The sequence below is a fragment of the Scleropages formosus genome, chromosome 8 (genome assembly GCF_900964775.1).
Source record: "Scleropages formosus chromosome 8, fSclFor1.1, whole genome shotgun sequence".
Lineage (NCBI taxonomy): Eukaryota > Metazoa > Chordata > Actinopteri > Osteoglossiformes > Osteoglossidae > Scleropages > Scleropages formosus.
In genome coordinates, this window is record NC_041813.1 from 30,088,924 (window position 1) to 30,158,552 (window position 69,629).

Below are 69,629 nucleotides of genomic sequence, written 5' to 3' on the forward strand. Positions count from 1 at the left end.
AGATAACTCCTGTTCTTCCTGAAGACTTTGTCAGACTCTGTCAATGGTGTTTAGATTAAAGAAGGTAAGTTCTACTGTACTGTTGTAATAGGTTGCATGGTATTCGTTATTGGATATCGGAGTGTTACCCGTCACTAGCCTTTAGAATACCTGAGTCCCATAAATACAACGGTAAGTGTCCACTTCCTTGTGGATGCAGAAATGTATATTAAGACCGAAAGCTCTGGAATTACTGACCTTGTACTGTACCCAATATGGGGAACCCATGGAATGTAAATTATTAAAAAGTGTCATATTAGTCCTTAAAAATACACCAATTAATACCTTGCTCTTAGTGAGCATCACCTTTTACACACTGATTCAGATTTTATTCTGAGATGCAGTTTTAATACCATGGTAAGATCTGATAGTAGTTAATTTAACAAAGAAAATTAATGTTTAAGAAACTGTAGAATTATATGTAATGTTCCTAAAAGTGATGTAGAAAAAATCTTCCAAAATGAATCGGAGAAAATGTGATATGGGTATCTAATTAAGTATATAGTTGAAGGGTCCTGGCTTAGATCTTGGGGGGCGTACGGTTCTTTAGTTGTTAGATTCCAGTAATCAGGTGCATGACAGCCTGAGCTTTTCAAAAGAAGCATTTGGAAAAATGACCATAGCCCTAAAAAGACCACAAATGTTTATTCTGCATTCCATTCAACCACTGTCTGCCTTCCAGTACGGATATAGACCGGAGAGAGAATTTCACCTCGACGCGCCATTTGATGTCAAGGCACAAAGATTAGTATTTAAATATTACTGACCAAAAAAAAATAGAAAAAAAAAAACAATAATACCAAGGTCAAAAACTATAATACACCTTTAGTCTTCACAGATAATCTTAAAACCCAATGGGTACGTTACCCATGAATGAAACCAAACTGCTGAAGGATTCCCTTCTCCTTTCCTTCTTCCGTGCTGGTCAGTCTACTGTGTGTCACTAGTGTGTCCCTTCATCAGCGCTGATTTTACTTTCAGCCTGACCAGTGTAGGCTGCCCAGACCTCTGAGGTCATGCTGGTTTCAGCCAGGTTACGGTCAGTTGCTCTCTTCAGCCGTGTCACCTTTGGCCTTGGGTTCCTGCCACCAGTCAGCGATGAAGCCCTCCTCATAGTCACCCAGGCCCTCAAACTCTGCATCGAGGGCATCTGTCGGCTTCGCAGACGTCTCCTCCGGACTCACCACGCCCTACAGCGGAACGACACGCGTGCAAATCTGTCGGCGCGAAAAGGTGCACTGAGAAAGAGACTTCCCATCAGAAACGCTTCTCCCATATCTGAGCCGATGCTCGAATCGCACACGTCGACTGTCAATTTCCTAATCAGACACTACAGTACGCGCAGGACGCCAGATGAGACGAACCCAGGGAGGCAGGTCCCTGCCAAACATTTCCTCTTCTGCCAGTTCCCTCTCTGCTCTTGCAGGCCCTCGGGGGAAGCCTTGCGAGTCGGATCAGAAGCTGGGGGCGCCGTGTTAGCTGACACCTGCCTGTCACGTGCCGCATGGAGCTGGGAGTCTAGGCTGCGATCTCTCTCCAGCTTTGTGAGCTCACCTATATTTGGCAGTTTCTCGTTTTTATCGGTTTACCGGCTGCCTGTAATTGAAACGTATATAGATAGATGGTGCTGTAGAACTATAGGACTGAACTGTACATAACGTGGTAGGAAGGTTATGTTACGGTATCATATAGGCCACATGGACAAAGACACTATTGCGCAACGCATCTTATTTCCTGTATTTTGGTCATTCTTGCAGTCGGCGACTTTGCTGTGCTTTCACCTGCATTGCTCTATCCGTTGTCTATTAACACCTTGTGCATTTTTGCCTGTCGACATTCCCCTGTCCGGCTTCCTCACCTCATCGTCTGTCTGAAGATAATTTTCTGCGAACCGGAGCATCTCCTCCTGCGTCGTGGTCTGGTTGAAGTATCTCAGTGCCTCCTGCGCACAGAAAGAGAACTGTTACCGCTGGTGTTCCTCGGTGTCTGTCAGGAGGGCCCTGGGGTGATTTTAATAGGCTAAAAGTGTCATATTTGCATATATAGGTGTTATACTTTAATTAATACATGAGAATATATGGGCTGCACAGTGACGTACTGTAGCTCGGCCTGCATGGCGTTTCCATGTCCTCCCAGTGCTCACATGGGTTTCTTCCAACAGTCCCAAGACAACTGTTTCAGGTGATGTGGTGACTAATTTTCCTCGTGTGTGTGTGTGTGTTTGCTCTGTGACGGACTCGCGTCATTTCTAGGATAGGCTCCGGACCGCCGCGGCCCTGAACGGGACAAGCGGTTACCGACTGCGGATGAATGAATGTAAGTTCACTTTGCCCCCTTTTTTTTTTTTTTTTTTAAAAAACTCTTAATAGTTTGTTTATTATGGGTATGTCGTATTTAAGCATAGGTCATCTGTAAAATCTTCTGGAATGATTAAGCAGCCCGCTACGCAAAAAAAAAAAAAAAAATTGAGAGCCACAGCTTGAGCCTTTTGGAACTGCTAAAAGCGAGCCAGCCTTAAAATGGTCAGTTGAGGACAAGAGAGCACCGATGGTCTGGCAGCAATCGAATCTAGGCTGTGCTCGGGGACATCGCGCCAAAGCGCATCTTTTTAATTATAGCCCCGACATTGAGGATTTACCCTGAAGGCATTTCATCTCCCTGCTTTTTCTTTGCTCTATCTGTAGATGTGTGAGAATCCCCTCCAACTCAGTGCCGTGTTCTGGTTGCGTTAGAGTCGAGTCTCCTTACTTCGAAGCGCTCTCTCGCGTTAAAGAGCACGTGTCCGAAAGCCGTCCTGAGCGGCGCCGGTCAAACGGACAGCTGATACCGAGCCGATACGCGAGCAGGACCGGTGAGGGAAAATGCTGCGGTGGAGGCAGGCCTCGCCACACTCACCGGACGGGGCTGAAAGTGGCTCTCTCGCAGGCCCCACTGCTCCCGGTAGAAGTCGTAATAAACTATGTTCCGCTTCATGACCTTGTCGTCGGGGTCAAAGAGCACGTAGCTCGCGGCGCAGGGGGCGGCGTTCTGCACGTCGTTCACTGCGCAGAAAACACGACTGACATCCCCGCACCGCAGCGCATGCTGGAAATACCTCTCCGAGATGAAGACGACACGCGTCAAAGAATCTGAAGATTAGATGTTTCGGCGATGGGGCAAAAAAAGTCGTTTTCCATCTCGTGTAACGTAGCCCCCGGACACGCCGAAGTTGCTTCCGTCGCCAGAGAAGGGAAGGAAAACGGGCGGAATGTACTCACGTTTGTAATAGGCAAACTGCAGGTAGTGGTACATGGTGGCCACAAACTTTTCCACAAAGAAGCCCCCGACGTTGGGGGTCAGATTCGCCTCGCAGTTCGTCTTGCACCTTAGCGCATCGGTGAAGATGGCTGGCGAAGGTACGAAAGGACATATGAGACGGTGATCAAGCGGCACATGCCCCGCGCGTCACGGTCAGCTCAGGTCGGCAGCGGACGCATTTTTCGACTCGTTAGGCCGAGAATTATTTCCACGCTTCGGACGTAACGTCGCGGGCCGCGGAAAGACTCCCCGGTGACGCGAGCGGAAGTCCGGAAGGTACGGAAAACGAAAAGACCCTCTTCCGCTCACACCTACCTGCCAGGGAGGGGAAGAAGTCCTTGATTTCGGCGAGCTCGTAGGAGCCCTCGCAGCCGGCCAGGCAGAGGTCAAAGGCCTTGAAGTACTCGCTGACCGCTTGCTCCATGTCCCTGATGCTGCTGCTGAAGTCACCGGAGTTGAACAGCTTGACCGCTTTCAGGAACAGCCCCTGGGGCGTGTACACAGAGCAGGGCCCGCTCGGTCACCCTTTTATCGCTTGTTGCCGGAGCAGCGAAGGTGCACGTTTATTCCGGGCCGATTTAGAAATCTGTCCGGCAATTGTTCATTTCCAGCTTTAAGAGTAACGAATGTACGCACGCACGCGCACGCACGCACACACACACACACACACACAGTCTGCAACCGGATCACGGTTAACCAAAGCCTAACCCAGCAACACAGGGCGTAAGGCCGGAGGGGGAAGGGACACACCCAGGACGGGACACTCCAAGCGGGACTCGAACCCCAGACCCGCCGGACAGCGGGACCCGGTCAAACCCGCCGCCCCGCCGCGCCCCCTCTGTAACGAATTTATGCCAATTTAACAACGGCATTTTTGTTTTCATTCGGCTGCATCACTCCATGAAGCGACAGAACTTGTTCTGCAGATTTTGGAGCAAGTCTGCTAAAATGAGCACCGTTCGTAGCATTTTGAACGCGTTTCGAGCATCCCGAGCGGCGGAACCGCTGGGCCGCGCTCACCTCGTAGGGCTGCTCCTCGTGGTTGATGAGGTACTCCTCGACGTCGAACAAGGTCTTGTAGTAGTTCATGTTTTTGGTGATGAAGGGCTCGTCGGGGTTCTTCTGCAGGAAGGTGTGAGCCGCAGACACGGCCTTCTCCAGGTTATTTAGCTGGAACGTCGGAATGTGGCTGTCAGGATACATTTCCCTTTCCGCTGCCGACTGCATTACCGTTTCATTTTCGCTCGGTCTGCCTGCGCTAATGAGGTCCGATCAGAAACAATATTACTCAGAAACGGATACCACAATGCTAAATGCAGCAGTTATTTCGAAAAGATTTTTAACATATTCATTTTTGGCTTTACAATCCAACATAAATATCTGTGAAGAGCATATTGAGGCATCTTTGGAAGTTGGCTCTGGCTACGAATGTTAACGATCTCTCCCAACTGTACGAAATCTGTGGTTATTCCAGAATATTCCACTTCGTTCCCCCTCGCCGCTGAGCTTGGGGGGGTGGGGTGCCTTACAGCTAGAGCCTAGACCGCTGACCCTTTAACCCATGGAACCAACCCATCGAAAAGCAACTTATGCCGACCAGCAGGGCGACCACGGTGTGGGCAACATCTGCTAAGCCAATTAACAGCTCAACGAATGCGTCTTGTACCCTGTGACCTTTCACCCCACAGAGGAATTCGGAGAGACCCAAGTGCCATTTGTCCACAGTGGATTATATATAGTTCCCCTGAGTTCGGACTCACAAATGTCATAATAAAGGTGCTTTTACTGCTGTTAAATATACATTAGACAGTAATGAGCATCACACAAGAGGGTGGTAGTCAGGAGGTCCAAACAGAAATGTAAATTTATTTATGATTAGGAATTGTCGATATTCGGATAAAGTTTTACGCAGCTACTCGTGTGATGTACATTGGAAAGTAACTAACTGCATCTAACGCTCTCCTTCTGCTGATGTAATGCACGCATTGTATGAGATGTACGTCGTCTTGGAGAGAAGCGTCTGCTAAATGAAAAAGCGTACATGTAAAGAGTGCGGCCAAGTAAGAGCTGAAGCACAGAGTGAATAAAGATGCGAATTTTGACGGCCGGACGAAGATAAGCAAGCACAGGGGGGAAAAAAATCTGCCGCTGAGAAACGTACGTGATGATTTTGTAAGGTGTGCAGCAATTACTTTAAAAAGTATGGCGGACTGTTAATGTAGCTGACAGTGAATGCAATTGAGCGGGTCAGTGATGCTCTCGCTAGTGTACAATATTGGTCTTGTACTTATGCGGCACAGGTCATCCTTCCACGCTTGCGTAGGTCTTGACGTTGATGACCGGTGGATGGACGAACGGATTAATCGATTGTTGGGTCGACAAACTGAAGCGAGAATGAACCGTACCTGTGGTAGGCTGCCATCATCGGTGGTCCCTATTCCGAAGGGCAGTGTGTTCAACGAAAACCTGAATTCATAATCGTAAACCGATGAATGAATGTAAAATTGGCAGTGAGGTGCACAGAACATCAGAAACACACATTCTGCATTATGCTGGCAGGGTAGTGCTTAGAACGAATTAGAGCTCCAGCCTTTGGACACAAAGGTCACAGGTTCAAATCCCACCTCCAGCTCTTGTACCCTTAAGGTACTTATCCTAAAGTATATCCTCCAGTAAAATGGGTTAATAATTAAAAGTAGCTCAACGTTGTAAGTGGAGAAAAGCGTCAACTAAAATGTGTGTACAAATCAAGCTCTGTTAATAATAACGATGATGATGATGATGATGATAATAAATGTGCCGAAGCCTCGTTGCTTTGGAAGGGTAATCAGGAACTCCTCTCTGTCCTACAGGGAAATTGCATCGAAATGAGGACGACGGACGGGGACGTTCCTGGTCGGGAATCGGTGAACTGGAAGAGGAAAACGCAGCTCCTGACCTGGCGCGGTGGGTGAAGCGCTCTTCCTCGCCACTCATTCCGGGGGACGTGGCAAAAGCTGCGCCCCCCGCCGATCCGCGCGCGTGGAGCCGCACTCGGGTCACGCAGGAGGATGCTGCTGTGGAAAATACTTGCCCGCAAACGAGGCGACGCCACGGCACGCAAAGAATCGCCTTGCGGCGGCGGCGGCTTTTAAACTTCCCCCGATCGCCGTTTCGGGAGGAGAACTAAGCAAACTGGAAGTAAAAGCAGTTGATGCGCAAAAAAGCCGCAAACAAAGTATCAAGTTCGCATCGAGCGCTTTTTTATTTGTCATATATATATGTGGAGCTTTACAGCGAAATCGTGTCCTTTTGGAGTTCGGATGAAGCAGCGAGTCAGTTGTTGCCGTTCTACTAATAGCGTGTTAGACCTTGCACCGATTTTTTTTTTTTTTTTAAACATTTATCGATGTTACTCTACTGTCAATGTAGGATGAAACGCGTGTCACTCTTAATAAGAGCCTCGGTCCCGTGTCGCTCCCCTCGATTTCTGCGCCACGAAAAACGCCTTTTTTCCACACACACAGGGGTGACGATCGATCGATCGTATCGATCTATCGATCCGACGCCCGGCCGGCGTCGCTCCCCTCACCTGGTAATGCGCGTACTGTATGTACCGGTAGGGCTCCCTCTTCTCGAAGGCGTCCAGCACCTCCTTGCTGGGGTAGGACACCGAGAAGATGGGCAGCTTCTTCTTGCACGCCTTCATGCAGGACGCTCGCAGCACGATGTGCCGCAGCACGCGCAGCTCGCCCTCCACGTCGACCTCGGGCTCGGGCTCGGGCTCGCGCTCGCGCTCGCGGCAGCTCTGGCCGCAGAACGACTCGCTGTCCTTGAGCAGGCGGTAGAGGCGCAGGCTGAGCTCCAGAAAGCGGAGGCTCTCCTTCCAGCTGTGCGCCGCGTAGTGCTCCAGGGCATATCCGTAGGCGCTGTCCAGCGGCGTGATGTCCGAGAGCGGGAAGCTTTTGAAGCTGTACTTCTCGTACTGCCCGTCCAGCGGTGCCGCGAGAGAGGAGAGCCATCCCAGCAGCAGGAGCAGCTGCGCGCCTTTCTCGCGATCCATGTTGTGCGGCGAGCGCTCATCAGCTCCTCTCAGCCTGCCCTTCTGAAATGGAGAGCATGCCGGGCTGCACGTATATTGGGCCGGGAGGAGGTGAAGGAACTATTTAAAAAAAAAAAAGAAAGGAGGAGACCTGCAAGTTCGCAATCCTTAAGGAGTCTTTTCCTAGGAGAGCGGCTCTCGGGATTTTGAAGTCCCCGGGTCCTAGCGCCCTCCGGTCAGGCGGAGTAACGCAACAGCTCGTTTTACCCTTACGTGGGTTATGCTGTGATATAGGATGCAAGATTTTTTTTTTGTTATACAGCTGTGGCGTTAAAAAATATGTAGTTGACTTTGTGAAGCAATCGTGTACCAGTGCCTAAGCTGAGGCATGATTACACCCAACTACTTTAAGCAGTTTAAAATGTTTAATAATTGTAATTACGTGTGTTCATTCATTCAGCGGACGCTTTTTTCTAAGGTGACGTAAGACTGAGTAAACAGGCGCAGAGAACTGCGATATCCTCGTTATTATTATTACTATTATTAAAGTTGATTCGTTTCTCCAAGGAAAATGACGGGTTTTTTTTACAATTACAATACTGCACAAAATTTCCTGCGAGGTTATGATAAAACATACCTTTGCGAACAATCCAGGATCGTAACTGTCGGAACTGCGTAAAAGAAAATACACATAGAGGCAAGAAACAACAAATTACAGGCACCAAAATGAGGATACCAATTTCCCATAATATGAGAAATAATATGAGAGGGACTGCGGGTGACGGGATGATCATGTCAGCATGGGACGTTATGATTGCATTCATTTCTGCATTCATTTATGTTTTCGATACCGCTCGTGAGGACAGGAGAGCTGGAAGGCAGCAGTTTACCCCTTTTCTAAACCGGCGAATGTCGTCTGCTTCGTTCATGCACAGTTTTTACTGCTCTTGTACTTGTTTGAACATGAGGAGAACATCTGGGCTGCAACGAATGAGTTCTGGGAGCTTTAGGACCCAGACAAGTGTGAAGAAACCGGAGCTTCCTGCGAAAACCAGATCATCTGGCAGATGTGCGTTGGAACCTCTGATTATTAATATGAATTTTGATGGTAAACCGAAAGCAGCACGTGACCGACGTGGGGTCCTTGTGTTGTGAAAAGTTAGTAAAAATAATTCAAAAACTTAAAAAAAAAAAAAAGACAAAAAGAGAAAAACAAGATCGTTCCGTCCCAAAGCCAGAGGGCTGTACGATGTAGTCAAGGCCTTTACACGTTTACAAAAATCCGTCAAGGGAAGAGGAGGGGCGCGGCGGGGGGGGGGGGGGTTTGGGCAGAGTTATGTGACCCCCCCTCCCCCTTTAAAAACACACACAGACACACACACACACACACAAATCACGGAACGGCACTTCGCGAGCAGCACAAAGAAAAGCTGAAGGCTGCGCAGGGGCTCCATCGAACGCGCGGGTCGCGCATTATTATATTATAACGCTCAGCAGCTTTTCCGTGTGACGCGCAAAGCAAAGCGAAGCGAAGCGAAGCGCAGCAGGAGGATCATGGAGGCGCCACCGCTGCTGCTGCTGCTGCTGCCGCTCGCTGTGGCCGCGCTGCTCGCCGTCGTCGGGCCCCCGCCGGTCACCGGCAGCCCCAGTCCGCTGGAGGACGTGGTCATCGAGCGACACTACATCCCCAAGCTGTGCGCCCGGGAGGTGCAGATCGGGGACTTCGTGCGCTACCATTACAACGGCACGTTCACGGACGGCAAGAGGTTCGACTCGAGGTGAGTAGTTGCACAGGTCGCGGGTGGGTGTGTGGCTGTGTGGCCTGTGTGTGTGTGTGTGTGGGCTCTCCTGCGCTATTCAATTATTCCCCCCTCTGTCCCATCCCATGCTGGGCCATGGCATGATCAGCAGAAGAACGTACAACTCGCGGCGTCAACTTTCTTTTCGTTCTTGCTAAGTAGTAAGTCTTTTTTTTTGATAATGCACTCTGTACATAGATAGAGAATGATTGTTTAAAAACAGATTTTTATTAATTTTTTTAAATAATGCATTCTGTACATAGAGAATGATTATTTAAAAACATTTTATTATTAATGAATTCTATGGCTAGAGAATGATTACTTAAAAACTGATTTTTTTTTTCTTTTGCATGATTCAGACACCCCCCTTAGCCTAGGGCACCTTTTACTAAAGTTTTAGTTTCCCTTCCACGTTTCTCGCCGCGCGCACAAATATGCGCGGACGTGTCGCGGACACCGCAGCGCCTGTGTGACGCGCATCGCGCGCGCGATCTCTGCGGTGTCCGAAAGCGTCGGGTGGCAGCAATGCGGGACGAGAGCGGATCATTATTGGGACTGACGTTGCTGTTAATTAATTGTGTGAGTAATTGTGTTTACTGTAGAAATTGTGAAAAATCCCTGGTGCGAAATTTGTGAACTTGAAAGTAACAGAAGAGCAAAATCATGTTATAAAGTTGCTACAGTTCAAGGCAAATCCGCAAGTAGTCAATTACTACTTACTACTACTAGTAGTAGTATTTATTTATATGTACTACTATTAAGACTACTAGTAGGTCACTGCTTTTTCCATTTAAATTCAAACTTTTTTCCGGACAGAAGAAATTCTCAGAAGTTTGAATTTAAATGGAATAATTTTTCAGGCATGTTATTTTTGAACAATTGAAAATTTCTCAATGCTAATGTGGGATATATAATTATATTACTAGTATTGCAAGGCCGCTGGTCTGTGTGATACTGTACAGAATACTGTAGTACTTGTGTGCACAATGATCCAACAGGAGTAGTGCTGCAGTTCTACTAAATCATGGACTGTAGTTCTGTGCTATAAGCGGTAACAGTTAAGCCTGCAGTCAGAGTAATTGAAGGATGCCTTTGGTGTAAACTTGTCCCGATTCCCTTCTCTGCTCCCTCTGTCATCCAGCCACGACCGCGGCACTCCGTTCATTGGCCAAGTGGGGCTCGGGCGGCTCATCACGGGAATGGACCGCGGCATTCAGGGCATGTGCGTCAACGAGCACCGCAGGGTGACCGTCCCTCCGCACCTGGCCTACGGCAGTCTTGGTGCAGGTATCCAGCCGGCACTCTCTGCTCGCAGCCTTTACCGCCTGCGGTACGGTTTCGGTGAATAAGGAACGAGGAGGCGCGCGGCAGTCTGAACGTAGACAGCCGGGAGCGCAACGGAGGTGTTGTGGTGGCGAGAAGGGAGAGAGAAATGTCTGGAGCTGGTAAAGGGAAAAGTCATGTAGGGTGGGTGTTGAATTAGATCCTTGCAGCAGTGGGAAGCCACTAGAGAAAAGTGCTCTGTGTGTGTGTGTGTGTGTGTGTGTGTGTGTGTGTGTGTGTGTGTGTGTGTGTCTTCTATCAGTTAAATTATCTGCATGCACATTTTCCTCCTTGCTCCACGAGGTTGAGAGCACAAGTTACATTCCGAACAAGATCAGTCACTGCTTTCATTCTACATTTAACGGCGTTTTCTAATCCAGAGAATCCCGCAATAAAACGGTGAACTATTCCGTCCGGTTCACCTGGGTGCCGCAGGCGTAAGGTGTCAGTTTGGTTCGCCGACGAACAATTTATATCAGTCCATTTCTGAGTAGATGTGGCTTCCGGATATTCTTCTTCGGCGCTAACGTGCTCCGCATCAATCCCCCAGGTAATGTGATCCCCCCTGACACTACGCTGATATTTGACCTGGTTCTGCTGGACATCTGGAACGCGGAGGACAAGGTGGAGACGCACACGCTGAGCAAACCCGAGGGCTGCGTCCGCACCGTGCAGGCGTCTGACTTTGTTCGCTACCACTACAACGGTTCGCTGCTGGATGGGACCCCCTTTGACTCCAGGTGAGCCCCTTGGAGGCGAGAGACCGGTGTTTTGTTTTTTGGAATCTCATTTTTGCGTCTCTTTGCACTGTGCAGTCGCAACAGAAAGCAGACCTACGATACCTACGTGGGGCAGGGCTACCTGATCCAGGGGATGGAAGAGGGGCTTCTGGGCATGTGTGTCGGGGAGAGGAGGACTGTCATCATACCCCCCTTTTTGGCCTATGGAGAGAAAGGATACGGTAACTGTTGTTTTTGCAATACTCCGAACTCCATTGTCGTTCCTTCCTACGATAAATTCGCACAAATGGTCCATTCATCTATCCATTCAAGAAGCTGCGTTTCCCGTACGGGGACGTTGCGGTCCAAAAGCGGTCCGAGGAAACATCGGCCGCAAATCAGAGTACACCCTGGTGGGGCGCAAAGCCGTCGCAGGGCAGATCGCACGCACAGTCAATCGCGCAGACACACACCGAGATGTTTTCTTTACGTGAAAACGTTTCTGGACTCGCGTTACATTAAAATTACATGACGAAATCATTCCGGCCTCTCTGCTCGCTCTCATTAACCGCTTGTCCAAGTCAGGGTTGCCATGGTCTGGAGCCTATCCCGGAAACACAGGGTGGTAGGCTAGGCAGGGTGCACCGGTGACGACCTTGGATAACCGCACGTGCGCACATTCGCTCGCACCGTCACACACCACTGGCAATTTAGAGTAACTAATTATGCCGAACGTGCAACTCCGCACAGACCGAGTTGGATTGAAACCCACACCCGAAGAGCCCAGCTTACGCGAGGCAGCGGTGCCGCGTGCAGCCCGCTTAACCCCGATACCCCCTCCATCCAACCAGGCACGACAATCCCTCCGCAAGCTAGCCTGATGTTTGACGTCCTCCTCGTGGACCTGCACAACCCTAAAGATGATATTATTATGGACAACCAAGTAGTGCCCGAGTCCTGCGCTCGCAAGTCGGTTGTGGGAGACTTCATGCGCTACCACTACAACGGCACCTTCCTGGACGGTACCCCGTTTGACTCCAGGTGAGCTCGCCGCTCGCGTCGTTATGGGAAATCCGCGCATATGCTGGGCGGCGGTGGCTCTCGCTGGCCTTGCGCTTCCTTTCAGACACTTTGTCATTTGTAGTTATTGCATTAAAGCATCGGCGGCCCTCAAATTTGCCGAAGGAAGTCACGTTAAACATCGGTGCAAAAGTTTTGTACGGCATATGCGGCAACGGACCGAAACGTCACAAAGCTCCCTCTCTCTTCGGCCGTAGCTACCAGCGCAACAGCACGTACAACACCTACATTGGCCTGGGCTACGTTATCCCGGGTATGGACAAGGCATTGCAAGGGTTGTGCATCGGGGAGAAGCGCCGGATTACCGTGCCCCCTCATATGGCCTATGGGGAAAACGGCTCCGGTAAGTTGTGGGCGGGACGGCGCCGGGCCGGGCAGATCGCGGTAAAGATCACAGACCGGGTGGGAGATGGATCGTGGCGCCTTTCGGGGCGGGGTATTTGCAGCGCGCGGCTATCCGGCGGTCTCCGATGACGCGCGCCGCTTGCCGCCACTCCTCACGGGGATGCGGTGCGCCATCCCTGTCTTTCTGAAAGCCGCTTTTCCATCCCGCTCTCCCATCATTAATGCTTTATTTACACGAGTAGCCAGAAAACAGCTAGATTGACACCACTGAGAGACAGAGACCTTTTGGGTTTGAGGCGTCAACCGTGTGTGTTTTTGCCAAATTGTCTGATACGAGCGGCGATGCTGTTGTGCAGAAAAAATACCCCCTGCGCTGGTACCTCGCAGCCGCTTCCCGCAGGTGTCGACATCCCGTGTCATCCTACTTCAGGAGACGTCATTCCCGGTTCCGCTGTGCTCGTCTTCGACATTCACGTCATCGACTTCCACAACCCCAAGGACACCGTGGAAATCAGGGTAACCCAGAAGCCCGAGGAGTGCAACCTTACGTCCGCTGCCAACGACCTCATCCGGTACCGCTACAACTGCTCCCTGCTGGATGGCACGCTTATCTACTCCTCGTGAGTGAACTGGTCCCTTCTCCCCCGTGGGAATGGACCGCGTCGTGGACCGTGTCCATGGACGCGGCTTCAACCGGCGCTGCTGGTCTCTTGCATGAGAAAAAGTTCTAAGACACCTTTGCTTCCCACAGGGGTGTTTGACGCGAGTGGCGTTCAGAGAATCTTTGCGTCCTGTTGCAGGACTAGAACCCCGAACGAATTCTCCGATCGTATAAAAAATAGATTTTATTGGATAGTAAGTACATGCACGCTGAGTCCAAGTGAGACAGGAACAGAAATGCTTTCTTCTGTGGTGCAATGGCATGTCTTCTGCTCGTATCCAGCGACCACCAAGAGAAACCTCCGGAAACGGTCCTGGGGACCTTCCGGGTCATCGAAGGGCTGGATGAGGGTCTGCGTGACATGTGTGTCGGAGAGAGGAGGGTGGTCATCGTGCCCCCCCACCTGGGCCACGGAGAGAATGGAGGTGTGGCGCCCGCCCTCGACTCCAACGCGCCGTGCTCCTCGAGAAGAGCGGTTTTCTAAGGGTCTGTTAACCTGCATGTCCCTTTTTTTTTTTTCTTCTTCCTGCAGCACGGGATGTTCCAGGTAGCGCGGTGCTGCTCTTTGAACTGGAGCTGACGCACATCCAGAAGGGAGTGCCGGAGGGGTATCTGTTTGTGTGGCTGGAGGACAGTCCGGAGCCCATCTACCAGGCTATGGACCTGAATAAGGATAAAGAAGTTCCCCTGGAGGAGGTCAGATCCGTCCCCGGCTCCAGTATGTTCCGTGCATTGTTCGTTGCTCGTAACCGTGGAGCGCCGCGTCTTACGTTGCGCTGCCGTTCTACCGACAGTTCTCGGAATTCATCAAGATGCAGGTGGCAAACGGCAAAGGCCGCCTCCTGCCCGGCCGCGATCCCGACGTTGTCATCAAAGACATGTTTGACAACCAGGACCGCAACAAGGACGGCAGGGTGACGGAGGACGAGCTGAAGCTTAAGGTAGACGAGGACAACGAGAAGCTTCGACACGAGGAACTGTGAGGCGGACGGGGAGGCTTGGCTGCGCGCCGTTGCAAGGACGCGTGGGAGCGGATGGAGACTGACGCGGAGGGATGCCGTCAAAGTGGCCCCCAATTTTTTTTTTTTTTTTTTTTTTTTTTTTATATACTGCATTCACTCAATCAGGAAGCACCACCAACATCCGGCACACCCAGTTCCAGGTTATGTTGTTCCGTTCATAATCCGCATTTTTAATTTCTATTTATTATTTTAGAGAGAACGAGCGAACTACCTATTATTTACGAATACTCGCAAAACGTGACTGAACCTGGCAAGTTCTGGCAACGAATTTGCCCACATTCCGTCTGAAATATAAAACGGGAGCTCCCGAGGATATGAATATATGATCCGTCGTATCTTTGTCCTCCTGAAGTTAGTTTTACGCAATAATATTCTGCCAGAGACATGATGTTAAAGACGGCCGTCAGACTGCGGAATTGTCGCGCTGTCTGCTCTAGAAATAGCTCTCGAAGAGGTTGGAACAACAGCAGAGCTTTTCTGAGCTGTTCAGCAAACACCTCCTCATCTGTTGCTTCTCACCATCCAGGCTGATGAATTTTAGACAGATCCTGAAATTTTTACCCTCCAGTGTTGAGATTCTATCATGACTGTAGAGCTCTGAGAAACATTCCAGATTTTTAAGTTTGGCTTATCCCTTTTCCTGTTTTTTTTTTTTTTTTCCTTTCTTTCTTCTTCCAAAAAGAAATTTAAATGAGATGTTATTTGAATTGAATGATTTTTAAAAATTTTTCTTTTTTTTTTTTGATTTGCGTAACATGAGGTGATGCATTGAATGGATGTGTGTGTCACTTTTATACCGAAGCAAGAAATGTGAAACCTGTGGATGGAAAGTGCAGTGTCAGTATTTTGTGAAATGTGACATTATTAAGTGCCTTGCTTTGGATACCGTTTTACAGAATAAACAACTGGATCCTGGAATGGATGTTCTTGTACTTTATACTTTTCAGACCAGTACAATATTTCACCTTATTGCAAGCGGAGGTTACAATCGCATTTGATGTAACTACGTTTGTATCTGACATCGGTAAGTAGGTTCTATCAGCAGGAATATGCTTTCTAAATGCTTTTTATTAATTATGTAGACGTGAATAGGCACAGCCTGTGTTTCTGAGAGCGCGCTTAAATAGGACACTGCGGTTTATGAGTGTTCGTGCTTTTCTAGAAATCTAGCAGGAACCTTCATGTTCATGCTGAACAATTGATTTCATTGATACAGGGTTATTTTTGAACGTCATATAGATGGTGGGGTCCACTCTTCTTGGTCCGAACCTGGGAGTAACAACAGAGCGGAAGAAAAATTTGAAGGTAGCCTGTTAGAAAGAAGTTAGATTAATATAGAAAATATATTTATTAAGAATGGCCTTTATGGATTTTCAGGCTCTGTCTCTAACTTAAAAGTTAATCGTTTCAATAGCTACTAATAGACGTCTTTAGAATATATGCGAGGATGTTAGATGTTGGGGTTTCCTGCCAAGTGCTACGCTTCTCGTTATTCCACAATAATTTAATATATTCCTTATTAATTTGGGCAGATTCCCTTTATTTACAGTATTGAGATATATATGACGTTCGGGGGTCGGTTTGATGGGCTCAAGTCGTCGACATTTGCGATACCAAAAAACCGAACCTTTGCAGCAATGCTGCGAAATGAAGTTTTAAGCTGGAGGTAAAAACCACTGTGCAGGATTTGGAAAAAGTCACAGCACTGAGATGTTTTTCAGGTATTATCCCTCACTAGATTACCGCAGTTCCCCAGCGCCCACCTGGTTTCTCAGGTAAATTCCCACGTGTGTGGGCCTTGTGTCGCTTTGTCTTTATAAAACACCCGACCGTCCTCATGTGACCATCTAAATGTTCCTCGGATGTGGTTTTGCTTGTATTTTCACCAGTACCTGCATTAGATCGCTGACAATTTGCGGAGAAATTAGCGGTAATTTTTTAAAGTTCATTTTAGGGAATTGATCTGGACATCAGTTATGAACTAGATTGTCCCCCAAATATCTGACTTTAAATATTGTTATATGTAACGGTTGCTAGTTTGTGTTAAATTACTGTAGTAAATGATGGCACCTTGTGTAAAAATGAAATTACTAGTTTTACGAGTGACCACGTTTTTTTCCTTCTTGTCTTACAGGCAGAATCAAGTACAACGAAAATCAGGAGAACGAAGGTTACAATCACAGTGTGTCAGTAAATACTATCTTGTGCGTAGACATGGGCGCACAGCAAGTAAAACCTGAGCTGCTTGGTGGACATGGGTTCGAGTCCTGAGTCCAGCTCCGTGTGCATGGCCGTTTCGTGTTTCTCCCTGCATCTGCAGCCTGCGGACGTGCTCAGAAGACGGCACTGCCGAACCGCTTCCGTTCCTTCCTCGCTTAGGAGACCATGCACGTGGTTCTCGGAGTTCGACTGGACTGGCCGGCACTTCCAAACACACTATTTTGTGCAGCATATTGATAAAACAAAAACAAATAGAAAGGAAAGGGCAACAGGACTTGCTGTAATTGTCAACAAAATGACATCGTCTTAGATTACATCATCTCCATGACTGCCTTCAGTGTTCTTGTATGATAGTCCCGCTGAGCAGGTGGTCTTCACTTTACAGGCGGGAGCCAGGCGGTGGATAGCGCTCATCTTCTGCCCTACCCCATCCCATGGTGCCTCTGCAGCTCACGTCGCAGCTACGCTAAATCAGTGTAACCTCACTTGTGCATTTTAATTTGCAATCTTACTGATTTTTTTTTTTTTTTTTTTTTTTTATTCCCCCCATCAGCATGTCAGAATATTGGAGATTTTTTTTCTAACGTGCCTGAATACAGAACACTCATTAAGCAGGGTTTTAGATTTATTTTTTCCCATCACTAACCATTGATTTTGTGTCAGATTTCAGTGAGACAATCTTACTGTTCATTTCATTCCTCACATTAACGGGGTTAATTTATTCCAGGGTATCACCTTGTTAGAAGAATTCTCATTATGCGGCTGTGAAAGTGCCGTTATTTCTTCTGAAAAAAAGTGGTTACTTTTTGAAAAATTTCACCTAAATAAAAAAAAATCTGTATTTTTCTGCATTGCATTACTCTGCAAAGCATGTGTATCCTATACAATTACAGGAGCCATGCAGGGCTACTAAGAAATGTTTGATCCCTTTTCCAACTTTAGATCCCTAGAGCAAGGTCCTTACCCTGAATTACTTCAATAAAAGTGTCACAGCTGCAAAAAAGGAAAATTGTAAGTACTCTAGATAAGCAATGTAGTTCACTTGAGGAAAGTGTCAACTAAATAATTTAACAATAATCAGCATCAGTGTTATTGTATTATTACCTTGCAGTTTCGGTTGGGATATTTCTAGTTTGTGATTGAGATTGTCAATGTGGTAAGTAGTAGGAGGTCGGAAATTTACAGTAGTTAGTTTTGTAATGAAATAAACGGTGTGTCCAGGACTCTACAGGGTGAAAGACGGAGGAGGCAGAGACTGAAATACCTGCCGTGGAAGTGAAATGAGTCTCTATATGGGCAAATTGCCATTGTACCGAATGGGAAGCATGCCGTGTGTAAAAAAAGGTGTTTTTTTTTTTCCCCCCAGAAGTTGTTTTTTTCCTGTGGTGCAAACCCTTATATGAGGGCTGAATGCTTCTTAACTATATTGCATGAAATATATAGCACTTCTTTTTCTAAACACCGGTTTGGTGCTACTAGGCCTTGTTTTTGAAGTTTCCTCAAGTTTATTTCTAGGTTTTGAATTTGACTGGCAAACCACTTTGGTGTTGAATTAATAGGTTTTAGGGTTACTCACTATATCAGTTTGTTTATCATGCTGCGGGTTTGTATGTCCAGAGTCCTTCATTTTGCATCTGTCTTTCCTAAAACAAAGTCTCTGGCGAACTGATCCCTGCTCTGTAGCAGAGACATTCTGTATGTTTCTAGATGAATCCCTCTTTTCTTCAAAGTGACTGGACTGAATTTTCAGCAGACTGCAAAAGCATGTAATTCCACTTTTTTTTTTTTTTTTTTTACAGCATCACGCACAAAAGTACACAATAATAAAGGTAGTAATGTCTTCCGTTTTATTTTTTCCTTCTTCTTTCCACCTAAATATATACATTTTTTAACTCACTCTGTTCAAGCACCCTTTAAAAAAAGGACTTTAAAAATATGAGGTTGACTGCCTGGGCAGAGCTGTTGCTCTCCATCCTGAATTGAAACTCAATGTGTTGGACAGCAATTTAACAAGAAAAGTGCATTCATAAACAATGAACATTCAATAGCAGAAGTCAGACACATTCAGACTGGGATTTCATGCTGAGCTCACGCCCCCAATCAGTCAGCTCATCTACAGTGCCTATTTTATTCTATGTACAGAAAGAGCATACTGAGAAAAAGCTAGTTGGGGGAGGCATTGCGATATATACAGAGTGGAAAGGATAAATATATATTTCCAGACATTACAGATTGATAGGTAAAATACCATTTTAATTATGGCACGTTTTTTTTTTTCTTCCTATGTATGAAATGTACCATGTCTTGGTGTACAAATATACATCTAAATGTATGCATATGACGATCAACACACAGTGCAAAATGTACAAATTCTTCATTTGTACTCCCTTTTTTTAAGCACTGTAGTTTTGCAGCACTGGTAGATACATGAAAATTCAAATTTTCGAGGCCGTCGGCAAAGGGGGGGTGCGATTTAAAGTCAGGGTTCATTAGCAGGGTTTCGTTCCCCTCGGATGTCAGAGTTGGTCCTGATTTTGCAGTAATTGGCGTATTCCAATTTGTACGAAAGTTCTGGGGACAGGCGACTGGCCGAACGAAGCATTCGTTAGAAACGGCCCCTAGAAAATTAGTCAGGCAGGAGCTCGAATTCAATCCCCGAGTTTGTTCTCCAAAGTAAGTAATTATGACGTAACTACTTTGCATGGATGCATCTTTGATCCAACAAGCTAAAGTGCTTAAGAGTAAAGGGTCTTTAGTCACCGGTCATCAGTACAACGGAACCACAGTGCAGCATTGGAGAGAATACGATACAGCAGACTGACGATGGACTCGACTGCGGTGGCAGGTGCTCGCTGGAGAGAAGTTGTCAATAGACACTGAAGAAGCACAGGCACCCCAGCGCCACAGGTACGGCCCTACCGCGTCCTCCTGCGACAAGGAACTCTTCTCTGGGGCTAAAAATGTACTGGCAGTGAACTGTGTTGCCAACAGGGGTTATAGAATCGTTCTGTTCCGTTAGGCCGCGCTCGCGAATCCAGGCTACTTCGTCTCGGACTCCGCTTTGGTTTCGTTGTGCTTGTCTGCGATGGAGATCGGCGCCTGTAGACGGCGACAAACCGCGCCGCTCTGGCGGAATTAGACGTGCCGTGCCTTTCGTGCGAGGTGGGTAGTGCGGTGAGAGGCTCTGTAGATGGTCGGCAGGCGTCATCCGTGACTCGTCCAACAGGCTTGCGACGCCCGCGGACCCAGGCTGCACAAGACACAACCGTCTCCAAACGACTTCTTCACTCACACAGCAGCAGCGTCCCTTCAGTGCCACCCTTTGGTTACATCAAGTCCGTCTGACGGTTACTTTGCCAAGTGTCCCAAGTGCATAAACCGGTTGTTTTCCGGAATCACAAATGGCAGGAGCTGTTGACTGTTGTCATTCACGGGTGATGCAAAATGGATCAGTTTCGTATTGTGTCAGCTGGTTATTGTGTGATATAACTACCCAGCAGTGGGGGAGGAGCAACATCCTCTCATTTCATCTCCCACAACAACCACATTTAGCACTCTAATATAAAACACACATCTCATGCTCGTATACATGCACATTCAGACGTTAATATGCATGTGATCGGAATTTAAACACTGCTGTATCACCGTGGGTGTGAGAGAGAATTTGTTTAAAAGAACGGTGTCATGTTTGTTAAAAACAAGGGTATCTTCGAGGTCTGTCAAAAAAAGCAGACTGGAGAGAAGAGCAAAGACGATGTTCTTCAAAATCAAAAGGTTTTGAATATCTACTGCAAATTGTATTTGAATCGTTAGAAATCCCAGACAGACCATTTCTTCTCAGCGGAAAGGAGACGTAAAAGGTTGTGTGGTTTCCCTCTTGTTTGCAACACTACATCGAAGCTGCACCTTTGATCCACGCGAGACGTGTGCCTCCTAAGCCGTTGAAAAAAGAGAACTTAAAGTGGCTTTCCATGCCTGTCCTGTTTGACAAAATATCCTTGCCAGTCTTGTTTAACCTGGGAAGATGGGAAACCCCATCTAAAAGCAGGGGCATTTCCTCACTTGACTGAATGACCTTCCAGAACAATTTTTAAGACCACCTCAAACTTGCATCCAACAAAATTTCGTGAAAATTGGCAGTTTAGTCATGTAGCGTAGAAGGTCTATGCGCAGTGCTCGAGGCCGGCCGTTGGCCCCCCAAAGTCAACGTCATTGAGAGAATGCCTTTGGAAAGAAGGTCAGACCTCTTCCTAAGCTGGTGCGTTCACTTTCCATTGGTAGTTCTCCCAAGGCAAGAGGGGCTCCAGAGACCTGTTTGAGATGGTGGCCCAAGGACCGAACCCCATGGGTGTTGGGGGACTAAGGTGAGTCGTGCTGCTGGAACGGGGACGCTTTTCCTGGGCGTGGTGGGCAGTGGGGTTTGGGCTTTGTTCTGTGGCAGAAGTGGCACGAGGGAATGGGGACACGATCGGGTTGGGGTAAGGAGCGGAGGAAGGCGAGTCGGGAGAACTCGTTGCGGCTGTAGGTTTCGGAATGAGCGGAAGACTTTTTTCTTGGATGCGAGAAGGACGGAGTGACACTGAAGACTTACATCTTATCCCCCACCAGATCTGGAGCAAGAAAACAAGAAGATTAGAAGTTGAGAAACAGACCATGAGCAGTAGGGAGTAATATCAGTTACTTGTTGAAAGTGTTGAAAGACTTTAGATACTGATACAACAATCAATTTTTTTTCAAAACCTAGAATGGTTTTTGAAATGCATTTGGGGTTGACGGGCAAAAAGACGAGGATTGGAAGGCGGAAGAGTGATGGGAATTGCTGTACGTTTCCAGTGGAGGTGGTGACCGAGCCAGTCGGCCGGGTTTGGGGAGCGGGGAGAGGGTGAGTAGTCTGGGAATGATGACGATGGTCAAAATTTAATCAACGTGTCCCACGAGTCATACCTTCCTCTTCGAATGTTTCTTCATCCAGGGAAAACCGGGAATGCGGGGAGGACACACAAACAGAGAGCAAAGGTGTGAGCTGCAGAACAACAGGCTGCTGTGGTTGTTTTGCATCGTTCCTCCGAATTCTTGATACTTGTTGGTAACCGCATTTTTGGACCTCGCCCTCTCGCAGGTTTCCGGAGGAACATGCATTGATGTGAGGCTCTGGGGTTCGAGTCAGCTGCCGCGATACACCACGCAAATGCTCGCGTTGAAGTGGATACAAAGGACAACAGCTGTTCATTCATGCAGTACAAGGACTCCCGTTCGTTCTGCGACATTTCGACGAACGCATCATCGTTATCCGAGGGAACCGGAGCCCCGCTACAAATCACCGGTCATTATTTAGACCCCCAGGACCATGGAGTCGGAGCTCCTTGACTGAGAATGCAGCTTTTGTCATAAGCATATAAAAACATCGAAGCGCTCTATGACAGTCCTTCTTACATCAAATCTACCAACCGAGTAGCCAAGTGGGGGAAGAGAACGCCGCATTCACGGGTCATCGCAGTCCACTGTCACCATGCATTCCGAACATCTGTTGACTGCAACACACTTCTAGTGTTGAAACATGCAAACCACCCACGCCCCACCCAGTGAGGGTGAGCGCAAGCACGTGGGGTGATGCGGGGTGCCGAGGATGGAGGGAATTCTTTGGAAAGAGCCCTGTCTGCCCCACCTTGGACACGGAGCACCTTGCCCCTCCATCCCCGGCCGTCACACTGCATTTCGCAGCCTCCGTGCTACGGCCAACACATCAGTCCCACATCGGTGGCCTTTCCGTAATGTTGCTACCGTCAGTCAAACCAATTGATTTCCCTATTTTGCTTTTTCACACGCAAGTTATGAAATCGTCTTATTCATCGTGCGCAAATAATTTATTTCCGCTTAATGTTTTGGTGATCTTTCATTGAGCTCTCCCGTTGTTGTTCCTTCTGACACCTGACAGGTTATTGTGTAGCGCTCACAAGCTGTGAAGTGCAGATTATGGAGAGTATAGATCTGGTTATGGTGTAACTGGAAATAACTCCACGATTTCGGAGCAGGCATCCACGAGACGACATTACGGGTGGCGTACAGTGACTCGAGCTAAATGCAGCTTCACCAAAACACATGTTGGAAGGAAGTTTTTTCATTATGTTGGTGATTTGGCACTTTGAGTGAGTTGGTGCCGAGTTGCACCCATCCTCAGAGCGAGCCCTTACAAACGCCAAACCATTAACGACCTTTCGCATATTCGGGCCTTTTTTATGCTTTAAATCCGCATTGAAATCACTTCTCGACTGGCACAGGGACTTGCGTCTACTCCCACATTCAAATCCTTTGCAGCCCAACGTGGCTCTTAACACGAAGGTCTTTAATGGACGGTGTTGTAAGACGCAGAAGAACAAGCGGGGCTCCATCTGCATCAGCTGTACACACCGAACCAGAGGCGAGGCCTTCTGCTCCTGAGGAGAACCTGAAAACGGGGCCCGTGGCGCCGTGCGTACGGCTCGTGCAGATGAGCGGGGAGCAGGCGGGAAGGGAGACGAGAACACCTAAGGCATGCGTGCAGAGCAGAGCAGAGCAGAGCAGGGCAGAGCAGGGCATCACAGAGAGGGTACACTAGGGTCCCTGGCAGGCCATCATCTAGAATCAGTGTACACTGACAGCTGGGGAAGTGACACTTTGCGGGAGGCCTTAGCACCCAGATCCAAGTTCCACTTTTTGTGCAGATTTATGACCGCTTAACATTCACTTCGTTTGGTGACCACACGTGTATAGTCAAGAGTGAACAGGTCACTCGTGGACTGGCTACAGTGGCCGTGCATTCCCGTGAGATACAGCGCTGGCGGAGTGTGCGACAGCTGGGTACGAACACGGTATTCTGTGAGTGCCTTGCTATTTGTCCCAGGGAGAGATCCCTGAGACAGACAGAGAGGTGGACAGAGTACTAGGCAGCCTTCCTAGGTTCTTCTGAACTGGTTCGGCTGCTGCGTGCTCCAGAAACCCGCCTAACCTCCCCCCCGTTTCCCCATGGTAAGAGGTGAGTGGCAGTCTTAGGGACCTGTTTGGTGATCAGTGGAAGCAGACAGTTACACAGAGGCATGCCAGAGCTCTTACTTAAATCCCCATCCTGTTCCCCCCAGGACTATAGCTGCCAGGAGAATTGCCCCTGCAATGGACCCTATAATGATATTGGTGCCACTGGGACCTGCATAGAGGAAGAAGGGCGGAGTGTGGAGGGGGGGCAGGGGCAGGGGGCAGGGGGCAGAGACAATACCACGAGACACAAGTCAGAGGACAACGGAAAACACTGTACATCTCGTCAACCACAACTGGCCAAAGAGAAAGAGAGAGAGGGGGAGGAGGGGCCGGTCGGGGGGACGAAGAAATGGGAGAGCGAGGTGTGGGGGGGGGGGTGGGATTACTAGGACCACTATCGAAAAGAGAATGAAGCGGGTTTTCATTACTTGGGCTTGAGTTTCCCCCCTCTCTCTGTCTGCTGGGAACCCTCTTGCTCGGGGCGGCCGTCGGCCTTGCGCGAGCAATTGCCGAAATGCCCTGTGTCACTGGTGGACTGCAAGACAATAAGCGAGACACTGAGGTGGGACCCGGTACCCCATGACACGCGCACTGACAGAACTACACCAGTGCCAGCGGGGACCCGTCCAAACACAGAGGGCAGAAGGAGTCTGAAGCCACACGGCACTGGCCTTCCTGCATACCCTCGCCATGGACATTTTTGCCTGTATGTGGGGGGGGTGCTCTCAGTGTGGGCTCAGGGTCCACCCTTATTCAGTTACTGGGTGCGTGGGTGGGTGTGTGTGTGCGCGTGTCTGTATGTGTGTGTCCTTGTTCCCTCGCACTGTCTGTCTGCCATGCAGGAGACCAACTGGCCACTGAAAGACGGGAGGATGTTCGAACACGGAGGTGTGAGCGCGGAGAGGAACGAACCCTTTTTCTCCGGTGCATCTGGGAGCGCGGGCTCAGGGATGGGGTCGAAGACACTGCAGTCTTTCCCTGTGTAGTCTCTGTCACAGATGCACTTCACCTCGTTGCTGCAAATCTGTCGCAGAGACGAGAATGAGAGCCTGACAATCCTCTGCACCCGCGCCCTACGAACCAATCTGTGGCTAAACGTCATCCCGACCGTTTCATTCAGTCGCCCTCTGATAGGGGTCGGTACAAATGTCCTGCGGAAGTGTGGCAATGGTCTCCGCACTGTAGCCATGCCCACAGCAGGAGACAACCTTCGGACGCTTATTTACCCCATGGTCAGAGCACGTGTGGCTGGAGGAAGAACCGGGGCAGGTACTGAGGTTGAATGCGGCCAGCGGGAGGCAGCGCCGGTCGAGGCACATCATGTTGGGGCCACAGGGAGTGCCGTCCTCCACGTAGCCCAAGTCAGAGCCGTCATCTAGCGCGGCATGACCTCCGCTGAAGAGCCGGGGAGGTGTTGGAAAACGGTGTCAGAGGACCTGCTTTCATTCAACAGTACTCGTTTCTGAAGAGCCATTCATGAGAGATTTGCAGAGCAGCCTGGGAGGAAGACAGAGCTTTGGCTCTTGGCACCGATGCATGAGCAGCTTCCCGTACCTTTACCTCTGATTATCATCCGCCTCTGCGTGTCTCTCGCCGTCCAAGATCGGAAAGTTCCTTTGACTTACCGACACTCCATGTACTTGTTCTGGTGGTAGATGGTCAGGCTGGTGACCTCGCCCTGGAGGACTCCGGACAAGGGTTTTGCCGTCATGTTGGCGCACAGGAGGAATCCACACAGCACATCCCTAGAAAAGTAAAATCGATGCGAGTGCCATAACGCTGGGCATTGTGGGTAGAGAAAGCCCACAAAGAGTAGCCAAGCCCTAGAATGCAAATCGGGCTACAAGCGCGTGCGGTAATTAATGACGGTGAATGAAGCCGGAAGTTGCTGGACCGTCACCCAGGAAGGAACCTGTTGTAGTGTATCCGAACCAGGTTCCCAGACCACACCGTCCCAAAATGTCCAACCGTATGTTCTGCTCCGACTCCAGGAAGGCTGACACACTCCTCCAAAATGATTTACCACAATGATTGTGTTATTTCAGTTCAATAGATACATGAGGAAATGGATGGATGGACACAGTTCTTAAACTGTGCATTAGTTTCAGTATTTCTCTACACTGTCTACATATGTTATCGATCATTCTGAGACAACTTACATTTATTCATCTATCAGACGCTTTTCTCCAAATTGATGTACATCTTATAGAAAATACAACATGTTCATTACATCAGCAGGAAGAGACCCTTAGATGCAAATGCCTGATTAAGTAGTTTCTTTCCACCATATGAACCAATGTTCATCACACAGGAGCTGTGAGAAGGGTTAGCCGAATATCAACAATTCATAATCGCACTCCTAAATTGTTTCTTTTCCTTTTCTTTTTCTGCATGAAAAAATTAAAATGAATTAATAATTGAATGAGTTCAAATTAAATGAATTAATGAAAATTTAAAATGAATAAATGTGAATTACATTTATTCAGTCAGCTCATGCTTTTTTCCTAAGCGGCTGAGAGTGTTACAGTTATTTACCCGTTATTACACCTGGGTAATTTCATTGGAGTAATTTAGGGTAACTACCTTGCTCAAGGGTACCACAGACAGAAGTGGGTATTGAACCTGTGACTTCCGGGTCCAAAACCAACAGCGATAACCACTACGCTACAGGCTGCACCGGGAGGAAGAGGGGACTGGTAACTTGTTGGAGGTGGAGCTGTACAAAAATAAAATTAACTGAACGGCAATCTTTGTGTCATAATTGTGTCATATCTTTGAGACAAACACGCAGAAATGTAAGAAACCCTTTCCGACAATTAAAATCATCAGAAAATGCCATGTACACCCGTCTCCTCTTCTGTGGCATCTCTGCTGTTAAAATTCCTCAACGGGTCACTAGACGGACTCATTTCTTGCTGTGTCTCACATTAAGACCCACCTGCAGCACAAACGTCCAGCAACCAGAATGTTACTAGTTCTATCGTTTACTGCTTCATACACAAATGTATTGAGGGATGACCGAACTACCAGCTCACTTTCTCACAAAGCTACTACATGAACTGCAGACTATGCCAGCACTCAGAATGGGATTTCTTTCTTTGGAACTTTATTTTTAAGTCTGGGGTTCAAGTCCTTCATGTGACTCTTTCTCAAATACAGCTGTTCAGCTTTTAGTGCCAGAGGATCAAACTGTTGCAGCCGTATGAGACTCGGCTGAGTGGTTGACAGAAAACACTTTTGAACCCAACACAAACTTATTGCGAGAGCTGTGCTTCAACCGCCAGAGTACCAAGAACCACGGATAAACATCTTCAGAACTTACCAGCTGTTGGAGCCAAGAGAAGCGTTTCTCCAGTAACACTGAATCGGTGTAACACAAGAGGGTGAACAGATACTGGAGAACCAAACAAAATGAGTGGCATCCAAAAAGACGAAGACAAAAGTATTTTTTCCACCCAAGTGAGCAGGGCATATTAAAGAATGTAAATGGTGACAAAAGTGACCAACATCAGGCCGCTGCCACATATCGGCGTCGGTAAGAAAAGGAGCAGAAGCATGGAGTTTGCGCCACTAGAAGTGCCACCGTCTTTCGACTCGTGGAAGATTTTTTTCCCCTTCTGTCATCGTCTGGGCCTCATCCTCCTCCTTTCCGTAAGCGTCCAGTAACTGTTCACAAGTGTCAATATGAAATTCAAACAAGAATAACTTATCAAACATACTGGAAAAAAAATTACCCAGAGGTCTTTGGGGCATTTACAGATCAACAAAGAAATTCCCATTTTGTTGCTGACACTGAAAAAGTTACAGGACTCTTTCATCCTTCCGAAAAATCGCTACGAAATGTTCTTAATTTGGCGGAGAATTTTTCTGCCACCTTGTGGTCACTCGTGATACTGCAGTTGGTTCTGTGTGGTTTTTTTAAGTGAATAAGGAACTGCAGTAACTTTTTTGTCCACACGGTGGCAGGAGAGAGAGGAGTGAGAGAGAAAATACTATTTTTCATGATGTGTCACTCGAAATACTTTTGTCAAAATCAACATTATTGTCACTCCCACAATATTCTTAGGAGATATTAGTTAGTCCAGTAACAGGGTAAAATAAGGTAGCTGTAGTTCACGATGTTCATGAGCAGATGGAAGTGTGACAGTGGAAGGTAATGTTACAGTCAACAGCCAGCACTGCACTCATTAAAACCACTATTGAACATTGAAGAGAGGTGAAAAGAGGTGAGGGGGCGTGGCCAAGTGTGTGGCCTAGTGGTTAAGGTTCCCGCCTTTCCCACCAAAGGTTTAGTGTTCAAGGTCAGCAGTACTTAGTGCTGTGTGTGAGAAAAACCCAGTAAATGGTTGTGTGTGGTTGAGTATTCAGGGTAGTAGTTTAACCTGCACTTTCTCCTTGAGCTCAAATGCCCCCAGTTCTACAAAGTGCCTTTACCATATGGTCCAGCTACTTAACAAAGAGCTGCACTTGCAGAGTTGACCACATGGCACAGCGGTTAAAGTACTCTGCTTAAATAAAGGAGACCTGTATCCCTTCCAATACATATGAACTGAGAACAAAGCTTTCACCTCCTCCAGTGGGGCACTGGTTTAGGCATTTCTCTCATGTGCGGGCTGTCTGGGGTTCAAGTCCTGTGTGTGACTCCTTTAAAATTTCTGAAAGAAAATGTTTTCTTCAAATACAAGAGTAGAACTTTTACAGTCAACAGGACAAGTGCCTCTGTGGCTGAGTGGTAAAAACTGTTGCTCCAGGCTCAAGCATGTTATGGTTCAAATCTCATTTCTGACTGCTTGTATGTTTTTAATCCTCTGTGAAAGTAAAGTTCATGAGCTGTTTGGAGGGCTACAGCTACCGTCACTGGCTGCGTGGCTGAGAGGTTAGTGTGGTGCTCCTTTAGCCAGTAAAGGTTGGTATCAAATCCCCTATGAGAAACAATACCTGTTTTGTTCTCCAGCCCTGCAACAAAGTCGCTTTTCATAATAAAAGCGCAAAAAAAAGAGATGAGAAGTGATTCCTGGCTGTGTGGCGCAGGAGCTAAAACACCAGGTGTGCGTGGTGGTGACCCAGGGTTCAAGTCCTGTGCCTGGAAGGAGCTGTACATTTAAGGTAAGTGCAACAGATCTACCCTACCAACATATAAATACTGAAAGATCAATGTGTGAAGATGAAGTTGGTCCTGGGAAAGAACATGTGTAAATACACTAAACTTAGAAAGTAACCTACTATAATAGAATAGTGGGTAGAAGAAATCAAAGATTTTTGCCTAAGAGGTTACAAAGGGCCCCTCAACAGGGCAGTTTTTTTTCCATTTACACATTCACTCTAAAACACCCCACACCTCCATCACTCACACCAACGGATCCTGAAGCGCTGGCGCCATGGGCAGCGGCGGACTCAGGTATACGGTCCATACTTACCTCCCCGGGGAACCGAACCAAGGACCTTGTGGTTAGGAGTCAAGCTCCTTACCTGTTATGCCACACCACTGCCCAGGAATTATGTCTTTTAACATCTCTGTTGTTTCTCCTCACCTTGACGGTTCAAACAGAAAGGTGTCCCTGAGGCTCGAACCAGCAACCTCAGGAACTTGGGCATGGATTCTTACACAAAACTCCACGGAGCTTCTTAGACACTTCTCTCTCCAGCTTTGCATCTATGCCCAAGGGCAAGAGCCACATGCCTCAAAAAAGGCTTGCATGTTAAATTGGCAAGAGCAGGAATTGAACCAAGAAGCCTGAAACTACACACTCACACAGTATGACGCTGTGCTATAGAGCTTTTCAGACTTCATAAGCACCCGTACCAGACCAAAGGGTAAGAGCCACATGGCTCAAAATAGAAAGACTTGAACTCTTAATTCTTCTTAAAGTACAGAAAGCAGGACCTGAACCAACAACCTTGCAAAGACAGCCTCATGTATTAGGACACTGTGCTACAGACATTTACAAGTCACATTTCTACCCAACCCAAGTGTATGGGCCACATTGTTGAAAAAACAACCCATCCTTTATTTGATCCTCATAATTGTAAAATTGAATGTAAAATTAAGTAAATGTAACTTATAAAAATTCTGGTTTTTGGACAAATCTGATGCTGAAAAAGTAATTTTGCTTTCATTAACATTCAGGACATGTTGCGCTAATTTGGCGGCAGAGTTTTCACAGACAGGACTTTCTGCCACCCAGTGGACACAACTGAGTACTGCAGATATTTTACACAGAACGATAAAAAAAGTCACTTTTCATCCAGTAGGTGGCAGCAAACACATCAATTCGTTCAAATCGTTTCCAACGTTGGAGGTTGAAAATGGCCTTTGGAATCGCAGTGCGCGCTTGGCGTTGTTAAATATCTAAAGCCTCGAAACTCTTTGAAGTGGCCTTTTCCCGGACAGCTGGTAGCGTAGTGGCTAGAGCTACTGTCTTCTCGACCGGAAGGTTGTAGGTTTAATTCCCGTCTTCTGCTGAAGTAGCCTTGAGCAAGGCACCTACTGGAAATTGCTCCAGTAAAAATTACCCACCTGTACAAATGGGTAAATAATTGTTACTACCTTAACACTGCAAGTCTTTTTGGAGAAAAGCATCAGCGCCATGAAACAATGTAAATGTCTCCAGTTAATGTATCAGCTTTGGGTTAAAGTGGGCTGGTAAACCAGTGGGGCCTGAAAAGGTTTCCAAGCAGACTCGTTTTTATGTTTAAAACAAAGATATGATCCTATATTGTAATCATGGTTTCTGGATATGTGTCAAATATGCCCAATATTTACTGACACCGATGACCCACGTGTTTCTTACGTTGTAGAAGACGTACTGGAGAATACAAATGATGGTGCCTGATTTTTGGCAGGACAGTGGGAATTTTTATCAAGTCATTTATAATCAGTTTTTCTTGTCGTAAGCCAAGTCGAGATACTGGATATTTTACCGGTATATCTACAGTTTGGGAAGCTTGTGCCGATTTTCTACGCAAAACTGTGCCTTTTATGCTCTTCCACTCCTCGCATGCAGGTACCAGCCTCTGCACATTATTATGGACACCTGGCACACCTGAAAGTGCCATTTGGGCACTTTTAAATTTGGAAATACTGACAATTGCCGCCCCCCCCCCAGCCCTCTGTTAGTCCTTGAGTTCTGCTCCTTTTCTCGACCTTCATTGCCACACCGTAAAGAAAACATCACGCCGGCACCCAGCGGCCCTTTGCATCTGTGTCCTTACATCAAGTCATGAGCGTGGATATGAAATTAAAGCAAATGTAGCTTATGAAGCACTTGCAGTAAATGACCCAAGCAGTCAATCAAGGCCTTTTCGAGGTACTTTGGAAACTCATCTAATGGACTGAAGTTACCAGAAATTCAGTTTAAACACATATCCATACAATCCTCCAGTCTTATTTCCATTTTATTTCGTGAATCTCGCCAACATTTGAGTATCAGCTGTAAGAATCCCCTCTTGTTAGTGATAGTTAGTGAGCAGTGAGGATGATGCAGCGGATGCAGCGGATGCAGCGGAAGCAGGAGAAGCGTCGGCACCGACACTCACTGTTTGTGGCACTGGACCCAGCCCTGGCCGCCGGCGTCGCGCCCGCAGTTGCCCTTCTCCGTGCCCTCGGCGTTGAGCTTCTCGTAGCAGAACCGATCTGCCGACACTGCGGGAGGCCAGAGGCAGCACAGGAATTAGTCCCAGTTTGTCTGGGGAAAAAGCCTGCAAAGAACCAGAAATGTCTCCACGTTTTAGGCTCATAACCCGGAAAGCTGCTCTGTTCTGTTCGCATCCCAGGACGGGCTCAGATGTCGAACCCTTGAGAAAGTATGTAACCTGACTCATCATTTTCAACCTTCCATCTCCACGAACTCCCTGAATTATCCCGAAGGTAAGGAAAACAAAGCAAGTGATGGCGGGAAACGAAGCTTCTTTCGAGCGGTATTCTCACCGTGGCCCCAGAGGCCCTGACACTGGGCGTCGCGCGTCCGGCAGCGGCCGTCGTAGCACCGTCCCTGAGGGGAAGGCAGATGAAGAGACGTACGGAAGACACACGGAAGGACTGCGGTGCGACGGCAGCGGCGAGGAGCGTGGGAGGGAACGGCTGCCCCGTTTCACACACGCGCACAAACACACACACACGAGCTCACTCGGAGCGAGATACCTGGCTGTTGTCACACGGGTATCCGTCCAGCTTGTGCACGTTGTGCGGACACTGCGGTTTGGACAGCACGGTGCACAGTGTGAGAAGGGTGATCCTTGAAGAATGCGCGAGAGCACTTCATCTTCATTTCCCACAAGGGCGGAGGGCGTCACCGTACCTGGCTGGAGTCTCCGGTGCAGGTCTCGGGGACATCGCAGTCGTTCACCGCCTCCCGGCACACGACCCCACGTAGCTCGTACTGAGACACACGGCGAATAACGTCACCGTCGCACCGCTTCGTGAGCCACACGCCACTTCCGCGCCATTCGTATCGCACAACTCCAAGTCCATTTACACACCTGTATGTTCGGCTTAGTTCAGATGCAAAAACCTACCCTATTTTCGAAAGCATTTTCTCATCACGGACACACACGCGTGTGCTGTCGCTTTTAAAACGCATGAAGAAAGACTCACTGGATATGCCACAATAAGGTGTTTTGTCATTTATAACTTCCTTCTTCGTATGAACAATTTACATGAAGGCTTTTCAAATTTTCCTTCAACCTTTTCGCTACCGGTTCAGACTTTTCCCGTGTGTCTATAACACGGTATATTTATCACGGCGTGAGTCATCGTAAACACCGATGCCATACTGAGATGAGATGATGTGTGGATGAGGTCTAGAGCACCGACAGGAGCCACCGAGAGCGCTCACCCTGCAGCCCCTACAGCACAGGCCGTTGCTGCACATGGCATCGTGGGAAAGCGTGCACTTCTTACAGCAGGTCCCTCCGTTCCGCGCGCACTCCTGCATGGACACAGGCCACGGGGGCTGAAACGGGCGCCGAGAACCGACGCCTCGCAAAGCCGGAGGTCCGGCGGAACAACGTGCGCGGAGCTCACGGCTTGTAGTACTTCCACGTGACCAGCGAGGGGCGGTGCGGCGCCGCCGCGGAGAACTCACCACCTGAGAGCCACAGTCACATTCTTCGCCGCTCTCCACGAATCCGTTTCCGCACTCCGGGGGGTCCAGCAGCTGGGTCGGTGCACATGGGGAAGGGGGCAAAAAGGGAGCGACGCGTGAGCGAAATGAAGGCATGGGCAACGAAAGAAGTGCATTTAGCGCTCACGTGAAGAGCGTTTTGCTGCTACTTTCTGCTGGACCTCAACAGTCACTGGGGGCTTTTGCAGGGCCGTCAAAGTGGCCTTCGTTCCCTTGCCCATGACACACAGATCTACTTATCGATATAACATTGAATTAGTGAAAAAAACTATTGCTGAATTTCAAAAAAGTGCTGCTCAATTTAAATAAAGTGGGTGAATAGGAGTTTATTGTTATCGACTAATTTTGGCATAATCAGCAAGGAATTTCTGTATTATTTTTGACCAGCATCTCCTTGAAGGCTCCTCTGGGTGTATTTTCAGAGAAATGTGGTGAAATGAGAGATTTCTTACTGCTGAAGACACAAAGAAATGTATCCGCTGCTTCCTCCGTTACAGAACGCATCTGGGACCGGAGGTTTGTTCGTAATTTGATTTGTTTGTAAATCCAAGGTCACTTGAACGAAAGCATTCGTAGACAAATCCACTTGAGCCAAAAAGTATCGGGTCAAGAACTGTTCCACTACGAGTTGCTTTGATTCAGATGAGGCCTTTTAATGCTCTCAGCCACCAGCAACGTCAACATTTTTTAAATACGCTTTTAACCTATATTTCCCGTATTCGTTTAATGTTTCCGTACCTTAAATCCGCTCTCCTTAAATCACAGTCTGCGTGGTGCTCGCATTCACCTTTTCTTAGCTGACAGCTTTGCCCTTGGTGACTTATGTCAGGTTTGGATCCTAAACTGCTCACGATTATTTATCCCTTTACAGGTAATAGGTTTACTGGATCAGTTCCTTGTAAGAACCTTCATCGAGTGCAGTGCGGCAGGAGCAGGGATTCAAACCCAACTCCTTTGACTGAAAGCTTAAAGCTCTGGCAACTGTTTGCCCCCCTTATGCCCGCTCATGCAGCAGGGTATTTTTACCAGATCAATCAGCATAAATGTCTCTCCTCACAGTCAACACAGCGGCGGCAGGATGGAAACCAGCAACGCTGAGCGTCGAGCCACGATCCTTCACCGCTACTCGACCGACTGCCCCGTAAGAAACCCAGACACAACGTAACAGTCGGAAAAAATTTGGAAAGATTTTTTTTTTTTCTTTTCAAAAAGCCAGCTGGTTCGGAAGCTCTGAGCGTAAAGGAAAGTAAAACTACGTTTTCTACAAACCACCGGAACATTTTCTCGGTCGACTGTTATCTAGGCACACGATGGCTGCGGTACAAGCTGGTGTATCACTGGCTGGTGTAGAGCAGCAAGAGACACAGTGTCCAGCAGCAATTTCAGTGATCATGCAACAGTTACACTTCATATTTACTCAATTACTGCATTTATTACTAACTATAAAGGTAGGAAAATGTGTGCAAAAAGTTACATTAAACTACAATAATGCCAAATATGATACCGCAGAGCTGGTGCTCAGATATTTGCTGGGTTAACATCATCGTGGGTGAACCTTTGTCAAAACCTTACCGTGGTGCAAACATGTCATTCACCAAAATGAACTGAGATGAACCTCCAAGAAACGCTTCTCTTTGCTGCTGTTGCTGACCAGTCACCTTTTGTTTCACCGAGCAAAAGCGCAATTAGTCTATTGATCGATTTATTAATTACCCCTCTGAAACATGATTTCTGGAACTCGGTTCTAAAATGAGACATTTCATCACAGCTCTCTAGTTGCAGGTATGAGCAAATCGGAATTCCTTAGACGGGTGACGTCGGGGACGGTGTTTAAGTAATACGAGTTACAGGGGTTTAACCCTGCATACTGGCCTGGTGTCCCATACAGGGTGTACCCCCCTCCCCCCCCAGGCTTTGCGCCAAGTGATTAGAGGATAGGCACCAGATCACCGCGACCAGGAAAAGTGGTTAACAAAAGTGAGTGTGTGCGAGTGAGTGTTTTCCAAACACTTGCTATTAACATGGTAATTAAACATAAAAAACCCTTTGAAACGATTGATGTGCCCTTTCGGAGGTAGGCTCGAGGCCCCCTCGCGTCCTTCAGCGGAGAGCTGCCGGAGGGGCGGCCGTGCGGCTGCAGGTACTCGAGGCGGTGGGCCTTACAGGTCCCTGTGCTCCGCCGATCCGGTGAGGAGCGGATGGCTCGACGGGACGAACGCGCGACCCTTGCGGAGGACTGACACTGACCTTCACGGGTTTGTTGAAGAGACAGTTCCCGCCGCCTCTCTCCAGGAAGCGCATGTACTCCTCCACACTGCAGCGCGCAAACTTCCTGGGGATGTAGAACCTGCCGGAGCCGCGGGACAGACGGCAGCATGTGTGGTCGGCGCACTGGCTTTACTGGGCAGTGGTTGCATGTGATTATTATTAATCGTATTATTCAAAGTACTTCTCGTAGCATGATGAGCCAACAAATCGCCGCATCGCTTTATTAAAACATCGCAGTTAAGAAAAATTAACGGCAGAGGCGGAGATGGCAGCATTCGCTCTTGTATATAATATAACACACGAGACGCCATGTGAAAGTAAACTGACATAAAAACGGAGGGAGGAAGTTGGAAGAGCAGCAGTGGTCATGCGGCGAAATTCCAGAGGAGCTGTGAAATTCATAAGAAGTGGTATCTGTTCCAGACCAGTTCTGGTTCAGTCCTTACCCAGTGTCCTCCATGATGCAGCCCAGCCAGGGGTCTGGACACCTGCAGTCTCCTGGGGGTGGGAAGAGGGTGGATGGGTGGGGGGTCACTAAACAGCATTTTTTACTTCTGGACTCCACGTGGTAAAGACATGGCGACACTCGCATCCAAATATAGGGATGCGGCGATACCAGTGGGACGCATTCACCTGGTTTCACCCCGCTTTACCATGCTTTCCCATAACTCGGCGACCTGCTGCGAAACCGTTATCCCACCTGCAGCGCTGCGGTCCGTGTTCCACATCATGCCCAGGTTCTGGCCCAAGCTCTGACACAGCGTGATGGCCATGGTGCCGACGTTCCCCTGCTGCAACACACAACCGCGGCGTCAAGGAGACCCTTCGCAACCGACGCCGGACACGGGTCACGGGTTCACGCTCCACGCTGACCCGACACGCTTTCTCCCGAACGACGACACGTGTTGGCGATCACGGACGTTGAGCGCATATAACCCGTGACACCGAAGCGGACGTCTCCGCAACGTCAGTCCGAAAGACACGAATAAGCCCGCGGTCGACCAACCGGATCTCTGTCGTAAACAGCGCTGATCACACACCCGTAGTCACGCCCGAGGAGGCACTTATTCAGCTGTTCACTGCGCGCTTTTCGTAAAGTTATTTAGGAAGATTTAGCCCAACATCAAAAATTAGTATTAGGAAATGGAGCATTACTCTTACCACAGTAAGCAGTACAGAGACAGCAAGGCTTAGCATGGATTTACACCAACATTTTACTTGCACTAAAACCCTATTAAATGCAAACTCTGGGCGGGGTGGCGCAGTGGGTTTTTGTGGGTCCTGCTCCCTGGGGGGGCTGGGGTTTGAGTCCTGCTTGGGGTGCCTTGTGATGGACTGGTGTCCCGTCCTGGGTGTGTCCCCTCCCCCTCCAGCCTTATGCCCTGTGTTGCCAGGTTAGGCTCTGGCTTGCTGCAACCCTGTATGGGACAAGCGGTTTGTGTGTGTGGGTGTAAAACCCTATTAAACGCAAACTGTACACTTGGTACACAATGCGAGGGTGACTCTTTCGTTTCGATCGGCCGTCACCCCACCTCATTGACGCCCCCTCCTCGGGTCGGAGAGCAGATGCCACCCATGTAGGCCGTGCCGCTGCGGCTGCTGTGGAAAGTGCGCCCCCTGTGGAAGGAGAGGGGAGTCATGCCGTGGCTGCGGAGACCTGAGCGAGCAGCTCTCGTTGAGCGTGGACCGGGGATACCAACGAGAAGAGGTGGGCCGCGTCGCTCGGCTCCTTGATGTTCTCCTTCCTGTACTTCATGAAGTCGCGCAGGGTCATGAGGGGGTCGGTGCCGACGGACACCATGTTCCCGGATGACCACGTTTCCATGGCAACCAGCACTATCCGCGTGTTGAGCTGCTCCTTGTAGATCTGAAATGAGCGAAAGCAACACTCGTGGTGGCATCTGAGAGTTGTACACCGATTAAAAGGGGATCGCTTCGTCATTTAAAGATCCCCAGCCGTCTCTAGAAGCTGTTCTACACCACAGCCTTATTGGTTTTATTAATAGCTCTATTCTGGCATTAATCACAGCTGAGATCTATTTTACTTCACGGCCTTTACTCCGTTTGCGCCGTGTTTTTTCCGCAATTCCATGTGTCGTTACCTCCCGGCTGCTCGAATTAGAGACTGCGAAATGCACAAAAGCATGCTCTTCGAGGTGAAGAACCAGCTGTGTCCTCACCGCATCTGCCATGTTCACCACTGCTTTGGCAAAGTTCCTCGTCTGGGAGGCGGAACTCCGCAGCTGCAGAAACTGACGACACGAGACAGATAATCAAACCTGCAACAGCTTGGTCGACAGCTTGTGGAACAGCCCACGGCAAATGCTGTGTTTGGAAACAGACCGGGAGCAAGCCTGGGGGCTGCAGGTGGAGCACGGAGTCTAATGGCAAAGAAGTGGACTTGAGCGACAGCCACCGGAAGGCTATTGGTTTGAATCCCGCTCCTGTTGCACTACCCTTGGAGCATGGATCTCATCCTTAATTTATGCAATAAGAATACCCTGCTTCCTACATAAAAATCTCCAAGTTCCTTTGGATACCTAAGGTTTATCCCGTGTGTCACAGGGCTATCGGCTCTCCTTAGGTCTCAAGTGACATAGTTCTGGCGCTCCTGCTCCACCGTGACCAAAGCGCTACCCAGAGTCCCGTGGAATTGCAACGAACCCTTTACTGCACTTACCAGGTCATGATCATTGACCACCAGCAGCTCAATGTACTTAGTCTCAGTGAGGACCGTGTACTGGGGTCGTCGCACCTGTAACAAGAGCAGGAAGGAGAGATGGAGCGTGAGCGGCGAGGCGTCTCCACACACTCGGCGCTGTTTTACACACACCATCAGTGCGGCTACGGCAAGCGCACATCAAGAGAACGTTTATTGTACTTTCATTTTTCAATGAGTCGCAGCGTGCTCAGTTTTACTTATCAAATGTGCTGCTCTTTCCTCCTTTAGTGCTGTCAGTCACGACGGAGCTGGAATTTACATACTGATCTTCCTTTTTTTCACAACCTTCCCGTCATTCATTACGGATGCCGAAGAAACGTCCCACTCGAGTTTTTCAACTGCATCATGACCATTATGGCTATGGAAGTAGTTCCTGTGGAGTTTGCACCTTTGTGGAAGTGTGGTAACGTTTTGTTAATTGTGTAAGGACCCGCCTTTCTGGGAGTTTTGGAGGGAAAATGGGTTTTTATGTGAACACTTGGATTGTGGGAAAAAATGGAATCAAGTGTTCAACCGCTGGGGGGACTTATGGGGAATGTAAGGGGGTGACTGTGTTTGCCAGTCAAGAAAGCCTGAAGAACATAAAGCATGTTAAGAAGATTGACTTGACAGGTAGGTTCTTGATAATAAAGGGGTCCTGGAACTGAGAGTCTTATTTACTGTTGTTTTACTAAACATTTGTAATGAATGCTGTCTGTGTTCTTCTTTATCCCATCCAAAGCTGGAATACAGTCTGTTATAATGCTTAATTTTTAGCTAGTAGGGGCTATTTTAGAGCACAACATATGGAAAACCATCAATATGAGGAAGGTCTTAAAAGAGTTCCTATAGGAGGAGGGTGCAGGTGTCTCACCTGTCTTCTGGACCGTCTCAGTCCTTCGGGATGTCTTGGCTCCTCTGTAGTGATACTCTCTTGGGAGTCACTACTGTTCAGCGTGCAACCTGGAAGTGGGGAAACGAGGTGTTGAGAAGGCAATGCTTGGTATGCTCCGCTGCCTGTGGACCCCAACACACACACGCATTTTCTTCTTTCCAGCTCACAGCAACATTCAGACAGAAACACTACGCTGAGGAACTGCAAGAACATGCACATACATAAAACAAGGGCAAAAGGGAAGAACATTTCACAGCGGAGATCATGCAGCGCTATCGAAGGAGCTCCAGAAGGGCATCAAGAGATTCCAAAATTCATCAGATTTACTATCGAGATCAAATGTTAAGAGGGGGGCGCGGTGGCGCAGTGGGTTGGACCACAGTCCTGCTCTCCGGTGGGTCTGGGGTTCAAGTCCCGCTTAGGTGCCTTGCAATGGACTGGCGTCCCGTCCTGGGTGTGTCCCCTCCCCCTCTGGCCTTACGCCCTGTGTTACCGGGTAGGCTCTGGTTCCCCGTGACCCTGTATGGGACAAGCGGTTCTGAAAATGTGTGTGTGATCAAATGTTAATTTTTACAGTGGAAAAAAGCGAAACCCTTCGGTCAGACATATATTTCTAGAGGGAGCTGGAGCATAATAATAAAAGACATGTCTTTGCTAAGTATTTGAGTGATCAGTCCACGTTTGATCAAGAAACGAATCTGGGTTGTAGCTCAAGAAGAAAGCGGAAAGGGACCAAATCAAATTGAACAAAAAGTCTGAGAGCTGAATGAATTGCGTTCCGGTAGCTGGTGTCCAATCACACAACCAGAATAAAGAGAATAAAAGTCCAGGATCTACCTTCCATGTGAAACGCAGCTGAGATGTACCCACAAATACCCTGTGAAGAAGTACTCAGGTAAAGTGGACTGAGAAGGAGCTTCAGGTTTTGCTCCTAGATCATGAGGGAGGTGCAGCCAGGAAAGACTTCAGCACATACTGTATAAATAACCACATCAAGGTTTCCCACTTCAGTTATCACCTCTGTCCATAGTCTATTATAGCTTTTCTAGGACTGCAATCAAATGTTGGTATTATAAGAATTTATACAAGTCCACACTAGACAGGGCAAAGCTGTTTTTTAAATGGTTGAAACTGACAACCGTGTGGTCTGTAAATAAATACTGCGTAATATGTACATAACCATCATTTGAAAAAGTCCAGTTTGTCTCAGTGTGGAGGGGAGATCTAGGATGAGGGCAGTAGGAGACCATGATGATGATCCACTGGAGATCCCAAGGTATCTCTTCACATCTCTTCAGATGAGCATACATTTTTCAGGCAAAGATTAAATCTCCTTGAATTCCTGAATAAAGGTGAGGATCTTAAAAAGCTTGAGTGACATGATTCCGTACCAACCCACAGAGAATCCAGGCCAGCCTGGAATGAATTAGTCATTTGCTTAATTCGCACAGCTCAACAATAACACTTCAGATTTAGTGAAGGAGCCGTGCCTGCTTCTATCCACTGGGAAAAACAGGAAAGTTTCATTCTGAGCTTTTTATTATCCCAAATGAATAAGGGTACCTCATATTTTTAAAAATCAGATGACAAATAGGGCAACTTTTTGAAAAAGTACAGCAGACGAGGCAAAATATTCATGTTAACGATACTAATTGCCATGAATATTAAAAAAACTGGAGAGGTCCACACGGCCACGTCTACTTTAACCTTTCCGATTGGTGGTGAATAGTCGTCATCTAAGGGGTTATTAAGATCGAGGGTGACAAAACTTGTCAGACACCTAAAAGCAGAGTTGGTCACTTGAGAGGGGAAGTGTGCCATTTAGAAATGGCACTATTCATTTGCACTGTCTGAGATTTAGAGATTAATTTCATCACCTGAAAGGTTACTGTCATAGGATATCACCTCATCATCATACCAAGAACTGCTGGGACTGATGCTCCAGGTACTAGAACATATCATCAGCATAGCTTCATATGTTCTCATTGCTCCTCACATCACCCACATCCACTGAAAAAGCTGCAATCATCCCGGGGAGGAGAGCAACAGTCAACTCTATTAACTTGTGCTAAAGGGTCAGAATATAAAAGCTTAGAATATGAAGTTATTACCCAACTTAAACTCAAGAACAACAAATAACAAACATTATACTCTCTTAAATGCCAAAATACTGCACCAAAAGAAATAACCAAAGCAGGCCTCTGCTTCCCAGCCATAAAGTTTGTGATATTGTAACGTTACCGAGAGTTTGGGCGGGAAAACGGGTCTGTTGTAAAAAGCGGGATTGTGGGAAAAATATAATTAAGTGTTCAACCACTGGGGGGACTTACAGGGAATACAAGGGGGTGACTGTTTGCCAACAGCATAGGGACAGAAAGAGTAGAGTCTCAGTCTTTGGGTTAAGATCAATGTGTAGTTAAAGAGAGGGGGAAGGTTGTCTTGAGGAAAAGGGCTACTTGGACCAAGTGTATTATTTCCTTATGTGCTATTGTCCTAATAAACATCTATAATGAATGCTGTCTCTGTATTTTTCTTTGCCCCATCTGAGTGCAGCGAACTACAATATTTAAATCATGATGTATGTTCTCAATAATTAACCTTAGTTGATTCTCTTTAAGCCTTTTTTAAATTTCCATCAGTAGTATAGAGCATACTTTAGGACATAACTATGTACAGAAATCTACAGGAGAAACATCAAGTCTTAGGGTTTTTTATGAACGCATTGGTTACATAGTTTCACAGATCTGCTCAGGAGACCGGCGGGTATTTAGGGAAGAGTGGAGTGGCTCCTGATGGATGATTGAGAGAGGGAAGGGAATTCAGGAGATGCTGGTGGTGGCAGAACAAGGATGGCGAGCCTTAGACCAGGCTGAAGGTAGTAAAGACAAGCAAGAGGAAGGGAAGGACTAGTGTCACACTAAGAAATAAAAGTGAACAATGGATAACAGCGGGAAACCTCATGGGCTGCGGAGGAGGAGGAGGAGGAGGAGGAGGATACGGACTAGGAGACAAAGTTCCGCACCTGGGCAAGAAGAGGGCAGATCCAGATCGGGCATCTTGTAGACCATGTGTAGGTTCCCAGCCTAAACAGGAGAACCAGACTGGGGTGAGACCACCAAACCGGACACATCAAGCACAAATTTTTACACTCGGCACACCGGAGATTGTGATCACAGGCGACTGGGAGCGTGAACAGATTTGCAGAGGCTACCGTCACCGACAGGGTAAAGTTCAGAAGCAAAACCTGGATTGTAAAACAATGTCCGCTGCAGCGCTGAACACCAGCTCACCCGCTCATTCCCACTGAGAATGGGCTCTATGCCGTAGGAGAAGATGCCATCGGAGAACATGCCGCTGCAAGAAGGGACGGGAGGAGGGTCAATTAAAAATCAGAGAATGGGGAAGAGAAACAAGCCGTCTGCGCAATTGTGTGAAAATGGAGTCTGCAATAGCGCCACCCTGGGGCAGTTTGGAGGGACATGCTCACTAAAGGCCGTGGCAGGTGGAGAGGGCTGCCCAGGAGTTGGGTACATCGCGCAGTCGCCCGTGGTAGTAGCAGTGCTCTCCACCCTGCAAACACAAGGCAAGCGTCAGATCCTGCAGCGCACACACACAAACAATGTGCTTGCTATCTTCATTTATTGTGAGGTATTTGGTCTCCAACATGCCTTTGGTATGCACCACAAAACGCTACAGTCATTAGATGCACATCATCATTCACAAATAAAATAGTGCAAAGCAGAAAATCCCAGAGTGATTTAGAAGAATGATTAGAGTGAAAATGTGTGTGTGTGTGTGTGTGAATCAGGGTACTGAGACATGTACCTGATCACCAGAGTACTACGGCTGGTCCAGCGACATACACGTGACACTGTGTTTTTACACTGGCGTGTATGTTTCGGGGGGGGGGATATCTTGGGGAATCCAAAGGGAACTCAGCTGTGTGCCTGATACGGCTGTGACCAGAGTTGACCTGCTGGAATTTATTAAGAGGGAGTGACAAGTGAAAGGGCTGGATTCTCAGGATACATAGATGCAGTGGGAGGAGTCAGTGTCACTTCGGCTGTCTGCAGGAATTACCGCGGTAGAGATCAGCACTCATCAGCTGTACATCCCTGACCTCTGGAGGTCAACGCAACGAACCAGATAATATGTCACCGTGAGGCTGGCCGAAGGGGTATCAGCTGTCCCCTCCCAGACGTCACACTTGCCCTTATGTGAACGCTGTACTCGCTTGATGAGACTTCTACCTCCAGCTTGTAGAGGTGTGCTGAAAAGTTGTAAAGACAGCCAGCGACTGACAGCTTATCGGAAGCAGCGCACCCCAGCACGTGCGTATGAGCGTGAAGTATTTTGAGTGCGAACACACGTGTGGCACGTGCCTTCCTGTCCCGTAACGTGCTCCCGGAGCGCTGCAGATCTTACGTAACGTCGCTGCGTTCCACGCTAACGTCAGTTGAACTGGGCCTCCTCTCAGGGGGAGGGGCTGCGGCCATCCGCACGCACAGACACGCAACCTGTCCCGTCTCACACCCTGCATCCGTCGGCGCGCCGACCCCCGGGAAGAGCACGAAGCTACGGCAGCGATAAGCACAGACGGCAATCCTTCCCTTCCGCCTGCTCCTCTCCGCCATGTGGAGGACCAGTATGTGGGACTGTCTGAATAAATGATGACAGGCGTGTGAGCAGCGCTTTCACTGAGCCAACACTGCTTTTACAGAGGCTGAGATGTTCCCTTAGCTCAAGGACAAGCTTGTCGGGGGATGCAGACGGGATGTGAGGTTTTGTAAAAACGGAGTTTCCAGGGAGGAGTGCTAGACCAAGCCTTGGCCACACCTACCCGACGATGGCACGTGACCTCAGACTAACTTCCATAAGGCATGTTCCATGCCCTGTTCTCAGCTACCCACCAGCATCCCCTCTCCCTGCCTCGATATACCCCCACTGGATGGTCCAACAACCTCACTGGACAGCGAGGACAAGCCCCCAGGAGACTCTCTTCCAGCGTGGAAAGGACACCAAGGTGTGACTAAACTCTGGGCTGCTCTTCGAACGCTTCTAGATACCGCAGTGCCTTTTAGGGTCTGTCTTGGGATGGTGTCCCACTCCCACCCCGAGGCCAAAGAGACCCATCCAATGAAGTCCTCATCTCTGCTTTCTGGTGAAACCAGAGCAAAAACTAACAGATCTTCCGAGTCTCTAATCTTTGTTTATACTCATCTGTTCTTCACTACATTTCACTAAATTGCATCCAAGGTCAATGGTTCCGTTGCGTTTGGGTGCGAGTCCCACACGGATGTGATGTCTGCGATGTCCGGGCATGGTCATAAAGTATAACAACCCTACGTGCAGAGTGTATCTGTAAGTGCACAGCACAAACTGGAATATACAGTGCAGAGGTGAAACGATGAACACGGGACAAAGACACACAGTGAAAAGTGAACCACGAATCTGGGAGCAGGACTTGAAGGTGGAGGTGTGATGAAATACCGGAGTGGAACGCTGGACCTGGACTGTAGCACAAAAGCAGGAGTGGACAAGACGGGCACTCGGGAGTGGAACATAAACACCACTGGGACAAGACTTTGGAAATAAGAAAATAACTAAGGTTTGCAAGAGAAAGCGCAATAGAATGCTCATTAAGAATCAGTTGTTTGCTCCTTTTATGTGTGACTGATTATAAAAATTGCAAACAGTTGTAAAGGTCTGGACCAGCGCAGCTGAGTGGCTCCTTTGGTCACTAGGGATATTGTCCCTGTGGATCGTGACAGGTTCCTGATTCTTCCCTGACTTGAGTCCTCGCACCCATCCCTCTCTCTCTTTTAGTACCTCTCTATTGTAAGGGCCCATGTTACCGGGAGTTTGGGCGGGAAAAGGGGTCTATTGCAAATAATTGGATTGTGGGAAAAATGGAATTAAATGTTCAACCGCTGGGGGGACTTACGGGGAATATAAGGGGGTGGCCAAGAACATTATTTCTCCATGTGCTAATAGATGTTTGTAATAAATGCTGTTTGTATGCCCTACCTGAACTTGGGGGACAGTCCTTTTGGGTATGTTGGTGTGGGGAAGACATGGGTCAGTTATATTTTTTGATGCCAGAAAGGGATTGTTATGGGAAAGACTTTGTCTTGACAATGTGTTTTACATAATAGTTGCTTAGCAATTTTGTTGACCAACTGTAGGAAAATGGTATTGGGTTTGTTGGATTGTGGATTTTAATGTGTTGTTTTTGGTTGTGTATTATTGATAACTTTATTAAATAAAGTTTAAAAAAAAAAAAAAATCTGAACTCTCTATGCTACGACATTGTCTAAATAATTCTTATAACTCCTGAAACAGATACACTGATCAAACAGGAAGCTACACTAGAACAAAGTGTGAGTACAGGTGATGGAGAACCCACATGTAAGACTTACAATGTTTGTGTTAAAATGGAACGGTTGTTGTCATTTTAGGGACCAGCAAAGAAAGTCGTACAGGAATTCAGCAATAAAAGAAGACAAATGACACGGACATGGGGACACAGTCAAACGAATGGGACTTGGCCAGCAGAGCAGCTGGCGGCCACTCGAGGCCAGAGCTTCGCCCACGACGGCTGCGGCGGCGGATCGTCTGCGAGACGTGCAGTTGCTCCCTGTCACCGTTCCGCTCCTGCTTTTGAAACCCCGACACTTCACTTTCTCCCTCTCCTCTTGTTGTTTTTTTTTCCCTCTCTGCCAACGGCGGAGCGACAGGGCCGAGCCAACTCGGGCTGGTGCTCCCGGCTGCCAGGTCGCCATGGAAACAGCCTCCCCATTGGCTGGCTGAGCATCGCAGGCCGAGGGAGAAAGCTGTGCTCGCAGCATTCGGCTGGAGAGCGAGCTGCTGTCCTGAAAGGGACCGATCTGAGTGCCGGGGAGGGGGGGCGAGGTGAAACGTCGCCCAGCAGCCCTCGGACCCTGTTCCTACATTGACTCGTACCAGCCCCAGGAGCCCAGCTACATCTGTCCAAAACAAACCCTGCTACATCCACTGAGAAGGGAGTATGCGCCCCCTTCCCAAAACTGCTCTTGGCCTCCAGGTGAGCTAAAAAAGGAACAAACCAAGCGCTATGCCTGTAGGGTTGCACCGCCCCTTCAGGATTGTCCTGCCCTCTTCAAACAGAATCTCACGCTGGCCCGCAGATGGCGTGACGGAATCACACATTTTATTTCCCGCAGAGAAGAGCGCCAGCCCAGAAGAGGACACGAAGACCCAGAGCAGCGATGTCCAGCGACATGGGAAGATGGGTACGTGTGCAGTGAAGCGTCAAGTCAATCAATTCCAATCCCGCACCAATCAGACTTGCGTGATGTCACCAATAACTCATCGCGTGCCGCTCTCGGCAGGGACCGGGTTCGATCAGGGGGCGATCGGTCGGGTCATCGGGTTTGCTTCCGAGACCCCATCGTGAACCGCCGAACCACCCGAACACAGCGGCGCGACCTGGGTCTTCCCCTCAAGGGGTGCGTCATCGTGGACGTGCTAAATCAGCGCCTTCCACACGGCCCTGTTCCAGCAGTTACGGAGTCGGTTACGATTATGCAGAAAAAGGACACTTTCCAAGTGATCCTTCCCAAGCTGCTCCCAGAGACAAGCACAAACACCGGGCTCTTTCCCACGCGCCGCCCCACGCCCCGAGTCCTACCGCAGTCTGGGTCAGCTTGCCGTCTTCGCCAAAGTGCCGCTCTACGTAGTCAGACGACAGCAGATGGCTGCAAGAAAAGAAGAGTCAGCAAATCACGTTTGGCCCTGAGAGTGTGGCTCTAGGTGCAGATGACATCGCTTTAGCCACGTGGGCCCACGGGCAGGACCCCACTTTGCCTCACTTCACCTGGGCGTTTGCCCACAGCAGTGCAGTCAACCCATCTCTGCCGGTAAACCCCCAAGGAGCTCAAAGAGCTTTTCCTAATAGTTCTTTTAAAGTCCATTTGCTCGTGGTCTGCGTTATACGCACTCGGATAGAGAATCGGATTCTTCCCGTCATTGTCTTTTTTAAATATTTATGCACTAATTGCTAATAGGTCGGCAACTCTTTGTTTTCCGGGGACCAGCAGAGATTGTCCTTGGAAGTGTGTATTTGCATGGCGTATCTTCGCGACAGCCCGTGCCCCGGACCACTCGTAACTTTTTATTCCGACAATCCGGAATATTAAGCGTGGGGCGCGGATTTATTCAGAGGGCGAACACGACGACAGAGAGCTCTTTTTGCGTTGAACGTTTTGTAGATGTGAAGAACCCTAGACAGCTGAAGCAGGCCTGTTAGATACTCGCCGTCTTTGTTTGCCCCTGGAGCCCGTGGGGGCGTGGGCTGACGGGGGTGGTGGTCGGGGGGTGCGATGGGGGAAGCGACGCTCTCCCACGAAAGACTCGGGACGATGCGGATGCCAGCCGCACAATAGCGGGACGTGTGTGTGCTTGAGTGTCTGCTTGAGTGTCTGCGTGAGCATGCGTGTCCATCTCTGAGATGCAGCTTCCGTGTTTATGTGCGTGTGACTGTGTGCGTGTGTGTGTGTGTGTGTGTGCCGACGCCGACCAAAGACACCATGATCCGCGAGACTCGATGTGGGCGCGCGCTTCTTGGAGTCACCGCGCCTTCGTCTACCTGAGCGTGCGTGTGTGGACGTGAAGCGTTCGGTACACTCTAGACACGTCACACACAAGCTCCCCTTCGGTGCCCACCTGTTGGAAGCACTCTGGACCATTATACAAACGCAATGCTTCAACTGCGCTCTCGCACCACTAACCCACTGAATCACAAAGTTCCAGTTTAGTGAGAGCGATGGAGGTAATCGGGGTGACAGTCAGGAACATGATGATGATGATGTTACATCACTCACTGGTTTAATTCCAGGTCCAGGATGAAGGAGCTCCCAAAGGCCTCTACGAGAAACGTGCTCTGGGCCAGGTGGATGGGCTGGTGGAGGAGAGAGGGCAGACTGAGATCAATGAGCAGAGGCTCATATCTGAACAAGACATTTGCACAACCGACCCCCCGTTTTTATGGATCCGCTAAATCAGTCAGGTTGCCATTAGAAAATTTATTTACTCGTACATTACATTAGAACCCCCTGAAATGTCCAACAGGCCACGGAAATGCTGCTCAGTCGACGGCTGCGGGTGGCATTGTGTGGAAGAATGCAGCCGCTTAAAGGATTAGATCAAATAAGGCCGTATTGATTTGGCCAGAATAAACATCACCGCGCGTTCAGGCCTTCCTGGCATGGGGTTTCACGCTCTCGATGGAGACTCGGGGAGGAAAAAAACCGCAAGCCACATCCATCTCTATTAGGGCGGCCAAAGGATTCATCATCCATGAGACGCTGCACCTCTGCCAACGGCCAGACACTGACTTCTGTTCCCGAATAATTCATGCCAATTCCTCGATTTAACTCGCAAAGAGACTGTTCCCCTTCAAACGGGAGGCGTCGGAAACAGGTTTTTTGGCACCCGAAGCAAATTCGGTCTCCATCCTTTTGAAATGAGCAAAAGTTTCCCGTAAATCTGTTTCTTCCAGCAGCAACCCTGTATCCTTTTTCACATCAGCAGGTGAACAGAGGCAATACCATAAACGCTCGTTATAACGCGCTTTGGACGCATCATTTTTGCCTTTCCTCTGATTTAGCTTAGCATATTAATAGGCATAACAACAGATCCCTTGCTTAGCAACAACACTTATTTAACCACTTGACTGCCAACATCACCGCCAACTGTCATGTCAAAGAATCCGGAGAAAGGGAAAATATTTCAAATGCATTTTTTCAACACTCATTTCAAACCCGCTTCGCAATCTCTTTTTTCACACCTGCGCTTGGGTGTGTAATGAGAGGAAAGTAAGAGTCAGAGAACAAACCGCTCATTGTGATCGGCTAAAGCCCCACGTGTTCGGCTCCGATCGGCTCGCCTTTGAGACGGGGCAGCAAAACACCACCGCGTTCTTGTATCGCCTCCCTTAAACCGGTACGAACGACAAACGGGCTTTCCCCGTACCATTCGGAGAGGATTCTACAGCGCTGGAAGCCCATTCACAGAACCGGCCGCTCATTCCCGACCCTGAGTTTCGCAACCATTTCAAAGAGAAGATATTCAGAGCTGCCTTTCAGAGCTGCGTATGTTCACTTTGGGGGCGCTTGTGCCCATCTTGTGCTCCAAAGGACTTTCATGAAATCAGATCACATTCAGTCTCGTTCAAGGGCACGGTCGCTTGGCCTAGGGCACAGGGATCGCAGAGGTCCAGCGCCTCATCACCACAGATGGAGAGAAAGCCCATTAAGACCTGTCTGAGTTTACCGACCATAATTAGAGCCTATCGGCATGACAAAAAGGACGAGGCGTCGGGTTCGTTGCTTAGCCGCTGCTCAGGAGTTGCGTGCAGCGGGTCCCGATAGGAAGAAGCTGCGGCTCGAGTGGGAAATGGCCTCCGGCAGGTCAACGGCAAGCAGAGCCTCGCGCATCTTTCCAGCACTTACCACCGGCTCCCCTTAATTATTTAAATGGCCAGGAGCGACAGATTCCATTAAGCAATTAAAGTCCCAGAGAGGTCTGGATAGGGGGATGGGAGCACGGGGGTACGGGGAAGGGGGAGGGTGTCCTTCTGCAGTAGACAACCACACTCAAGCCCTTCCCCATCCCACCCCACCTCACACCGTCGTCCTTGTGCGCAGCTCAGTCCGCAAACGTAGAGGCGGGAGCGTGCAGGCTTAAATCATTCATCAGGTAACTCTTCCGCAGGCGACCGAACGGTGACGGGAGTCAGCCGCCACATCTGGGTGTTTCGCTCGGCTCGGATCGGCTCGCGCGGCGAAGAGCCTGTTCCATCCCCCCCTCCCCCGGTTATCCCTTCCTGGGACCGCTCGCTCGGAGAGCAGCCCAGGCCATCCCAGCGAAAAGCCTGACCCACTTCTCGTGCCACTTCCGCCGTTTAGGAATGTGCCTCTTCAGCACCCGAAAGCAAAAGCTGGAGAATCTCTGAACGCACATTTCTGCAGTTACAATCAAAATTAAAGCTCGCGAACGGTTAAATGAGGCCATATGCAACGAGGCCTGTGTGAATAAATCACGATGCTGCTTTCAACATTTTACCACGATGTGTAGCAGTGCCAGTCCATTGGGGGTATATGTTATTATTAGTAGTACCTTTAAGCTGAGACGCAGTCTTTCGCGATACCTCAAGTACCCTATGGGATTACATGATATTCACTTTAACAATTACATTAAAGACTCACTGAAGCTGTTTAGAACAGCCTCCTCAAGCGTACGATGGCAGCACCCCAGTGTTGACCGCTGTTCATTACTGTCCCTCCAGTTCTGCACATCACCCAAACCCCAACCCTGACTCATGACGCCAAATGTGGTAACGTGGGTAAACTGGAGAAGGTTTCAGGAGGACCATGACAACAGGGGCCTCGAGGACACGATAGACGGTGCGGGTTCAGCAGAAAGGAGGTGTGAGCCGGGCCTGTCCACACCATTAAAGAAATCGGAGGTTCACTGGGGGTCCCGCTGGAAATGCGAATTGGGGGGGGGTACTGGTCAAGGCGGGATAACCATTCACACACCTCCGGTGCGGTGTCTTCTGCAGGAGTCCCACACACAGCTCATCCCAGCTTATACACAGTACAGTAGAGCAGGGTGAGTGATGTGTCACTGGAACAATGCAGCCCTGTTGTGTCCGTGACCAACACGCTAATGTGCGGAGCCCCCCCCCCCCCCACACACACACACACACACACACCCTCTTTTCACTTTAAGCACTGACCGTCTCGCCATCGGTGCGGTTCTTCACCCGGGTGTCCAGGTGACTGTGCAGCTGCTCCCCCTCTGCGTCCACACTGTGCACGAGGCGCCGGGGTTCGGTCGCGTGCGTGCGCGTGATCGCCGCCGCCGCCGCCGCCTTCTCCGCGCGCTCTCCGTGGTGCCGAAGCAGCAGCGCCGACCGGCCGCGCGGAGCCGCATCGCGCACGAGGGAGCCGCTCCAGCCTGCAGCGCCGGGCGGCCCGGGTGTATATATAGGGCATCGGGAAAGAAGCCACGGCGCCCACGGACACGAGATACATATCGACACATTTTTGGCAAAATGATGATTTCTTTCATCTCCTTCCCCTCGATGTACAAGCAGACACACGGAGCGAAAGAGCGCTTTGCATGCGGGATGCGATGCTCGAGCTGCGGGGGAGGGGAGGTGGTGGTGCTGGGGGGGGGGTGGGTCTGCTGATGAAGCAGTGCCGCCGCAACGCTTCTGCGGACAGGAGGAAGAGCGGGAGCGACACGACAGCGCGGGAGCGGGGGAAGGAGAAGGAAAGGAGGAGAAGGAAAGGAGGAGAAGGAGGAGAGGTGATCGCAGGTGCTCCCCCTCCTCCGCATCCTTACCTGCACCCACTGCAGCAAACATGAGGCACCGCAGCGCCAGCATGGTGTTCACATAGTCCCCTGGATGTGCGTCAAGTGCGCGCGGTGCTGCCGTGGAAGCCAGGGGGAAAAAAAAACACACGCACACGCACACACACACACAGACACGCGCGCACACGCGCGCACACACGCACAGACACTCAGACACCACGCAATCTTGGCAAGTGCGGCAGATTGCAGTCAAAAAAATAAATAAAACCGGAAAAAAATAGAGAAAAGATTAAAAAGAGGTCCACCTCCTGAGGTCCCCGCTCTGTGTCATCTCCTCTCCAAGCCCCCGTTTTTCACACATTGAGATGTTCCATGACAGACAAGGCACGCGTCCTTATGACTCCGGAACAGGTGGTACAATCAATACATTAGAAGGGTAAAAAGGAAAAAAAAAAAAAAAGAAAACGCAACCGCGGCGCGCGAAACGGTGACTAGGCGGCTGCACGAGCGTGTGCATGGCGCGCGTGCATGCGATCCGCCGTTCGCGTGTATCATCATCATCATCATCATCATCACCGCCGCCGCCACCATCACTACCACCACCACCCGGCGGTGATGGAGAAGGAGCAGGACGGCATTGAGTCGGCGGTGATGAGGAGCACGTGGGAGCCCACTGGCCCTCCCCTCCCCCCTCCCCGCCCCTCCCGCCACAGACCTCCCTCTTCTTCTCCCAGGGATGATGATGATGCTGATGGTCTCACACTGGTGATTCTGGGAAGTGTGCTGTGCGGTGCGGTGAGGGGAGGTGGGGAGACTCAGCAGTGTGACGAGCAGCTGTAAGAGGAGTTGCTGGAACTTGACCTCCCCCCCCAAAAAAACCCCATGTTTTTAGGCCACGCTTTAAAATAACTTGGGGCGATTATTACAAATCTATCAATAAAACCTCGGATTTGAGACATCCGGTGATCACAGAGCCCTCTCCTCATCTCCCCCTCAGCTGCACACACATCATGCGCACCCACACACTCCAACGTGCGCTGGATCACCGAGGCCGGACGGTAGTTAATGGCCACCGCTCGTGGTACTTTACACACGTGGTGCTTTACCATGTCTTTCGAATGTGGGGGAGGAGGCCCACGCAAAACGCCATTGAAAAAATACAAAGTGCTTAGAGCGGTTAAAAAGTAAGAGCGGTTAGAGCTGCAACGCTTGGACTCAACGGTCCCAGGTTCTAATGCTGCCTTCCGCTGTAGTACCCTTGAACTCCTACTTCCTCTGAACCGGTACAGCAGAAATGACCCAGCTCTGCACTGTAAACTGCTTCGGATGAAAATTTAAGGCGAGCAGATAAATATAAATTGTGGTAATATGAAACATCAAGGTGAAAAATAAAGGACTTCATCCTGCGTCGCAACCGCTGCACTTTGTGACCCCGTAGGCAGCCTGTGGCCGCGCGTATTTTAACGGCACTGGAAAGACGAGCAGGGGACGACGGGGAGGGAAACGAGAGCGGGTCAACAGAGATGAAGTGAACAGAAGTTCGCTCCGCGTGAACTCGATCCTTGTTCGGCGCACTTGTTGAACCGTTAGGCGCGAGGAAGGACGACCGTTAACAGGCCCATCTGATAAATTACTTGATCCAATTATGGCCGTATTTGTTAAGGGGCCTCAAAGCGGATTAAGTAATCTGGTAACACTGATACAATGAGCTAATCCCTACACCAAGTAGCTCTCCGATTCCAGGGTTAGCGCTCCTGGAGCTGCGGACAGCAAAGGCTCAATTCACATGCGCCGCATGTCCCCAACTGGCCACAGGGGGGCAGCAAAAGCTGCGGGCTGCTGGAGCAGGTGGGAGGTGTCAGGGTGCAGTGAAGTCCAACACAAAGTGAGACGGAAGACACCCGTCTTAGTGGAGGGAGCACGGCAAGGGTTCGATACCGCGGTAACAAAAAAAGTGCGCTCAGCCAACAGCGAGGTCAAAGAGTCGACAACAGCAGTCAAAGAGTCCGTTGACGTGCTCCTAGCCTGCAGGCCATGCGCCGCGCCGTGGTGTTCGATGTAACGCCGTGGGTGGCTCTGCAGTGAGCCCCCTCCCATTGTCGTGTAATTGATGAGGAGTGTGAAGTACTCAGAAGAGGGTTCTTTTCCCAGGAGGGAGAGTTTGTCGAGCTGGGAATACGCAGCAGATATTTTGAGCCTGTTAATTAACATCAGACAGTTCACAGTCACCTTGCAAGCGAAGCCCCCTGCAGTGGCTTCCATCCAGGGAGAGGTGGGGTCCATGCCCGACTGATGTTGCACTTTGTGGGCACATCACTATACCGCCACATACGGAAGACTGACGTTTTTCAAGCGACGCTGCGGTAGCACCTGTGAAATGTTCCCGCTGAGGACGCGCGCGAAACACCGCCGCCGTTTTTGGCCAGAAGGTTCTGAGCGCGAACTGCGCCGTGAGACGTAATGAAAGACATCAAGGATCGCAAAATTCAGCTTCCAATAAGATACCTTAGATCACTAAGTGACCAGAAAACGGGGGTGAAACGGCTCATCAGCCATTGGGGGCCCAAAAAATCGCAAAAATACACAGATATGGAGGGGTATGACACACAGGTATGGGGGGTGGGATTCAAGCTTGCGTGAACAGACCCCCTCTTAGGGCAGTGGGGCAAATTAATTTTGGCAAAGGACCGACGAGCCGTGTTCAGTAGTGTCTTTTTCTCACCCCTCTTTGTGTGTGTGTGTGTGTGTGTGTGTGTGTGTGTGTGTGTGAGAGAGAGAAAGAGAGGTGTAGTTGCCCATCGATGGCTTTAACGTTCGCTACGGGGAACTAAAGCGCCGCCTGTCGCCAAGCCAGGAATTCATACATTCTCAGAAAGCGCTGCCAGCATGAGCACATAAAACAGAGCTTTTTACCATAATTCTGTGAGTTTAACAACTGTAAACTTCAGACGTGTGATTCAGCTCAATTTGCTCCTCCACTAAAGGGGCAAAACATTGAAAGCGAAACATTTGCCGAGTTTTGCCTCCCCGCATAGAGCCTCGAGGCTGCTGAAGACATCTACCGTATAAACACACAATATCTGAAAGCACATTTACAGTCTTCAGTGCGCAAGTCCCTCCTTTACCTTTGAGACAGTTTGTCGAGTCAGTCCACCTGTGAGCCTGTGTTTTTGGGTGCGGCGCCCCCTACTGTCCATAAGAGCGCACTACAAAATATCCATGCAGCCTGCGAGGATGTGCAGTGTTTTTCTCCTGGAAAGAGATCATAGAGCCACTCAGTGTTGCAGTTTTTGGCACTCCCATCATAAGGTTATGGTTTTGTCTGAACAGGCCGCTCCGCTTTGAACAAAATACCGTGTTTCCGCCTATCTGCTTTTTGCTATCTGCGCTTTTTTAAACGCGAAAACCAGCAGCTCGAAGGGAGACGAAATCCCACTAGTAAACCGCTATTCATGTTTGCCTTTGTTCCGCTTGTGTTTTTACACTCACGGAAGACATGAGTCATGAGACTGCGATTCAGACAAGTTTGCGTGGCTCCATATCGTCGGCTGAAAATGTTTTTTGTTTTGTCTGGACCAGAGTGTCATTGAGCGTTGGGGCCATTCCGATGAATTCTCAGCATCGTGATGCACGGAAAAACGCAACAATGTGCTGTTTTAGTCACACATAGACGCGCGGGTCACATTTCTGTCATTTCTACCTTTGTTGAAGAAAACGGATCTAATGCTGGCAGTTGTTCCAATAAATCGATATTTCATAAATGAAACGCACGTCTACGACGACCGCTCGGCTCACAGTGTTAACTGACCTTGCGTATGATGTGATAAACTTCCGATTTTTGGAGTAAGCAAATAAACCGTCAAATCCTGCCCCCTTTAAATAATTCTTATAAAATTAAACTGGGCTGAAAAATTCAGATTAAAATGTGCCGGTTCTACATCAGCCAAGGGAAAAATTTAAAGTGTAAAATAGCCACAGCGCCTGATTCTATCAGAGTCAGACACAGTGGGTTTGAAATGTCTTCCGGCCGAATTCTCAGGGAGCTGCGCTCGCGACGTCTCCGATTGGTGACACGACGCCACGCCGCGCGGCCCGTGACACCAACAGCACATCGCACCCGCGGCCTTCGCACCCGCGCTCCGCAGGGGCACGTTTCCTGCAGCACGATAGGACCATCTCGCCGCCTCCCTCAATCCGCCTGCTTTTCGTGTTAAAGAAACAAAAATTTCAACTACACCCCACCCTCACATAATGGGGTCTGGCGCATCGATCAGCCCGGCTTTGTTGCGGCTAAATGTGGAGTATAACCCTTTGCGTAACCCCGGGAACAACGGCCCCTAGCGCACAAACTGGGTTCCAAGGGTGACGGTGGAAGTCCACTCCTTTAGTACAAACTTCTTCCGCAGCACAACCAACTACGCTGTTTACTTCCAGCTTCCTATTAGACCGACAGCGTCGATCAGTCACAGCCATTGATTAATCTAATATCCCAGCTGAAAGGCTGAACGGACTCACTACTGCCATTCGTTCATGTAGCGCACGCTTTTCTCCAGTCGCGACCGTTGCGGCTTCGAACTCTTTTCACAACCATTTATCCATTTCCAGAGCTGGGTAATTTCACGGACGCAGTTCGGGATAAGTACCTTCTTCGAGGATTCTGCAGCTGGACGTGGGATTTGGATCCTTTGAGCAACTTAAAAAATTAGTTAGCAATGTGGCAAAGCCTGCAAAGCTCTTCCTCCAGCACCGGGATCCCAAGTGAAAGACATAGGCAGCGGTCTTGGCAATTTTATTTCTTTATGTCATAAACATGTGGAAACCAAAGTATTAAACGTCCCCACCCAGGCTCTACTCTTTCTCACACCCTATGCCCCCTGGATTGACTCCGCAGACCTGCAGTGGACAAGTAATTGTTCATAATGAAGGAATGATGAAAGGATGAAGTCATGTGGTCCGGTCGGTACGTTTCATCGCTGGCGACCGCGTGACGCCACTGCGGCTACAAGGCATTTCGCATATCAGTCACACACAATGTCACACAACTCCATCGTAAGCACAACAGCCGGGCTGAACTTGTTCACTGCACCATATATAACATTCAAGAGAAAATATTTCTAGCTTGTCTAAACTATCGTACAATAATTTGGTGTTATCAGCGTCCTGCACAAAAACCCCCTTTATTTTGGTACTTTAACTTATCATAGGTGACATATTTTTCACCCAGGAAAGGTCTTTTTTTTAAAATAAATCATAATTTGACACCTTCCAGTGGGAATTGCCAAACAGAGTGATTTCACGCTACAAGTTAACCCCATTATGAGCGGAATGGGTGCACTAATAAAAAAACAAACATATTAAATATTGCCCTTTTATTTCCGTTGTCTCTAAACAGGACTGAAAATCTGCACACGTTGATTTACCTCCTACGGCTCAGCCCGTCCTGTTGACGTGGTGAATTCCTGACGCTGGCAGCGGACCGCGCACCGGCTCGACGGGAGACGCAGGAGACGCAGACCCCTCGGCTCTTGGCTCCAGTTCCATATTTCACAGCGCATCAGTGTCTGACAGCTGCTGGAAAAGAGGTCCGCAAACAGCATCCCACCGCTACGATCCTATGGTCTTACTCTCGACCCCTCTTCCTACACAGACACGATACGACCACAGCTTCTAATGCTTACCGTGTTTTAACTACAGTACTGCATAGGAGGCCTGCTGTTGCCATCCGTACCACAGTAAATTTCTTGCGAGCATGTAATGGTGCATTTCACACGTTTCTTGCTCAGTACAGAAAATGTAAGCAAGAGGGTTTGGATCCTCAGCCTGAAGGACTCGGGTGTGTTTTTCAAAATTTTAATCCTGGGCAAAAAAAACAAAAAAAAAAAAAAACAGCCTGACATATGAAGAAGGAACAAATGAAGGGAGAGAGATGTGACCGGAGCTGACAGCCGGAATGTGCTCCCTGGGGCTGCCCTGTCGTGACACGGGATTCTCTTTCCACCCCCCATCGGCCCGATTTGCGGGATGGAACGGGAGCGCTTTGCCCTCCTGCCTCATCACGCCCGACGCAGATCCCACTGCGACAGTAGAGGAAAGTGTAGGACGGGGCACGTCACGGGCGTCCGTGACACGTCACCGACATCTCCAACATCTCCAACATCTCCATCTCTCTTCGAAGAAACGAGATACGAGTGGAAAAAAACAAAAAAAAAAAAAGGAGGACGCATTTGTTATAGCTGAAGGATGGATACATTTATTCTCATTTTCTTAGCAAAATGACAACATGCATTTTGGATCTTAAAGCTTAAAAAAAACAAACGTTCAGAAACTGAAGTACTTGAATAGCGCTGGAACCTCCAGCATGACACTCGTACAATATACGAAAGGGAAGAGAAGAACATGTCAAAGACACACACGGCGAGGCTGGTTGGGGTGAGGTTCCCTATACTGTACAAGTACATACTGAAACACTGGGCAAACACACACACACACATACACACACACACGCGCGCGCACACACAGCAGAGCGCAAATGGCAGTCAGTTGTCGCACAAACCAGACGCTTCCTGTTGTTTGTAAGCAACAGTTTGGCTCAGAAGCTGGAAGTGTGAAGGAGGTCAGGAAAACGGGCCTGTCCTACACGCCTCAGAGGAAACACTGATTTGCTGATTTCGTCCCTCTGCCCTCAAGCACTTTTTTTCCTTTTGCTCTGCAGTACATTTAACAGAGGATGATGCCTTAGGAAAATAAGAGGAATCCAGGCCGCATGTTTCCCTTAAACACCTCACCCCTCGGCAAGTCAACGTGAGAAAATCACGGCAAAATCTGCCCGCGGCTTTACGGATGCGGTCTTCATCGTACATCAAGCTGAACTTTGATATCCATAACCTTTGGGGAAACCGAACCCATCGGTCTGGGTGAGAGTTGCATCCTCAAGGCCTGGAGCAGCGGCCATCAGGTGTGCTCGCGGTGTACAGGGACATGACCGTTTGAACGCGGCCAGGAGGACGTGGCAGTGCGAAGGCGAGGTCCGAGGACGACGGAAGGAAGAAGAAGCACCCTCGAGTTCTAATCCCAAGGATGCGCTCGGAGGCACCATACGTTTCGGCTCGATAAAGGTTTTGACTGGCCGAGAGGTGCTGGAGCGTATTTAGCACCACTTCGCTGACCGAGTCCCTCACCCTTAGTCTTTCTACTGGATCTCCAACAGTATGTGGTCTGCGGTCTCACAGCAACAACGTGGCCTGTCTGAATCCACACTCAGCATTCTAGGGTTTTTTTTTCCCATTAACGTGAACTGGATTTACTGTCGAAATGACCTGGCAATTTCAGTAGAAACCATTTAAAACCTTGCATGAATAATGCTGCCTGAAAAGGAGTATTTCTACCGCAGGTCTTTGTCAGAACTATTTATTCTATAATGTAAATACAAAACACACTGATATTTTTGAACCTTGATGTGTCTGCTTATGAGATTTTCTCGGAACATTCAAACATAACAACCCATACGAATGAAATCAATAGAAATGATGTAAAAAAAGATTATAAATATTTCTTTGAACTCAGAACAGCGCAGCAACAAAACTTTCCGACAGACCAGAAGACAACATGGCTTCACAGAAGCTAGTGATCTGTTTGTGTACATTATTACCATGGCAACAGTGTCTGGTCATTTTGTAGCAGAGGGCCTCTATAGACTCCTGTTGGAACACGCACTGGCATCCTTTTTTTTTAAAGACAGTGTCATTATAGCCATCTTCACTTTTTTTGGTTTATCCCAACTTGAGGAAGACATGGAAAAATCATGGAAGATCTGAAATTCGGAAGACTGGACACATTGTCCCCAACGTGCTGTACGGTGCACCTCAGTGTCCCAGCTCACGAAACAAGAAAGTGCAGCCGTAACATCAGACTGGAGTTCTAATCCATAGATCAACAATATTTGCAAATTATTTCATTAAAGAGTTCATAACAAGAGACACTGCTGCCTTTCTTCCTGCTTTACCTAAACCAGGTTAAGCTGCCAGAAAAGACCGTTTTCAACACCCTCATCGATATGAGTATTATTATTCCTGTTGGTTATCATTTTTATAATTTTGCTGTTGAGTCAACATTTTCACCCAAAAAAAGGTACTGATTTATCCAACTAGGTGTTTTACTGGAGCAATTCCGGGTAAGGGACCTCGCTCAAGGACACTACAGCACTAATCAGGAGCGGGGCTTGAACCAACAACCTTCTCCTTAAAAGAACATGTCCTGGTCAATAGGGTCAATAGAGCAGCGCTGAGGCGACTGTTGTACCCAACAAACAATGGTTACAATCAGAACCAAAGCAAGACAATTCTACTGTAAATTGGGTGGCCGTCTTCACCGAGACGCAGAGACGCGGCATTCAGTACCGAGAACCGAATCGACGATTCCTTCACAAAAGGAGCAAACGACCAGTTCCTTCCCTTTCGTCAGCGTTGTTACACTGCAGCATGTGCTCAGCACTCGAAGCCACGTGACGTTTCCAGTTCTCGAAAACCGGCATCTGCTTTCGTAAGAATATTTCGGCCCTTTGTGGCTCGCTTAAGGGGAAATTGCAGAAAGGAAGAGGCAGTGGCATTCCAGTTCATCCGTGGCAGCAGGAGTCGCGCCGCTGTATTTGGACACAAGGGGACGCTCACACACCAGAGGAGGCCCCACATGACGAGAACCGTTAAGGCGGGATGCCCCAGCAGCGCAATATCAACAACTGTCTGCGAGGGGAGAAGACGTACTTTTACATAACACCATCTCCACATCTCCGCAACGCAAAGGAAGCTTTGTTGACATCTGCACAACAAAATAAGTTTCCCTGAGGCGGCTTTCTCTTCTCTCAATTAAAATTTCTTTTCCTCCCCGGAATGAATGAGGCGAGTGGAGTGCTTCTCCGAAGACCCCGCGCAAGGTAATACCACGAGACTAAGTAGGCCGAGGCTCCTGGCCTCCAGCCGGCCTTCACGACCCTGTAATGAGGACGGACACGAGTTGCTGGGAGGTGTTTGCAGGAGAGCTGGTGACGGCAAACACCGTTGAGCGGGTAGCGACGTCAGTCTTTCACCACAGGGTTCGACAGCATCTCTGGGAGCTGTGGCGACTGACAGAAATGTCTTCATTTGGCATTCCCAGGACTACCCTTGGGTGAGAATAAGTAAAAGTACGGAGTCTGAGGAGGATCGGATCAAATCCCGCCTCAAGGAAAATATCAAAATTGGCAGCTTAGTGCTCTTGATCTCCTACGGAACTCCACGTGGACCGTGGCTGGTGCTGTGGTTTGGCTGAACTACACTTTCCTCCAGCCTGAGCGACCTCTAAGGCACTTTTGTCTCCACAGGAATGCAGTGTTGATACCTCTCCTGTCTCCTCCATTTCTGTCTCTTGTCTTCTGAACAGAAAAAACTCAGAAGATCCTTACTAGTTGGAAGTCTTTCTCATGAATAGCCTTTGGAGACTGTGCAAGCTGTCAAACATGATACCTTTGCAATGATGGGGGGAGTGATTATACTGGCCATGGGGATGAGAACTGTCCAGTGTCTCAGATTCAGGAGTGAAGGAGATCACCGGAACTGGTGAGGCCTGGACACCTAGCCTCCGCAGGACAGAGGCTTCCAGATCAAAAGAGGGTAGCTGGTGAGAAGGGACATCAAATCCACACCGAGGGCTTCCCTTCCAAAGACTTGTTGCTACCGCTGCTGCTGCTGCCCCTGCTGCCCTTGCCTTTGCTTCCCCCGTGCTTGGAGCCGGAATGGTGCCGCTGCTCCAACGGAGGCTGGCCCAAGTTGCTCTGGGGCTTGTCGGCCTCCTCGTGGTGCTGGTGGCTGTAGGCCTGGATGGTAGCATCCATCTGCTCCTGAGCCTGTCGGATCTCCTTGTGCAGAGAGACACGCGCCTCCCCCGTGGGGAAGTTGTCCTCGTTACTTCCAAACTGCTGTTGCTCCTCCTGGGCGATATTGACCCGGTTCTGCTTACAGGCCATCTTGGCATTGCTCAGGTCCGTAAACTGGATCTGTTCAGGTTTCACGACAATGTTGTAGCCAGGTGGCGCCGATGGGGCAGTCCAGGAGAAGGGGTAGCTGCCGTAGTCTCCCTCGATGCCCCCTGCTCCTGCCTCGCTGCTAGGAAGGCCGGGCCCCCGGACACCCAAGCCCGGTCCCAGCGAGCCCAGCTGGTACTCCTCCTCCTGAGGCGGGCAGCGACGTCGGCGCAGGATGTCGCAGATGGTGCCCACGCCCAGGTGCAGCATCTCCCACACGTTGAGCACCAAGCAGAGCACAGTCACTCCATACATGATGATGAGGAAGATGGTCTTCTCAGTGGGCCGAGACACGAAGCAGTCCACCCGGTGGGGGCAGGGATTGCCTGAACACACGAAGACAGGTGGCACAGCAAAGCCATAGAGGGCATACTGGCCCGCCAGGAAGGCTACCTCAAGAAGTGTGCGTGACACCAGCTGCAGCACATAGATGCGCATGAGCCCATCTTCTTTGATGCGCCGGCGTCCGTCATGGCGCACCTTGGGTCTCCCGCGCCGAGGCTCCGGCCGTGTCTCCAGCTCAGGCACTTCGTAGATCATGGGGTCGTCCTCCTGGTCATCCTCGCCGTCCTCCAGCCCCCGGTGTTGCCGTCGACCCCCAAAGAAAATCTTGCGCGGCCGGCGCAGCGTGTAGCCGCTTCCACCCTCGGCGCCTGCTTTGACCTCCTCCAACCGGGCGATCTTGTGGATTGCGTAGCCCAGGTACATCAGCGAGGGCATGGCCACCAGAATGATCTGGAAGACCCAGAAGCGCACGTGCGAGAGCGGTGCAAAGGCATCGTAACACACGTTCTCGCAGCCCGGCTGGCCCGAGTTGCACACAAACTTGCTCTGCTCATCGTAGTAGATGGACTCGCCGCCCACAGCGGTGAGCACGATTCGGAAGACGATGAGCACAGTCAGCCACAGCTTCCCCACAAAGGTGGAGTGGTTGTGGATCTCCTCCAGCAGCCTGGTGAGGAAGCTCCAGCTCATGGTGTCGGCGGAGAGTGGCGCGGACAGGGTCTCTCACTGCTTGGCTCACGGACTCTGCAGGAAAGAAAGAGGGCAGCACAAAGGGTCAGGGTCCGAGGCTGGAAAACAACCTGCACAGTTCATGAAGTGACCAGCGTTTCAACCGAGAGCAAACTTCAGCCTGCCTGTCTTGACCGATGTAGATGCTTACAGTGGAACAGGAGTAGTTTAACAACATGCATCTACATCCACCTCTGACAGGTGAGAAAGACCGCTCGAACCAGCAACTGTTGTGCCGCCCATGGAGGTTCTCAGCACTTTTATATTCAGAAGTGGGCCGTTCTACATTCGACAACTTGTGCGGAATGTAAAGAAAGCAAGAAGACAGTCAGTGAGCTCCAAGGACCCGGCTACAGCTGCAAGGCTGCAACGGCTTCCCCGCATGCCCGAGCCCAGAGGTGGGTGAACAACCTGTAGTTGATGCAGCACAGATGGCTTCCGTTTTGAGCTGCCGACTGCAAAGGAGCCACGACGGCGACAAGGAAACAAGAAGGGATCCCGATGCAGATTCCGAGGGTTTGCCATGAGTCGCGCTCTTAATCACGCCACTTCCTCGTGTCTGACACTAATGCACCTGCAAACCGAGATGCCACAGGGACGGCAAACACCGAGTCTTTTCAACAGTTCCAATGTTGAAGACACATTCTCTAATCAATGAACGGCACTCTGATTACGTAAGAGACACTTACTTTAACGTCAGCCAAATGTCCCTTTTTTCGTTAACATTAGCATTTCGTGTCGCGTTCATGTTTCCATGTTAGTTCGCACTTGCTTCAAGTCCTCTCCAGAAAATGCTGCCTTCTCTTAAACTCACCCGTGTGAACGGAAAGAAAAGCATCGGCGAAACGAAATATTAACCACGGCGAGTAAGGTTTTTGTTGCTGCTGCTGTAGTCTAAGTGCTGTTCTGTTGTTCTCCACTATGTACACAGACACTTCCTCAAATATTGTTAGCAGAGTCGTAATAAAATTTCAAATTGCCCATTATGATCAAAATTTACCATCGTACTGTTCTAAGTGCTCGGCACATTATTTGCTCGTCCAGAAATGTCACGAAAGGGTAAATGCGCATCTCATTATTTTGCAGTGAGGGTAGTGTGCTGGTGGCGTGATCCGGGTGGATGAAAGGATGGATGAAGGGTCGCAATGGAGACCTCAACCAGGCGGCAATGCTCGGCAGAGGCAGCAACACCAGGGCAGGGCAGGATAGGGGCCCCATTGTGCTGGCTACCATACAATGAGAAGGTGCACAGTCACAGGGGTAGAGGGTACCACTTCTGGTGTACCCACAATGCACTGCATGTATCACATCCCTGCTTCCTTAGGGTTGGCCTGACTCACAGCAAGTTCTGCTCTAGCCTCCCTGGTCATCTGCCAGCCAAGGGTTCACTGCAGAAGGCTATTAGCTGCCCTTTCATGCAGACAATGAACTTAATTAGGTGATTAAACTGTAATCCAGCGTGTGTCTATGTGTGTGTGTTTGCGTACGGTGGAGTGCCCCCTCTTGCCTTTGTAGCTCGGATGCTGACCTTCTAAGGCCATGTGAGGCTTAGGCTGCTGCTTTTGCCTCGTGGTTCGGGGCCATGGGAATCGGCCACCCCGAAACGTGTGCAGAATCCATCACTCAGACCGTATAAGGCCGCGGTGCGACCGTCAGGCTGGAATGCCGGGAATGGCTCTTATCTGGAGTGCTGGGCGTCCAGGCAGAACGCACAAGGACAGTGCTGTTGGGTGGGAGCCACACCTGGGAGATTTTCCGCCTGTCAATCCTAGGATGAAGCTTCACAAAGCCGAGCGTATTCCGGAGAACGAGACGGAGCACCGAAGAAGCTGCTGCACTTGAGAAACTGCGAATGGAAAGGATGCCTTGACAAAGCAAGATGACCAGGGAGATTTTGACTTGTTAAAAGGGAAAGTAGAAGAGCGGAGCATCAATAAAAGGAGGAGCAGCACATGGAATAGTGGATGGAGCTTCTGCCTTTCTTTCAAAGGACCCAGGTTCAAATGCCAGCTCCCGTTTGCAGTACCCTTGAGCACAGTACCTACTCTGTACTGCACAGATATATAAATGGGCAAATATTTATAAGCATCTTGACAGTGTAAGTCACTTTGGAGAAAAGTGCCTGCTAAATACATGCAGATGATTAACGCAAAGGTTTTTAATTCTTTGTATGTGTTGAGCAGTAAGAGCTAACACCTTCCCTGCACAATACACTCTACACTGAATTACATTAGACTTCTAGAATGTTCTGCTCCACTTTCCTACACAAGTCATCTTTCATACATAAATCCGGCTATCAACCGCTGCAAAGCGTGTGGGAGGGCCCTTCTACCAGGGTGGGCCTGATTCACTCGTTGGCAGCTCGCCGGGCCACTTTAATTAACCCCCGACCGGCACAACAGACGCAATCGGGGGAAAACATCCACTCCCACCCCCCACCTTCCACCCTTGTATGACTTTTAACGTGTGAGACCGAACTCATTAAAGATAAACCCTCAAGGTGCCAAACGGCAGCATGAGGAGGGGAAGCGAGCAAAGCTGAAACGCACAAAGATAAATGTTTCACTAAAGCCGATGATGAAAATCTACCCTTTGTCCGTCATACGCCACCACACCAGACCCCACACCTGATTGTACGTTTCACACGATCGCACACAAGATGAGTGAGGCTCGGTAAAGAAATGCCCTTCCTGTATTCCTGCTCCTCCCCATCTGCTGTTGCGAAGAAAAAAAAGACTAATGATCCTGTCTGGGCCGGGGATCCAAGAAGTCCAAGACGACCTGACCTTGGGTGGCTGTGTCACTGCCTGGTTACATCAGTGGCTGTTACCCGAGCCACCCCCCTCGAACTGCCCTTCAACGTGCCCAGTCACCCCGCGGTTTAATAAGTGGAAAATGGATGGCCGTTAGCACGAGGATCAGCTCTCCCGATAAACAAGTCACGAAACATGACATCTGCACGTATCTTTCATGTGTCCTTTCTGACTGATGGGACACGTCGCCATTACATCACATACGGCCAATTACATAATTATTATCGCTGCTATTTCTTTCGTCTGCGTACATTTGGTTTTTACATCTTCTCTTATGTAACCGCGGAGACAATTAGGAAAACAAGGGTTCTGAAAGAACGACACCAGCCTGACCCTGAGTTACGCCGCAGGAATAAGCTGGTCTTTCTATCTGCGGTAATAGCCTACTGTTTGTTTCCTTTACACCGGTTTAAACCCAGGAATGGCGTAACCAAGGGGTTCGCAAACTGCAGCGGTCTCAAGGGGCATCTGGAGCTCCAGGGGATTGAATTCAGCAGCATGATGGGCACGGGTCACTCCCGGATTTGAAGGACAAGACGGACTGTGATGCAACCGATTTCTCCGCCCGTGCCAGCGAGTAGTGGGGCTGCCGTGGTCCTCGCAGTCACGTTCCCCAAGCAAAGGTGATGGTGGGCCTCTGGAACTGAAGCGAGGGGGGGTTTGGAACATGCCACACGGCACTGCGGGCAATGACTCAACGGCATCCGAGGGCACGTCGCTCACACGGGGAGCCTGGGGTCCGACGCCTGGCCCCAAGATCCGTGTTTCTGGCTACAGCCAGCATTAACACATGACCTCCAAAGGGTGACCTCCAGAAGGGCTTAGAAAGGAAAAAGACCAGACCCCCCCCCAAACAGGAGCAGTCTTTGACAGGAACTCGGTGGGGATGTGAGCTTAGCAACAGAAATCCAGAGACTGACACTATGATGTTGCCTGCAGGGAGCGAGCGGTCAGAGAATTGGAGGGAGGCAGGGACAGGGATGTGGAAGAAGGGAACAAATGACACTATGAGGACGATGTACAGATATTCAGAAATAGGCAGGAGATAAAAGAGGAAGTGGAGAAAGAGCATGAGACAGATGAAAAGGGGTTGTCGGAGGGGTGGGAAGGAGGTATCCTATCATTTTCCTAATGCTGATACAGTTGGGGGTCTTTGGACTTTCTCAGGCCCAGTTTGGATAGAAATTAGTTCAAGGAAAAAGGAATGAAGAACGACGGGTAACAAATCTAACTTAAAGAGATAGGCTTTAGAAGTGTAACATCCAAGCTCAGTCCCTGCGAGTAAAATTGCCTCCCTCCATCAATGGCCATTGAGGAACAAGTGGGAGTTATTCAAGGGCACCACCGGTCTCTATCACAGGCGTGTCACTAGCAAGAGCAGAAATCAGAAGAGTTTTTGGAAAGAACTGATAAAGTACAGAAGACTGCCTCCTTTTTTTGTTAATCTTGTCTCCTTCCAGTGTTAACCATTCATAAGCATTTTCATGCAGCGTTATGCTCCTTATTGTCATAACTGGCCACCTAAGGGACAAATTAAGTGTGTAAAAACAATTGTCATTAAATAATCTAATTAACATAATACATTTTCCATATAATATCAATTAACTTTACTAGGCCCACTATGCCTGTTAAAACTGTAAGATAAATCGGAAAGTCGGTCTACTACGCAGGAAATGCCAACAAAGACTGTTCTTCCGGAACTTGTGAGCAATCATCTCAATGTGCAAAATAACTCAAGTGATGGAATAACTACGTCTACCACTGCCATAACAAGGGTAAAGAAGATGTTTTACAAGTTCTCATGCACGGCCGGAAAGAGATTCTATAAACCCCACCAGTCTTCAGAAGACAATCGCCACGACTACGGCAGGTTACCGTGGTCATCTTGTACCCTCTCTGTACAAGTCCCTGTGGCTGTCACATCACGCCCACAACGCAACCGACAGCACCCGATGATGCTCCTGCACCTGACTGATCACTCACCCTTTAAAAGACCCTCCTCAGTTCCCATACCTTTGCGGAATCTCGTCAGGGACAACCGCCCTTCTTCGTGACGCTTCGCTCACACACTTCGCTAGCTCTCGGTTCACGTTCTCCAGTTTTCGACTCCTCGCATTGTTTCCCGACCACGTCCACGGATCCTCATTGCTGTCCTGTTCGCCGCTCGACCGACCCTTCGCTAAGTCCCCTGACCTCGCTCATGGATCTTCGCTCTGACCCTGACCGTCGATCGACCGACCCTTCGCCTGTCCCCGACACCGTGAACTCGACTCATCCCTCGACTCCGGACGAACGACGCTGCACTTGGGTCCAGCCGTCCCGGCTCCCTATGTTTCGCGTGACAATGGCCAGGTAGCCACTCAAAAATGTATGTGTGCGATTGAGTGAATTCCACACTTTGGCAGTAAGCTATGATATTTCATTGTGAAGTTTCGTAAACAATCTCTGTGAGAAGAGAAATAGCTGGAGAGGAAACGAGACTTTGATGAAGACTGACAGCAAGTAGCACTTGCCTGTAGAAATCATGGTTGATTGCAAACTGTAAGCTACCCTCCAAGATGAGGACATTCAGATGTAAAACTCATCAACTTTACAACAAACCCTTTCCACTGTTAATACCGGTACTATTTGATTGCATGGGTTATGCTACGGGGAGTTACAGTTTCACTCATTTTCAGAGCTGGGAGTCTAAGGAAAGTCATCCCAGTTACCTACCTCGCTTAGGGGTACAACAGCAAGGCCTTAACTGTGACCAGACCCTTCAAACGGTTCACATCCTGAACCTCTACACAGGTTAATTGCTGCATACATCCATCCATCTCTTCACGGTCAATAATAGCAGTGGACACCATGGACAGAAGACTGGCCCATTACAAGACATCAATTTATACTTGGGTTGAAATTCTTTTCTCTTACAGACTCATGCTTTGTGTTACTCGAGGGTCTTATACAGCCATATTGTTTCCATGCAAAAAAGCCAACCATACCAGTCTTGGGACCCATTTGGAGACAGTTTGAGAGCAAAAGAAGAATCCAATCCTCTCACGAATTCCCTACAGCAGGAGTGGCTTGTGTCATCGTCACAGAGCCATGCTTGGCCACATCTCTCATATCTCTTGTGTTTATTCATGGCATTTATTTATGTCGATTCCACCGACAGTATTTGTTTAAAAGCAGAATTCTGGTGTGACAATAAGATTGCTAGTTATTTGCAATAGAGTTGGCACCTCTGAAATATGTCCATTCATGCTTCGTGCTTCCTTTATTTGGAGGAGCTTTAAATAACCCTGTACATTACAAATAATGACAATGTATTTATACATGTGTACTTTGTAGGAGGAGGACCACCCCCATGTTCATAGTGTCCTTTTTTTCTTTGTCCCTGCTTTACTAATGCGCTTTGAACTTCTAGACAAGAAAAGAAGCAGGCATGATACTGGGGCACAGTACAAGCAACATACATCTTCAGGTGCACCTGGACCCCCTACAGGGCCAACACACTCCACACAAACACACTTACAGCAAATACAGCCACTACAGGCAGCTCACAATGAAGTGTGCAATTATTTGTTTCATTGAAATATGGTTCTAGTAAAACAATGCCACCGTGGTTATTGTACCACACTCAATTGTGGAAGGAAACTGCCCTGTTGCCAAGATTATAAAAGAATCCCACTGGAGCATGGAAATGCCAGTCAAGGCTGCAGGGTGACGGTTGCCTGCTAGCAGCAAAATGTAACGCAAAGCATCCATTTTTGCCGGTATAATTTAAAGCGTTACCATTCGGGTTAAGCTCTGCACCAGTTTACTCCATGACTGTTTTTCCATTTGAAATCAACGCGCATGGAGTACAGCCTACAGAAGCACGAGAAGTTGAGTGTTATTTCAGCCCGTAGTGTTTTTCTCTTTTTATTTCTAATAGTGTTCCAATTCATCACAAATCATGCATGTTTCTCAGTTCACCTCTTATTGTCATACTTACTGTTCCTCCAAGACATGAATGGCAAATGACTAATATTCACGCACACACACACACACACACACACACACACACACACACACACACACACACACACGCACGCAATTGCATGCAGACATTGCCGAAAGGTCTGTTACGTCAGGATAACAAGCAACGCCTTTGCTCTTGCTGAGTGTCAAACATCTCTGCGCATTTAAGAGCTATTTCCAATTAAGTGCCAATGTTCTGGTGACAAGGGGGCGCGGTGGCACAGCGGGTTTGGTGAGGTCCTGCTCTCTGGTGGGTCTGGGGTTCAAGTCCCGCTTGGGGTGCCTTGCGGCGGACTGGCGTCCCATCCTGGGTGTGTCCTCTCCCCCTCCAGCCCTGTGCCCTGTATTGCCAGGTTAGGCTCCAGTTTGCCGTGACCCCGCTTGGGACGAGTGGTTTCAGTGTGTGTGTGTGTGTGTGTGTGTGTGTGTGTGTGTGTGTGTGTGTGTGTGTGTGTGTGTGTGTGTGTGTTACAGCCCAGCAGAGCTCCATGTGACACAACATGAACTGGGTGACAGAGCACTGAAGACTGTGGGGACTGATGACTATGTGCATTGAAACCCAAACCCAGTGAGGACTGAGATTGTGATGGCGGTGGGTTGAGGAGGAAGTGGAGCAATCTGCTACTGCTCAACACGTCCGGAGGTCCGTCAACACCTGCTGCTGTGCTGAGCAAGTAATGACCCATGCTTGATGGACTAACGGGAGATATCGGGGCCTCATCCTTCACTGCCCGCCTGCCATACACTTGCAGGAAGGGTTCACTTAAGGGACTGGCAACTATCACTTGGAGCGGAGTGCGGAACTAATGTAAAACACACGCAGTCAGCAGGAGAAGAGGAGGACGCAGCGGCAGCTC

General features: G+C 49.1%; 4 protein-coding genes across 9 annotated transcripts; 1 reads left to right on the forward strand and 3 right to left on the reverse strand.

Annotated features, from left to right (window-relative positions):
* Positions 1–665: 665 nt before the first annotated feature.
* p3h4 (prolyl 3-hydroxylase family member 4 (inactive)) lies at positions 666–8,332 on the reverse strand. 2 transcript variants are annotated; one of them, XM_018764310.2, is made up of 7 exons: positions 6,908–8,332; positions 4,357–4,506; positions 3,652–3,823; positions 3,297–3,425; positions 2,935–3,080; positions 1,898–1,981; positions 666–1,229 (listed from the first exon to the last, which is right to left on the reverse strand). In XM_018764310.2, the coding sequence occupies exons 1-7, from the start codon at positions 7,376–7,378 to the stop codon at positions 1,080–1,082; spliced, it is 1,302 nt and encodes a 433-aa protein (XP_018619826.1). In that variant the 5' UTR covers positions 7,379–8,332; the 3' UTR covers positions 666–1,079. The 2 variants fall into 2 exon arrangements, with proteins under 2 accessions (XP_018619826.1, XP_018619827.1); XM_018764311.2 differs by lacking the exon at positions 666–1,229 and adding an exon at positions 1,388–1,635.
* Positions 8,333–8,716: 384 nt separating this feature from the next.
* LOC108941760 (peptidyl-prolyl cis-trans isomerase FKBP10-like) lies at positions 8,717–14,987 on the forward strand. Its single transcript, XM_029253872.1, has 10 exons — positions 8,717–9,135; positions 10,298–10,443; positions 11,030–11,219; positions 11,295–11,440; positions 12,050–12,239; positions 12,476–12,621; positions 13,054–13,243; positions 13,567–13,709; positions 13,817–13,980; positions 14,079–14,987. The coding sequence occupies exons 1-10, from the start codon at positions 8,912–8,914 to the stop codon at positions 14,265–14,267; spliced, it is 1,728 nt and encodes a 575-aa protein (XP_029109705.1). The 5' UTR covers positions 8,717–8,911; the 3' UTR covers positions 14,268–14,987.
* A 3,383-nt stretch (positions 14,988–18,370) lies between these two features.
* On the reverse strand, positions 18,371–51,525 carry LOC108941759 (disintegrin and metalloproteinase domain-containing protein 11). 5 transcript variants are annotated; one of them, XM_029253870.1, is made up of 27 exons: positions 50,914–51,525; positions 50,303–50,523; positions 47,385–47,461; positions 46,193–46,259; positions 42,011–42,093; positions 41,814–41,877; positions 41,546–41,606; positions 38,503–38,591; positions 37,608–37,682; positions 37,108–37,179; positions 36,628–36,794; positions 36,460–36,544; positions 35,628–35,718; positions 35,374–35,425; positions 34,907–35,006; positions 32,621–32,692; positions 32,372–32,464; positions 31,835–31,915; positions 31,678–31,728; positions 31,465–31,528; positions 31,074–31,179; positions 25,163–25,282; positions 24,764–24,932; positions 24,450–24,561; positions 23,616–23,706; positions 21,471–21,488; positions 18,371–21,136 (listed from the first exon to the last, which is right to left on the reverse strand). In XM_029253870.1, the coding sequence occupies exons 1-27, from the start codon at positions 50,954–50,956 to the stop codon at positions 21,121–21,123; spliced, it is 2,340 nt and encodes a 779-aa protein (XP_029109703.1). In that variant the 5' UTR covers positions 50,957–51,525; the 3' UTR covers positions 18,371–21,120. The 5 variants fall into 5 exon arrangements, 4 of the variants coding, with proteins under 4 accessions (XP_029109703.1, XP_029109704.1, XP_029109702.1 ...); XR_003797847.1 differs by lacking the exons at positions 18,371–21,136; positions 21,471–21,488 and adding an exon at positions 23,966–24,072 and having other exon boundaries at positions 23,628–23,706; XM_029253871.1 differs by lacking the exons at positions 18,371–21,136; positions 21,471–21,488; positions 23,616–23,706 and adding an exon at positions 23,752–24,072.
* An 8,995-nt stretch (positions 51,526–60,520) lies between these two features.
* On the reverse strand, positions 60,521–61,912 carry gjc1 (gap junction protein gamma 1). The gene has a single exon (XM_018764491.1). It carries the CDS (start codon positions 61,910–61,912, stop codon positions 60,548–60,550), a length of 1,365 nt encoding a protein of 454 aa, XP_018620007.1. The 3' UTR covers positions 60,521–60,547.
* Between the last annotated feature and the right edge of the window lie 7,717 nt (positions 61,913–69,629).

Bases quoted from the DNA above. Each gene is read 5' to 3' on its own strand.
- LOC108941760 (XM_029253872.1), top strand. From the start codon at position 8,912: ATGGAGGCGCCACCGCTGCTGCTGCTGCTGCTGCCGCTCGCTGTGGCC. The intron at 11,220-11,294 runs GTGAGCCCCTTG...TGCACTGTGCAG, and splicing joins GGGACCCCCTTTGACTCCAG to TCGCAACAGAAAGCAGACCT. The intron at 13,710-13,816 runs GTGTGGCGCCCG...TTCTTCCTGCAG, and splicing joins GGGCCACGGAGAGAATGGAG to CACGGGATGTTCCAGGTAGC.
- gjc1 (XM_018764491.1), bottom strand. From the start codon at position 61,912: ATGAGCTGGAGCTTCCTCACCAGGCTGCTGGAGGAGATCCACAACCAC.
- p3h4 (XM_018764310.2), bottom strand. From the start codon at position 7,378: ATGGATCGCGAGAAAGGCGCGCAGCTGCTCCTGCTGCTGGGATGGCTC. The intron at 3,426-3,651 runs GTAGGTGTGAGC...TACCTTCGCCAG, and splicing joins CTTCTTCCCCTCCCTGGCAG to CCATCTTCACCGATGCGCTA. The intron at 3,081-3,296 runs GTGAGTACATTC...TTTTCTGCGCAG, and splicing joins GCAGTTTGCCTATTACAAAC to TGAACGACGTGCAGAACGCC.
- LOC108941759 (XM_029253868.1), bottom strand. From the start codon at position 50,956: ATGCTGGCGCTGCGGTGCCTCATGTTTGCTGCAGTGGGTGCAG. The intron at 37,180-37,607 runs GTAAGTGCAGTA...TCGTGTCGTCAG, and splicing joins TGGTCAATGATCATGACCTG to TTTCTGCAGCTGCGGAGTTC. The intron at 36,545-36,627 runs GTTGGTATCCCC...CTCCTTCCACAG, and splicing joins GACGCGGCCCACCTCTTCTC to GGGGCGCACTTTCCACAGCA.